General features: G+C 38.0%; 2 protein-coding genes across 5 annotated transcripts in view; both read left to right on the top strand.

Annotated features, from left to right (window-relative positions):
- Positions 1 to 14,981: 14,981 nt before the first annotated feature.
- Positions 14,982 to 51,793, top strand: TMEM236 (transmembrane protein 236). Of its 4 annotated transcripts, XM_008692047.1 has the most exons (7): positions 14,982 to 15,789; positions 15,879 to 15,967; positions 16,447 to 16,555; positions 19,164 to 19,261; positions 32,955 to 33,027; positions 36,490 to 36,631; positions 49,473 to 51,793. In XM_008692047.1, the coding sequence occupies exons 3-7, from the start codon at positions 16,541 to 16,543 to the stop codon at positions 50,054 to 50,056; spliced, it is 912 nt and encodes a 303-aa protein (XP_008690269.1). In that variant the 5' UTR covers positions 14,982 to 15,789; positions 15,879 to 15,967; positions 16,447 to 16,540; the 3' UTR covers positions 50,057 to 51,793. The 4 variants fall into 4 exon arrangements, 3 of the variants coding, with proteins under 3 accessions (XP_008690269.1, XP_008690268.1, XP_008690271.1); XM_008692046.1 differs by lacking the exons at positions 14,982 to 15,789; positions 16,447 to 16,555; positions 19,164 to 19,261 and having other exon boundaries at positions 15,799 to 15,967; XM_008692049.1 differs by lacking the exons at positions 14,982 to 15,789; positions 15,879 to 15,967; positions 16,447 to 16,555; positions 19,164 to 19,261 and adding an exon at positions 20,515 to 20,771.
- Positions 51,794 to 70,368: 18,575 nt separating this feature from the next.
- MRC1 (mannose receptor C-type 1) overlaps positions 70,369 to 72,089 on the top strand; it is a 91,738-nt gene continuing 90,017 nt past the window's right edge. The window contains exon 1 of the mRNA XM_008692051.2: positions 70,369 to 70,487. Within this exon, the coding sequence (XP_008690273.1) occupies positions 70,427 to 70,487 (61 nt within the window). The 5' untranslated portion in view covers positions 70,369 to 70,426. The remainder of the gene's footprint in view (positions 70,488 to 72,089) is intronic.

Raw genomic sequence — 72,089 nt, 5'->3', positions numbered from 1 at the left:
GTAGAAATTCGTTGTTCGATAACAAAACACATAGCCTGGGAAGAGGGGGGTGGGCAGCGTAGAACAATAGAAGCCTAGCAGAGAGGGGATCTACTGGGGAGAGTGAATCTTAGCCAGTGTACTTCGAGCATCCTAGCCCTTTAAATAAGCTGTTCTCCAGGTGGTAATACATAAAGCTTGAGTTCAGGTGAGCTTACCTTCCCTTGTTTTGATTTTATGCTCACAGAAAAACACGTTAATTATTACATGCTCCCCGTGTGTAGGTCCACTTCAGGGAGAGGAAGTCCAGGTCCATCTGACTTGCGTAAGTGAATTCTGAGGGTTCGTGAGATTTGTTTAATCGGTTGAATCCAGGCCACTGGGGCATGGTAGAAATTGACCTCATCCCTCTGCTTGAAGTCCTGTTGGCTGTAGTTGTAGTTGAATGCTGTGTGAGACAGATTAAACAGTTGATCCCAGCCTCTGTCAGATTATTAGTGATCAATGGAATGGTGCATGAATTTCATGAAATTCATGAAAATTTCCCTAAGACTAAGATGGTGTAGAAATGAAGGTTGAGAGATACCTCTCCATAGTTCTTTTGTGTTTCTACACATCTTGCAAGCAGAGGCACTGACTGCTTTTTCTAGACTATCTTCTTAAAGATGTTTGTGTAGTGAACAGCCTTGCTAAAGATAGAGATGATATCTCTTTGGAACAAAAAGCAGGGTTGCTTAAAGCCTTGGAAGATAAACTTAGTGTCTCCCTTTGGAACAAAAATGCTGACATTTTGCCTACTACTAGCGCTGGAAATGATACAGTCCTTTGTCTCAGACCCATGGGTCTTGTGTCTTCTTTTTTCAGCGTTCACGGAATGGTACAGATTAGCTCGTTAGCTTGCAAGTAAGGTAAGATCTCAGAGCCTTCAGAGGTCTTGAAACTTGTGTTGGTTAATAATAGTCAAGATTTTATTTTTTGACAGAACAGAAGTTAATCTACTCATGAATAAACTTTTTCCAGAATGGATTGGGTTACCCATATGTTTTTCTCCTCCCTGGAAAAAAAGATTTTTATTTGCTTTGTTAGATAAAATTGCTCCATGTATGTCTTAAGCATGTTGTATCAATGAGTGAGTCTTCCTAAGAGGGAAGTTATCTGAGACAGTCACATTTTCTACACTAGCTAATTGTATTAACTTTTCCTGGGCTTCAGTTATATCCTACAAATGAGAGACTCATATTCGTAAGGTCCTTTCCAACTGCAGTACTTCTAGGCAATGTAAAAAACAGCATTCCTTTAATTTTGTTTATTTGATGAGTACTTAACATTGTTCTTACTATGGGACAGGTACCATTCTTAAGTGCTTTTCAAATAATCATTTAAACAAAGGTGAGATAGGTAAGGAAAACGAGGTAGGGAGTTTAGTAATTTGCTCAAGGTCATCCAGCTAGAGGGTGACATCGCTGGGGTTCAAACCTAAGTAAAATTTGTACTCTTTTCCACCATGCTGTGCTGCTCCCAGCTTTTCACTGAAAAAATGATTCACTTTCTGCCCTCTGAGAACTCGCCACAGGAGAGAATGAGGCAAGTCCCTGCTCGCCAGAATCTTCACACAAAGTGAGAATTTTGTGCTCTGTGTTTGTGTGTGTGTGTATGTGTGTGTGTGTGTATGTGAATGTGTCCCACAGCAGGACTCCAAGGTAAGCATTCGTATGTAAGAATACCTCTTTAGAATGTAAAAGTGTACATGTTTAGGTTAAGTAATTGGTTCCAGGTTTTTAAATGTCTTATTTAAGATTGTTGAAATAAACCTTTAAATGTCTTATTGAGGGTTGTTGAAATAAATCTTAGGGCTCTAATCTGGTAGTAATAAATTCGGTGAGACTTTTAGGGAACTATGCAGACAATCGGCCAAAAGGCTTACCTGTTTGATACCTAAAAGAAGATTAATAAAATGATGTATGGAAATTAAAATAGTTACACTGAATCATTTTCTTTGAAAGTTTTTAGTCAGCCCACATCTCATTTACGTATGTTAGTGAGAGGCTTGAGGATAATAATGGACTTTGTTTCATCTTTGTGTCTGTATCTGTGTTGCACCTAAGACAGTATTTTTTCGCTGTATTCACTTAAGTGTTGAGTGAATGATCAACTCAATTTTATAGGATACAAGGTGATTCTCCATATCTGTCAGGGCCCTGGCAGGAAGCAGAATTACACTCAGGGGTCCATCTGAACAGACTTGCAGGAAAGAACTACTTACTGAAGACTAAGGGAACAAACAAGGGGTGTTGAGGCACTCTCTGCTGTTGTGACTCCTAGGTCAAAAGGGGCAGCTATTATACAGTAACCGTGTGGAGCTCCGTGGGAGCAGAGGTAAGACTTACGGAGGAGGGACAGTGACAGAGCTGTGACTGGCACAGCAGGCAGGAAAGAGGGACGAGGGATAGATATCCCTTTGTCTCCTGCCACCCTCTGATCTCCTGCCAGTAATCCTCTTGGTAGCTGAACCCCGCTAGAATACTGCATGATAGGGAGTGGATCAGGGAGGGAGGGGGACAAATGGAAAATAGCCAGTGTGCTAGAAACATATCCGGATTTGTCTCTGTGCATTCAATCTGCTATAACAATACCATATACTGCGTGGCTGATAAACAGCAGAAGTGTATTCCTCACAGCTTTGGAGACTGGGAAGTCCACCAACAGGGTTCTGGCAAGATTCAGTGTCTGGTAAGGACTCACTTCCTGATTCATAGAAGGCTGTCTTCTTCCTCCAAGCTCACATGGCAAGAGGAGAGGGTATGCACTTCTCTGGGGTCTCTTTTGTAAGGGTGCCAATCCTGTTCATGAGGACTCTGCTCAAATGACCTAATCACCTCTCAAAGGTCCCGCTGCCTACTACCATCAAGTTATGGCTTAGGATTTCAAGATCAATTTTAGGGGAGCACACATTCATGCTATAGCAGAATCGAAGCATGCATTGTCATTTAATGCAGTTTGATTCCTCACTTGCAAAAATAATTAAATCTTTCCTCTATCGGTTTTCATGCATATTTTATGAAAAGCCAAATGCATTCGAGTTGTTTTCTAGTTGTTTAATATTCACATTGCTAAGAATTTACATGAAGTACTGAATTTAAATCATCAGTAGGTGGTGCTGCTGAGATTGGATCCTGAAAAACATAAATCTAGACATTTAAAACTGAATATTATCTAGGATTCAGATAGGTTATTTGGGAAAGAATCTTGCAACCCAGTCAATTTCTGATTCATTGTTTGAATTTTCAGGGGAAGAGAATTACATACAAGGAACTTCACAGCTGTGTCTCTGGCAGCCTCATCTCATGAGACAAATATGACCAATGATTTGTTGACCCACTGAGATACCATTTTTCTGTCACCCCTCAGGAAACACAGTAGTACAGGCCTTTACTAATAGGAATAGGACCATAAAAACCATGGAGTTGTAAATGTCTAACCTTGCATGGATTTTAAAGATGCTGAAGTCTATCACTCAAATTAGGTACTTGGTAAAATACAGATTTTCAGGCCATTTGCCTGGAGATTCTGATTTAGTTGATCTGAGGTAGGCTGGAAATCTATAATTTAACAAGTGTCCCCAGTGATCCTTATGGTCACACTAGTTTGGAAGACACTGGTATATGTAGCTTCTTTTTGACCTAAATTTCCTTACATACTTGGCCTGAGACTGCACAGACATTTTAGAGTGACAGTCACCGGGGACCCTTACCAGAAAAATGTTCCTACCCAGAGCTTTACATACAATTTCAGATGCTTCAGAGACCCTTAGAGTCCATCTACATCACCTACTTTGCAAACCCTCAGAGAATCGGTTTGAAATTCCCCAGGCTAGATTTCAAGGTTTCCCGTAATCTTGGTCTACGCTACTGATTGAGCCTTCGGCCTCATCATACCCATCGTACTCAGGAGCTGTAAGGACGAGCAAATTTTTCAGTTTATATTCCTGGACACATGGAAAAATTAAAATCAAAGGAACCAGTATGCTTTTCTTAAAGCCTGTATGTGTTTGTCAAAATACAGAATATCATCTGGGGCACCTGGGTGGTGCAGTCAGTTAAGCAACCGACTCGGCTTTGGCTCAGGTCATGATCTCAGAGTTGTGGGTTCAAGCCCTGCGTTGGCTCCATGTTCAGCATGGAGTCTGCTTATCTTTCCCCCATGCTCCTCCACGTGCTTGTGCATGCTTGCTCGCTTTCTCTCTGAAGTAAATAAGATGTTTTTAAAAAATACAGAATGTAATCTATTAAGGGAATGCTCTAGGTAGGTTTTATAGTTTGCAATTGGCTGTTTCTGATAAAGTAGACTGTGTTGACCTGTCAAGGTATATGTATCAATTTATTCTATTCTCAAAGACGGACCCCTTGTTTAGAGCATAATTTGGAGGTGGCAAAAGTCATTCTGGTACTACAGTGGTGAAGCATGCAGGGTCCTGAGACCGAGCCCCACATTGGGCTCCCTGCTCAGTAGGGAGTTGTCTTCTCCCTCTCCCTCTGCCCCTCCCCCCGCTCATGCTTGCTTGCACGCTGTCTCTCTGTCTTTATTAAATAAAATCTTTTAAAAAGAGAAATTATATTTGGGTCATTATCTCTGTGGTGGTGATTTAACCATTACATATTGTTTACTTCTATATTTATTATAATCAGCTAGATGTTTACAGGAAATTGGTTTTCCAAGTTTAGGTAATACCAGAACAAACTCCTATTTTGTGGCAAGACAGTTTTTAAAAACACATGCAGACAGTTTTAAGATATAAACATCGTTCATCATATATATGAAACTTATTTCTTTGATTCCCGTTGTCTCATTTTTATCAATAGCATAAGGTTGTAAATGGAATTCAACAGATATTTGAGCACTAGTGGGACTTAACCTGTGACCAAGTGGACAGAAACAAGCATAGCAGGTCTGACTGCTGTCTTTTAAAGTCCCATTTACAAGATTGGCCCCTGGCTTGCATTTGGGAACTTGGATTTGGGGAGGGTTCCCACCATTCCCAGAATTGACAGGAGTGGCTCACTGTGCCCGAACTATTCAGACAAATGATGTGGTTTATGCTGAACACCTGCCTTCCTTTGGAAGTCTGGACTTCGGGCATATGCCAGGCAGAGGGCATGATCAGCCCCCAATAAAAGCCCCAGGCACTAGGTCTAATGAGTTCTCCTAGTTGGCAACATTTCACACATGTCACAACTTGTTGCTAGGGGAGTTAAACTCATCCTGTGTTACCCTATTGAGAAGAGGCTCTTGGAAGCTTGTACCTGGTTTCCCCTAGACTTCACCACCCCAAGCACCTTTTCCCTTTGCTGATTTGGTTTGGAGTCCTCTTGGGGTAATAAATTATAGCCCTGAGTACAATATGCTGAACCCTGTAAGTCTTCCCTGTGAACCATCAAAACTGGGGGTGGTGGTGGGGTCCTTGAAACAGCAAAATACCGTACCTTCCTTTAAGGAGGTCATAAATGTGTAAGGAAATAAAGCATGTGCTTTTGAAAGTACAGCACAGGGTAGAGTTTAGTAATGTGGAGATGGTGCCAATATTGCAACTGGGAAGTCAGATATGAGCATTAATCATTTTAATGCTTTGGAGCAAAAAAATTTTCCCAGCTTTATTGATGTGATAATGGGCATATAAATAATTACACAAAATAGAGACAATTTTGTGAGTTTAGATATATGTGAACAGCTGTATGTATATTACCATTACCACAATCAAGGTAATGAACATATCCATCACTGCCCTAAGTTTCCTGGTATTGTTTTTTTATAGTAAGAACACTTAACATGAGATCTGTCCTCTTAAGAAATTTGTAAGTGCAAAATACCTTATTGCTGACTATTGGCATAACGTTGTACAGCAGATGTCTGGCACTTACCTTGTAGAACTGTAGCTTCTTCCCCATTGAACATGAACTTCCCATACCTCCCTTCATCCCCTGATAACCACCATCCTATTTTCTACTTCTATAATTTGACTATTTATTTATTACATTTTTCCATTTTTTAATTGAAGTTTAATTAACATGCAGTGTTATATTAGTTTAAGATGTACAACATAATGATTTAACAATTCTGTATATTACTCAGTGCTCACAAGTGTAGTCACCATCTGTCACTTAATGTTGCTACATTATTGGCTGTATTATCTGTGCTGTACTTTTCTGTACACTTATTTAATACTTCAGAACTAGAAGTTTGTACCTCTTAATCCCCTTTATCTATTTCACCATCCCCCACTACACTTCCCCTCTGGCAACTACGAGTTTGATCTTTGCACTTAAGAGTCTCATTTTTTGTTTGATTGTTTTTGTTTTTTTAGATTCCACATAGCAGTGAAATTACATGGTATTTGTCTTTCTCTGACTTATTTCCCTAAGCATAATGCTCTCTGGGTCTACCCACGTTGCTGCAAATGGCAAGATCTCATCTTTTTTTTATGGCTGAGTAATGTTCTATTGGGTATATATACACCACATCTTTATCAATTCATCTATTGATGGATACTTGGGTTGCTTCCATATTTTGGCTATTGTAAATAGTGCTGCAATAAACGTTTGTAAGGTAATGGTCTAGTTTCATTTTTTTACATGTCGCTGTCCAGTTTTCCCAATACCATTTGTTGAAGAGACTGTCCTTTCCCCTGTATATCTGTACCTCCACTGTGGTGGTACCTTAATTGACCACATAAGCCTAGGCTTGTTGCTGGGTTCTCTGTTTTGTTCCATTGATTTATGTGTCTGTTTTTGTGCCAGTACCATCTTGTTTTGATTACTACACCTTTGTAATATATCTCGAAATCTGGGCTTGTGATACCTCCAGCTCTAATCTTCTTTCTCAAAATTGCTTTGACTTCTCAGAGTCTTTTGTGGCTCCATACAAATTTTTGTCTTATTGGTTCTAGGTCTGTGAAGAGATTGCATTGAATCTGTAGATTGCTTTGGGTAGTGTGGACATTTTAACAATATGAATTCTTCCAATCCACAAGCATCGAATATCTTTCCATTTGTTTATATCATCTTCAGTTTCTTTCTTCAGCGTCTGATAGTTTCGAGAGTACAGGTCTTTCATTTCCTTGGTTAAGTTTATTCCTATGTAGTTTATTTTTTAGTATAATTGTAAATTGGATTGTTTTCTTAATTTCTTTTCTGATAGTTATTATTAGGTGAATACAAACACGACAGGTTTCTGTATACTAATTTTGTATCCTGCAACTTTATTGACTTCATTTTATAAGTTTTTTGGTAGAGTCTTTAGGGTTTTCTATGTACAGTATCATGTCATCTGCAAATACCGTTTTACTTCTTCCTTACCAGTTTGGTTGCCTTTTAGTTCATTTTATTATCTGATGGCTGCAGCTAGGACTTCCAGTCCTCTGTTGAATAAAGGTTCCAAGAGCAGTCAGCCTTGTCTTTTTTCCGATCTCAGAGGAAAAACTCTGTTTTTCACTATTGAGTATGATGTTAGCTGTGGGTTTTTCATATACAGCCTTCATTATGTTGCAGGATGTTGCCTCTAAACCTATTTCGTTGAGAGTTTTTATCATGAATGGATGTTGTACTTTGTCAAATGCTTTTTCTGCTTCTGTTGAGATGATCATATGACTTTTATTCTTTGCTTTATTAATGTGGTGTATCAAATTGATTGATTTGTGAATATTGAACCACCCTTGCATCCCAGGAATTAATACTACTTGGTCTTGGTGAACGATTTTTTAAAATGTATTTTTGGATTCAGTTTGCTATTATTTTGTTCAGGATTTTTGCATCTGTGTTCATCAGAAATATTGACCTGCAGTTCTCTCTCTCTCTCTCTCTCTTTTTTTTTTTTTTTAGGAACATCTTTATCTGGTTTTGGTATCACTGTAATGCTAGCCTCATAGAATGACTTTGGAAGTTTTCGTAACTCTTCTGTTTGAGAAGAATAGGTGTTACCTCTTTTTTAAATGTTTGGTAGAATTCACCCATGAAGCCCTCTGGTCCTGGACTTTTGTTTGTTGAGAGTTTTTTGATTATTGATTGAACTTCATTGCTAGTAATCAGTTCAAATTTTCTGTTTCTTCCTGATTCAGTTTTGGAAGATTATATGTTTCTAGGAATTTATTAATTCTTTTTTTTTTAAAGATTTTATTTATTTATTCAACAGAGATAGAGACAGCCAGCGAGAGAGGGAACACAAGCAGGGGGAGTGGGAGAGGAAGAAGCAGGCTCATAGTGGAGGAGCCTGATGTGGGGCTCGATCCCACAACGCTGGGATCACGCCCTGAGCTGAAGGCAGACGCCTAACCGCTCTGCCACCCAGGTGCCCCGGAATTTATTAATTCTTACACATCTGATTTGTGGGCATATAATTCTTCATAATATTTTCTTACAATTCTTTGTATTTCTGTGATATGGTTGTTACTTCTCATTCATTTCTGCTTTTATTTATTTGAGTTCTCTCTCTTTATTCCTAATGAGCCTGGATAAAGGTTTATCAATTTTATCTTTTTGAAGAACTGGCTCCTGGTTTCGTTGATCTGTTTTGTTGCTTTTCTTAGTCTCTATTTCATTTACCTCTGCTCTAATCTTTGTTATTTCCTTCCTTCTACTAGCTTTGGGCTTTGTTCTTCTTTTTTAGCTCCTTTAGGTATAAGGTTAGGTTGGTTATTTGAGATTTTTCTTGTTTCTTGAGGTAGGTAGGCCTGTATTTCTATAAACTTTCCTCTCAGGACTGCTTTTGCTGTATCCCAAAGATTTTGGACCATTGTGTTTTCATTTTCATTAGTCTCTATGTATTTTTTTTATTTCCTTTTTTATTTCTTGATTGATTCATTTCTTAGCGTGTTGTTTTGTTTTGTTTTACCTTCCATGTATTTCTGTTATTTCGATTTTTTTCTTTTACTTAATTTCCAGTTTCATACCACTGTGGTCAGAAAAGATGCTTGATATGATTTCAGTCTTCTAGAATTTATTGAGACTTTTTTTCTGACTTGACATGTGATCTATCTTGGAGATTGTTCCATGTGCACTTGAAAAGAATTTATTCTGTTGTTTTTGGCTGGGCTGTTCCATGTATATCTGTTAGGTCCATCTGGTCTAATGTGTCATTCTAAGCCCCTGTTTCCTTGTTGATTTTCTGTCTGGATAATCTATGCACTGTTGTAAGTTGGGTGTTAAGGTACCCTACTATTATTGTATTACTGCCAATTTCTCCCTTTATGTCTGTTAATAATTGTTTTATGTATTTAGGTTCTCTTCTGTTGGGTGCATAGATATTTACAATTGTTATATCCTCCTATTGGATTGTTCCCTTTATTATTACATAATGCTCCATTTTGTCTCTTTACACAATATTTTTTTTAAAGTCTGTTTTGTCTTATGTAAGTATTGCTTCCCGTTTTTTAGGTTTTTGTTTTTGTTTTGCTCTCATTTACATGGTATCTATTTTTCCATCCCTTTCTTTTTTTTTAAAAAAAAAAAAGGATTTTATTTATTTATTTGAGAGAGACAGAGAAAGCACAACCAGAGGGCTTGGGGCAGAGGGAGAGGGACAAGCAGACCACCCCCACCCCCGCTGAGCAGGGAGACCCTGAGATCATGACCTCAGCCAAAATCAAGAGTCAAACCTCCTTGGATTAATTTTGTTAGGATTTTTTTGTGCTTCCTGGATCTGGATATCTCTATCCTTTCCCAGATTAGGGAAATTTTCAGCTATTATTTCTTCAGAAAAGTTTTTTGCTCTCTTCGTTCTTTCTTCTCCTTCTGGGATCTCTATAATGCATTATACTTGATGATGTCACTGAGTTCCTTTAACCTAGTCTCATTTTTTGTTTTTTTTATTATTCTTTTTGCTGTTGAGCTTGTTTGCTTTCCCTTACTCTGACTTCCAGATTGCCAGCCTGTTCTTCTGCATCCTCCAATCTGCTGTCGATGCCCTCTAGTGTATGTTTTATTTCTCTTACTGAGTTCTTCATCTCTGACTGGTTCCTTTTTGTATTTTCTCTCTCTTTGTTGAAGGTCTCACTGAGATTCTCCGCTCTTTTGTCAAGGCCAGTGAATATCTTGATGATCATCACTTTGAATTAATTATCAGGTATTGATGATCTCCATTTCATTTAGCTCTTTTGCTGTTATTTGACCTGTTCTTTCATTTGGGACATATTCCTCATTTTTTCTTACTCTCTGTTTCTGTGTATTAGGAAGGTTAGCTGCATTTCCTGGTCTTGAAAGTAGTGGCCTTGTGTAGAAGAGGTCCCTGTAGCACAGTGCCCTCTGGCCACCAGAACCAGGCATCCCAGATACGTCTCCTCTGTGGGCAGCACATTTTCTACTGTTAGGGCTGAACCTTGTTTGCTTTAGTCCAGTCGGCTGCAGTGACCCACTTTGCCTACTGAGAGTACACTGGGCAGGATTTGGTCCCTGCATTGTTGAGTGGCCTTTCTGAGGTCACCCTGGGCTTGTGAGTGGGTGATGTCAGCAGTCAGACTGGCTGTCCACACTGTTTGTCTGCCACAGCTCCACATGCACTGAACAGCAGGGCTCTCTCCCTGCACAGCCAGCCAAAAGTCTCACCTGCTGGAACTATGGGCACGCTGGTATGTGGGGTGATCTCCCCCCTCTTTCTAGGGCACTGATCAGTTTGGAGTGGCACTATTGGGGTTGCTTATAGGGTGTGTCAAGGGCAGGAGCTGCTTTGGAGGGATATCTGCTAAGTGGCTGGGTTGGATAAGGCAGGACCACAGGGGAATGTGAGGGCAGGGCATGCAGTGCCAACAAGATAGCTGGAGAATGTTACACTGGTTCCCACAAATGTATGACTATCTAGGCTGGGGGTAGGGAAGAGAAATGGCACCAACCGGCACTTTTATTCTTGGAGAAGTCTCCTGAAGATCTCTTCCCCTATAGGGCATGTTCTGAAATTTGTAAATGAATCTCCTTTATGTAATACCACAGGCGCTTTTCAAACTGCTGTTTCTTTGCTGTCTCAGCAGGGTTATTTATTATGTTGGCTCTTTAAGGGCAGGGACTCAGTTTCCTCTTGCTGTCTGGCTCTCTCTGGGCCAAACCCACTGGTTTTTTTAAATACCTGGACTTAAGCTTCACTGATTCTAAAAGCTCAAGAAGTTAAGCTTCACGGGTTTTCAAATTAAATGTTATGGGGATTTGTCTTCCCAGGGCAGGCCCCCAGTGCCTGGGGTTCCTGGTGTGGGGTCTGAACCTCTCCCTTCTCCTTGCCTGTAGATTCCTTTCCATTTGTGGTTGGTCTCGCCAGGGGTGTGGTTCCCAACTGTGTCTCTCCCCCTCCCACTCTTTTGCATGTGGCCTCTCTAAGATTAACTGTGTAAGTTCTATCCTGCCAGTCTTTAGGGGTTTTTTTCAGTGTCGGTTGTATGGATGTAGCTGTTATCTCTGTGTGTCCGTGAAATGAAGTGAGCTCAGGGTCCTCCGCCTCTGCCATTTTCCTCTGAACTTTCCTCTACATTTGACTGTTTTGATGCTTCATGTAAGAAGAGGATTCATTCAGTGTTTGTCCTTCTGCAATTGACTTATTTCACTTAGCATGTCTTCCAGGCCCACCCATGTGCAGCAAATAGTAGGATTTCCTCCTCCTTTTTTTTTTAACACTGAATAATATTCCATTGTATGCATACACCACAGTAGCTATATCTATTCATCTGTTAATGAACACCTGGGTTATTTTCACAACTTGGCTGTTGTGAGTAATGCTGCAATGAATGTGGGAGTGCAGATATCTCTTCAAGATCCTGTCACCCAGAAGTAGGATTGCCTAATCATATGGTGGTTCTAGTTTTAATATTTTGAAGAACCTCCGTAATATCTTCTGTAGTGGCTACGCCATTATACATCCCCACTAACAGTATACAAAGGTTCCAATTTCTCCCTATCCATCATTACCAACAGTACTGTTTTGGGGCTGTGTGTGGCATAAGAGCCATCCTAACAGGTGTTGTCATGTTCCAGATTTTAGGGGAAAAGATTTTGGCTTTTTAACATTGAGTGTGATGTGAACTTTGGGCTTTTCATATATGGCTTTTATTGAGTTGAGGCAAGTTCTTTCTATACTGTTTCTTTTTTTTTTCTTGAGAGTGTCATGAAAAGGTACTGAATTTAGTCAAATAATTTTTTTTGCATTTATTTAAATGATCATGTGATTGTTTTTTGTCTTTCATTCTGTTAATGTGATGTGTCACATTGTTTGAGCCATGTACGTTCATCCATTCTTGCATCCTAAGGATAAATCTCACTTGGTTATGGTATGTGGTGCTTTTTATGTGCTGTTGAGTTAGGTTTGCTAATAATTTGTTGAGGATTTTTACATCCACGTTTATCAGGTATGTTGGCCGGCAGTTTTCTTGTGGTGTTTTTTTTTTTTTTTTTTGTCTGGTGCTGAGATGAGGATGATTGCTGGCCTATGAAATGAATTCAGAATTGTGCCCTTTATTTTTTGGAAGAGTTTAAGAAGGATTACTATTAATTATTTTTAAAGGTTTGATAGAGTTCACCTGTGAAGCACTCAGGTCCTGGTTTGTTTTTTTGTTTTTTTGTTTTTTTCTGGGAGGTTCTTGATTATTGATCAGTCTCAGTATTTGTTATTGATCTGTTTAGTCTTTCTGTTTCATCCTTTTTTTTTTTTTTTTTTTTTTTTTTTTTGAGAGAGAGAGAGAATGCATGCACACATGTGAGCAGGGGAAGGTGCGGAGGGAAAGGGAGAGAGAATCTTAAGCAGGCTCCATGCCCAGTGCAGAGCCTGATGCAGGCCTCAATCTCATGATCCTGAGATCATAACCTGAGCCAAAATCAAGAGTTGGACAGAACCAGCTGAGCCACCCAATGCCCCTGTCTCATCTTGAAACATTCTTAGGTTTTATGTTTCTAAAAATTTATCCATTTCTTCTAAGTTGTCCTACTTTTCATCATATAATTGTTCATAATAGTTTCTTATGATATTTTTATTTTTGTGGCATCAATGGTAATGTCTTATCCTTCATTTCTGATTTTATTTATTTGAGTCTTCTCTCTTTTTTCATACTTGTTCTGGCTAAGGGCTTTTGTTTGTCTTTTAAAAACCAACTCTTAGTTTTGTTTATTTCTCTATTTTTCCATTCTTTATTTCATCTATTTCTTCTCTGACCTTTATTATTTCCATCCTTCTACTAACTTTGGGTTTAGTTTGTTCTTCTTTTTCTAGTTACTTGAGGTATAAATTTAGGTTGTATGTTTGAGATCTTCCTTATCACTGTAAACACTTAGTACTTTTTTTGTTACATCCCTTAAGCTTTGGTATGTTGTGTTTTTGTCTTCATTTGTCTCAAGATATTTTAAAATCTCCCTTTTGATCTTCATATTTGAGTATTGTATTTCTGTAGCTAGACTAATTTCTTGAGCACACAAAATGGGCCTATTTTCTTTTTTTTTGTCAGGAAGCTTTACCTGAACCTCCATGTTGCTCTCCTCCTTGCTTCTATAATGACTTGGGTACACATGTCTCATTGTGCATCTATTGAAATTACTTGTGGAAATGCCTGTCCATTCAATTAGACTGTTAAGCTTGTAAGGGCAGAGAGTGTGTCTTGGTTATCTTTGTACCCCAGCATAAGCATAATAGCTAGCATAGAGAGTCCACTCAGTTCATTTGTGAATTCATTCTGTCGCTCAGTCAACAAACATTTATTGAGATCTTACTATGTGCCAAGTGCTCGTCTAGGCTTGAGTCTATAACAGAGACCAAAACTGGTAAAAGTTCTTGCCCTAAAGAAACGTATGTTCCAGTTGAGAGAGCAGACAATTAATATAATAAGTAAGTCAAATAAACATTACGTTGTTAAGTAATAAGAGGAAAAATAAAGGAGGGAAAAGATTAGGAAATTGAGGAGGGGCGTGTGTTGAAATTTTGGATAAGCAGTCTCACAGTTTAAGTGTCATTTATGTAAAGACCTAAAGAAAGTGAGGTAGTTGGCTCTTTGGATGTTTTGGGGTGGAGAATAGCAAGGACAAAGGCTTCATAATGGGTGAAGCCTCTATGTCTGGCATTTTTGGAGAACATCGAAGAGAACAGTGAGAGGGAGAGTAATGGGAAATTAAGTTAGACAGAAAGGTGGTTGGGGGAAGATTGTGGAAGGCCTTGAAAATTCTGGTAAAGCCTTGGGCTTTTACTCAAAACAAGATGGGAAGCCACTGGGCAGCTTTGGACAGAGAAAAGTGAACTTACTCATTAAACGTTTTTGGAAATAATTGGGCCAAATATGCATAGTACAAGAAGACATATAATTTGAATGCCTTGATAGCCTAAATTTTTAAAGGAGCAATTTAGGTTAGAAGATTCCAAAACAATAATATCATTAAAATATTGACTTAAAATCTGATTAAAACAAAACAAATTTGCACCACCCAGTGGAGTTCAGGAACACTACATTTAGGCATACCACTTGGAAATTCTAGCTTTTATCTACATTAACCAAAATAACTGGATAGTTGTCATTTCTGTGTACTTTGCAAAGATATGGCCATGTCTACTAATATTGTTTTCAAGTTATTTTATCTTAAGTAAGAAAAATTGAAGAGCCACAAACTTATCAAGTCCTTAGCAGCGAAGATTTGGGAAATATAGATTAAATTGTTTTTGTGAACTTTGGGATGAATATACAGTAATTAATTAGGGCTGCATCTATATTTAAGTAGGATTTATTTATTTGCTTACATTTGTTTCTTTGGAATATTGAAAGGCTAACCCAGATTGTTGTAGTCTCTTAAAAAATAAAATCTGAGAATCGTACAGAATGAAGTGACTTCCTCTTTTCTTTAAAAGTCTGTTTTTAATTATTAGCTCCCATTTATATGCCACTACACGCAATTTGTGTAATGGGAAATCTTAACTCATTTTCCTTTCTTTCTTCCTTTCTTTCTTTAAAATTTTGAGATCTTGATAATTTTAATAGAAAAAATATTTCAGGGGAGCGTGATTATTTTAAAAAGTAAGGACATTCTCTAAATTTTATTTCAAGAATAGAGTCACTAAATGAATACCAGATATTAAAAGGGTTGCAAAAGTGAATATGCTATTGTCCTCGCTCTTGCAAAGTTGTTTATTTAATAGTCAAAGAGAAGCAATTGTACTTTTTTCCTATAATATAAATTGATTGTTGTCTCAACTCTGGTAGCATAACGCTGATAAAAGGGGCGTAATCAGTTGGTGATATAATCTTACTGAATTCACTTCTTGTGATTTGTTTCATGACACCTGCACGTGAGGATCAGTATTGTATTTTGGGAATAGGCTTTGGAAATTATAAGTAATCAGTAATTAGGTCTGACCTCTTCCCCAGGCTCTCCATAGATCCAGCTTGACCTGTAGAGCAGTTTCACTGCCACCAGCTCCTGCCTTTCTGCACATCAACACCATACGACCACAGGAAACAAACCACAGATATGCCAGAACATTCCTGGCTGTCTGTACATTTTGTTTCACAGATCCTACGCTGAAAACAATGAACAAACCTTGAGATTACAAATGATCTTACTAACAATTTAAGAGACTTTGAATTTTTGACTTCCTGCCTGCAGGAAGGAAATGACAGTTGGAAGTGTGGAGAACAGGTGTTACCCCGGACAGCATGATATCTTCTGCTTACTAAAATAAAAAACACTGCATCAACATTCCTACGTGGAAGTGAGTTCTAACCACAAGACTCAGTCTTTCCACCACGGACCCAGCTCCAGAAAACCAGATCTGTTTCCTACCAGGAAGTTGTTACACCCAGGATTAAAGAGCAGAGTAAGGGGCAGAGTTCTTTGTAGCAGTTTTGGATGAATCCAAGTAAAGATTTTGGGGGTGTGAAAATGTCTCCCTCCATGTCCTTCCAGTTACTGGCAGTGCAATTGCATGGCGGACTCGTCAGGGGACTTAGAAGGGGAAAGAATCAGGATTGGCATAAACTGGTCTCAGCTGAAGGGTAGGTGATTTCAAACCCTCTCTCATCTCCGTTTGTCTTTGTCTCCAAGTTAGGGGTCTAGCATTTCCTCCCAGTAGCTTAATGTTGCCATAATGACTTTTTTTTTTTTTTTTTTTTTGCCAAGCTAGCTTGTTGCTCTATCGCTGGTGAAGAGACCTACCTTGCCTCCCAATCTGTTATGGAAATTTTAGACAAATACTTACTTGAGAAGAGCTGAGGATTCTGAAATAATTGAAGGTTGTGCCTTGGTCCAGACACATACCAGCCAGTCCTCTGTAGCCTCCTTTGTTAATGGTTCAAGTCCATTATGGAATATGCATTTTTGAGGGCATATGGATTAGAAAAGGTTGGGAAAGATATTGCAACACTGGGACCTAAGTCTTTGTGAATGCTTGCAAAGAAGCATGGTCTTTTCCTAACATGCATCTTGAGATGGAGGAACTGCAGTCCCCAGGGGCTTTGTTTTCTCTCTTCCCTAGAGACTTTATGGCATCGTGGCTGTGGAGGAAGGAGACCCCAGGGCTGTAATTGGGACCACACAAGGAAATTGAAGCTCGTAGGCTGAATGGACAGATGGTATTGGGACAGGTAATGCATGATTTCTCCTTCTGAAAGATCCATGTGAGAGCCAGGATGCCCTCGGAATAAAAGATGAGTTAGCGTTATCAAAGCTTGGCATGTTCCCCTTACTGCCCACCACTTCTCTTACTCTTCATCTCCATCCATTCCTTCCACAAGATCTTTCCAGGGCCTGTTATGTGATAGGCACTGCGCTGAGGTATGATGATACAAAGATGAAAGCAAGTGTTCTCTGCCTTCAGAGATCTTCCAGCTTTGTAGAGGACCCAGTGTGCAAACAGTGTAGGGAGACAAGTGCTACGGTAAAAGTGTGAATGAATCCAGAAGGATTCAGAAGGTGTTTTGACTCAAAGGAAGAAATGCTTGCTTCTGTGGAGAAGGAGAGTAAGGAAGGATTTCAGAGGGGAGAAAGCTCTTAGAGTGGGGTGTGCAGGAGGAAGGCTATGCTTTTGCCACTCTCATGTGAGATCAGAAGAAGACAATAAAATTCTGCCCACACTGCCCCGCTGGCAAGCAGCTATTCAAGGATCTCCCCATCTTCTGCTTGCCTCGTAGCTATTTCATTGCTCTTTAGTGCTGCCATTTAAGGAATAAGTGGAAGTGGAATTTATGTTGCTTTTGCTGAGAAGTTAGGGAAAACAAACTGGTGGGGGAAAGATTTAAAAAATAGAGCATAAAATTTTTATTAAGCCAGAATTGCTTTGTCTAATTGATTGTTACTAATCTGAAAGTATTTCCTAATTTTTATGCTGGTGAAATATTATAGCTATGCAAATAATAAATCAAAAGTGAAAACCCCTCCACCCCACCTCACCCATTTCCCAGGGCCAGCACTGTTAAGTTTGATGAGTATATTTCTGGATTTTTAATTTATGCTTAAATCCACAACTACGATATTTTAAAACAAAAATGAGCTTGTGCTGTTCACATTGTTATACATAGCATCTGCAACTTACTTCTCTCTCCTTACCCTCTCCTAACTCACTACATCATGAACAGTCTTAGAACTAATTTTCAAAGAAAATGTCATTATATGACACAGAGAAGGTTGCTGTAGTAATATATGGATATTGCTTTGGGTCAATAGAAAAATCAGTTTGGCCAAAACTCACCTCCTTCAAGAAGCCCTCTCTGAGCAACTCTACTTTGATTTTTTAAATTCCTTTCTTCTGAATTATCCAGTAGGCTTACCTATTGTTTTTGTATAATATTTGGCCCCTGCTGATAAACATATTCCTTTCTTACACTAAAGCCCTTTTGGTTGCCAAGACCAAAGAGCCCGTTTTGTAAGAATACACATAAACTGGAACATTCAAGAACTGAGGGACTGGCATTTCTTGGTGTGCTTGCCTCTCCCTGTTGATCTCTTCCAGTCTTCTTGCTCTCTGTGTTGCCCTCTTTGCCAACTCTTCTGTTCCCTCGGCTTCCATTCGTTCACTCAGCAAATAAGCACATAAGCAACATGCCAGGGGATTCCAGCACACACAGTTTAGGTTGCTTTAATCCTGACTCCAAATCATGGCCTCCTTTAATTCCACTTACCAAATTCTCTCTGTGTTTCTTGGTTCTGAGCTGGAGCACATGGCCCAGTTTACGGAGGGACATTCTGTTCCTAACCAGAATGTAAGTCAGGAGGGCTGTGTCTCTAGCATGATCTGCTCATAGAAAGTGTTCATAAACAATGTTAACACAGGTGTTGTGGGTAGCGGGCAAGAATCACAACCTCCCTCCTGTTCAGAGAAAGCACAGCTAGTTATCAGAGCATTCCGTGCCGTAGAAAACTGCAGGTTGCATCACAGAAACATTGTCTTTGAAGGTAAAGGTGAAGAGAGATTAGGAACTGGAGGAAAATTATATGTGAGAAATATAAAGCGAGTACCATTTTTAAATTCCCATACATGGAAAAAAATTTAGTATTTAAAATGGAATTAAAGTCCTAGACAGAGTCCTTTTGCTTGGAGCCAGGCAGTTTTATTCAACAACTGTCTTCAAATGCCCAGGTCACAATTCCTACTAACACACAAAATTTGTAGACGAAATTATAACACAACGTAGCACTGATCCCTCTAGACAGAGGGCTAGAAGGTTAGAGTCTAATTTGTATCTAGTCTCTCTTAAATAGAAAGTTTTGTCAGGGATGATACAGAGAATCAGTGACAATTATATGATATTAGAAATAGTTGGTAACAGAAATGTGGCTCTCGTGGTTTTTCTACCCTGTCCGTTCATGTTCTTGGTACCCGTCTTCTAGGTCTCTTTGTTCATTTGAGAGGACTTCTGCTAAACATCTGCAGATTGGAAATTCAAGTTCAAATAAAATAGATAGCTTGAGGAACTGGCTGACTAATTGTGTTGCAGTGGGAGGGCAGGAGGCGGTAATCCTCAGAGCCACCACCAGAATCCTAGGTGCACCAGGGAACCAGGCAGCGCAGGGCCCCTTCTGCAAAGGGCCAGCCTGGGGAGAGAGGAACCCAGAGAAATACTGGCGTGCCTCAGGCTGCCAGCAGGCACAGGGGAAGCCATCTAAAGAAGCAAGCATGTGGAAGGGATCAGAATCAGTGCTCCCCTCATTGCTTTTTCTTCATCAGTCGCAGCCAAGTTTCTCCCTCCTCCCCAGGTGGCTCTGTGGCTCCCCCCTGACTTCTGCACCTCCAGTTTAACACGGCTCCTGTCCTCCCTCCACACCAGCATTCACTCCTCTTTCCAAATGATCAAGTAAGTGGCTCTTATGTCTGGAAAACTACTTTTTCGCTGCCACACACACACACACACACACACACACACACACACACTGCGTCACCCCACCCCACACCCAAATCCTTCACAGAATATTTACATTCTGACCCCAGCCAATTCTCGTAACATCACCTGTCCCTGCATCCTGCCATGCGACACCAGGTTCTCATAACCGCTCCAGCCTCCTGGCTGCTTTTTTTGTGTCTGGAATGTCACCAACACCCCAAAACCTGCCATCTGTCCTCATCCTTATCTTTCCCTCCCCTTCCCACAGCCCAAAGAGGAAGTTCTCTGTGTTACCATAGCACTTAGGTTGTACTTCTGACCTCAGTGATTTTTGTTGTTCACAGGTTTGTTTTCTCTATGGACTTTGAGGTTTTTAGGGCAGAAATCGTCTGTCTGTCCACTTTCACTCCCCAGCACCTAGCAAAGGCAAAGTGCTCATTGCAGGTGCTCACAAGTAGTTTCTGAAGGAAGGATATTCATGGAGATAGTTGTTGTCTTTTAAATATTTGATATGCTTTTGGTCTAGATATAGACAGCTCTTAATATGTCAATCCTGATAACAGGTTTCCAACATATGTTGGTTTCCTCACCAGCAAAATAAAAATGTTAATCTGGGTTACATAACAATTAACGTGTAAGAACAAATAGTCCAAGTACCAGGAAGAAATTTGGTTAGGAGGTTGGCAGTGTGAATCTAAACTCCCTTCTCAAGCCCTTTGAAGAAAAGCGAGGGGTGGTCTTCCATGATGAAGACCCAGGTTTTGGGTATGTCTTTTTGCCTGGATTTGCTTAGATATAAAAATTTGGGATTAGATTCCAGCTCTTCTTCTCCTTGAATTTTAAAATTATATGATTCCAATGGTTCTACTTGACAAATGTTAAATATTTCATAATGTTTTGTGTGTGCTCAAATTGGCAATCCAAGCTACAGTGAAAGACCTGCTTTTTACCAGTGGTGCAAAACATATTCAGAAATTCATTTGACTTTGAATAATGAACATGCAAACACATTAAGTCATCATTTCCACAACTGTTCTGTTTCTTTAAGAGACCTTGCTTGTTAAGTCAGAAGATCATTGAACCATATGAGGGTCAATAAAAGAATAAAAAGTCACTGGTTAGTGATTTCAGTACAAGGAACTTGATCCTAGTTCAGTATCGGTGTCCATATGCTGCTCACAACCAAAGGGGGAGTGTTTGATCTCAGCAGCTTGCCTTTTCTCAGGATGGCGTCTGGAAGACTCATCAAGCTCCTGGTTTTTGAGCTTCTTGAATTTGCAGCTTTCTCCACCCCCACGCTCGTGATGGTAGAACAGTTTGCCGCTGCCTATCAAAGAGTCGCAGGCAACCCCGAGAAAACGCATTATTGGCTGATTGTTTCCTGTTCCATCGCGTATGTGGCTTTAGCGACTCTACTGATTTGGGTTCCCATAAAGGTTCTCTTATACAAGATGCATAGCCTTAACGAAAAAATTAAAGGATGGTAAGTAAAAGGGTTCTATAGCAGGGAATCTCTGTGATGCTTTCAAAGATACTTTCTCAGGTACCATGGGTGAGGATGTTAGCATAACACAAATGTACACAATGTATGAGCATATGGTTAGTGAGAAGCAATTGGCACCATTTCTATAAATATGTTGATATTATGGTATCTTCCTTTTAAAAAAAAGGGGGGGGCATTTTTCCAGACTGATAGCAACACATGTATTCATAAGCTTGCAGTTAGCATGGGTCTATATCCTGAGTCCTAAATGTTGGACCTAATTCCTCTGTACACAGAACTGCATGACATTACCACAATTAATTTATAGAAATCATAATTGTAAGATTGTAACATAGAATTTTACTTTTGTGTGAAACAAAATAATGTCTGTTTTGAAATGTTTATATTGTGTTGCAGGTCTAAAGCATCATTTAACCCTTAACCAAATGAGATTTTTTTTAAATTTAACTTTTTTTTATTATGATCAGGTAGCCACTGTATCCAGCTGAGATCTTTAAGCAACTGGTTTCTTTACTTAGATTTAAAAAAATAATACTTAACTATGTTAGGAAATTCTTTTTCCCTGGTATGTGTGTGGGCGGGGGACTGCTTCAATAATGATATAGAAATATTTTAAATAAATTAAGATTTAATGTGGATTCAGCAGTAACTTGAGGACTGTATTACCTGTATCAATTGAATACAAATAATCTCTGATGCTAATATATTTACTAATATATTTTTCCTTTTAGATCTTCAGATCTGATTTTTACTCATTTGAGATTTCTTTGTTTCCTTTGCTTTAGTTAAACCTTCTTTCATACTGATCTTTTTTTAAGTTTTTTTTTTTTTTTTTTGTCAGCAAGCGAGAGCACAAGCAGAGGGAGCGGCAGGCAGAGGGAGAGTGAGAAGCAGGCTCCCCCACTGAGCAGGGAGCATGACCCGGGACCCTGGGATCATGACCTGAGCCTAAGGCAGACGCTTAACGAGCTGAGCCACCCAGGCACCCCAATACTGATTTTTATTTTGAAGTCAAACAATATCAACACATTTGAAAAGCAAGCAGCTGGGAATTTTAGCAAGGGCAGAAATGTAAAAACCACAGAGACGGCAGTCTAGTTGTATCGGAAGGGTGCAGAAGAGGAGAACTGAAGTGTGGAGTTCACAAGTGTTCTCTTCCAGATGTGGCTCCATGAACCTTGCCAGCGGAATTTCAGTTCCCTGAGGGCAAAGGTATTGAAGGGTTTCTGGAAATAAACCATTTGGTTGACACTGCATTTATCAGTGGGGTTTAGCGATTTTCCAAACCTTGACCCAAAGTCTCAGGATTATGACCCAAAGTCTCAGGATTACCTATGGAGCAGGTTTGGAGCTGAGCTGGGCCCTTCACTCCTCACATCACCTGGAATTACTCTGACTGTCCAGAACTCCTGGCTGGGCTGGGAGTTTTGGGGGAAGGATGGAGTATCCAAATGACTATAGAAACAATTGGTTTACTCCAGCCCAGAAAGATACTCCTTGATTTTTTTTTTTTCTTTTTACATTGACTCACATCCCTAGGTCTCTAGGCTCTGAATATCATCAGGCAGCAAACCTTCCATATCATTTATCATCATCTTCATTAAGTTATAACTGCTTCTTTTACTGATCACATATGTGCTGAGAGATTTACATGTGAATTTCATTTCCTTCTATACTACCTCGTAAAGTAGGTATTTTCCTGAGTTTATCATTATTATTCCCAAGAGGAAATTTATGATTAGAGAGGTTATGCAACTTCCCTGGTCATTTAACTAGTGAGTGAGAGGACCAGACTTTGGACCTCTGTCCATCTGACTCCATAATTGGTACTTCTAACCACTCTCCTAAACTGTGTCTTTGAATGACAAGGTCCCAATCTGCTGGGGTAAGTTGAGGGTAAGGAAGAGAATAGTCTTTCATTTTTACTCCCCAGTACACATTCTGATTTACAAATCTGGTCCATGTACTCCCCTTGTGCTAATGAGTCTTTGGCTGTCACAGTTACATCTTCCAGTGAATTCTTTGGTGAAATACTCTTCTGGTCTTTCATTTTCTTTGTAGGTGTGGCTGGCCACAGGTGTTCTAAATAGATATACAGTAGGTTATCTATAGTTTTAGTGCCGCTGTGAAACTATTTCCTCATGGCCTCATTTGTGAGCACTGTCATATTTCTTTCTCTTAACTGGCATAGAAGAGAAGAATTACCTAGCACTATTCTAGGAACTTTACACATTCTGTACTATTAAATCTAAGCTTTATGACAGCCCAGTGAGGTATGTGCTAGTGTTCTAATTTTATAGATAAAGAAATAGAAATTCTAACAAGTGATCAACTTTGTCAGGTAATAAAATTTGTAAGCGGTAGAGCTGGGATTCATAAGCCCAGATTGGTCTGAATCTGTGCCATTTCTTTTATCTTGTGTAACTTTTCCTTTATTTTTTTCTGTCTTTGAATGCCAAGTGTATTTCAAGATCAATGCAACTCTTTTGGTGTCTTTAAGATGTATTCCTCCAAAGATATATATTTGGATATTATATATGATTCTCAACATTGTGTAAATGGATATTTTAATATCTGTGGTAAGGTAGAGTGTTTATCTTAATTGCTAGATGAAGATGCTGCAAAAACAATTGGTATGATAGAAGGTAAGGATTGAAATAATGACTTTTGAAGAATGCTTAAATAGTTGTTTATACAAAATCTTATCAATCCTTAGCATTCACAGATAAATTGTTGATGAGCCTATTTGAGGACGTCCCTGTAGGTTCACGATGGCATTATTAGCCCCATGAAGCTGGTATTCAGGAGAGAATGAGTCATCCAGCTAGGAAAGAGTGAGGTACAGACCTGAGTTCAAATCTCAGCTTTGAAATTGTGAGGATTTGTGTGAGTTATTTAAGTTCTTTGAATCTTAATTTTCTCATGAGCATAACAGGGACAACCTAGCTTTATCATTTGAGTGCTGTTTTAAGAAACTGAATAGGATTATGCATATAAAGTTCCAAGCATAATGCCTGGCACATAGTTCAGATTCAATGAATATTATTGTTATTACCTCAGGCTGCATTTAGTATTTCCATTTAAAACATGATCTTGTTTTGGGGCACCTGGGTGGCTTAGTTGGGTAAATGTCCAACTCTTGATTTTGGCTCAGATCCTGATCTCAGGGTTGTGAGACGGAGCCCCATGTTCGACTCCCCTGCTTAACATTCTCTCTCTCTGCCCCTCTGCCCCTTCCCACCCCATACACACACACACTCTCTCTCTAATTAAAAAAAAAATAAACAAAATAAATAAATATGACATGATCTTGTTTAATCCTCAGAATGACTCTGAGAAGTGGGAGAAGGGATAAAAAAAGTGATGAGGAAAAAAATTATATGCTATAAGTGAGATTCTTTGAATTTGGAAAATCTTGCAGGTCTCTTTCATCCTTTGAGAAAAATGAAGGTCAAAATAGTGATATCATGAATATCTTATAAAGTATTTGGCAATTATACAGTGTTTCTGTGTTTTATTTTTTTCACTTGACCTGCACACTAGTGTTGTGAGGTTGACCAAGTGGATATAATTCCTATTTTGTAAAGGAGGAAACAATGCCAGACATCTTAAGACATGCACACTAAATCAACAGTAGAGTCTGAATTTTAATCCAGTGCTCTTTGCTTTACTCTTGTGGAACTCTTCCTCATTCTCTTTAGAATGATTGTTCCTTTTTAGGGATGCCTGTCATAATTCATAATAGACTAGGGAGATGGTTTGAGGAATGAGGAAAAGCTATTTATATACACACCAAATTGTTCATCCCAGTAAATAAGAAATTCTTTCCTGGGGTATCAGTGAATGGATGAAACAACTGAGCTGCAAAACTAGTCTGCAGATGGAGCATATCTCGATAAAGAGGGTATCTGGGGATAGGATAATAATGGAAGACTTGTGGGGATTCCCAGAATGCCATGGGACACAGGGCTGCATTTCAGGAATTCTCACAAGTCTTTCAGAGTACAATTACCTTAGAACATAACATGTCATGAATTCCGGGCAGTGCCATGTTTGAAACATGCCAACATTTTGGACTGCATTGTACCTTGCTTAAGTCTTTAACCTATTAGATATGATTTGCTGTTGATTTGTTTAAGATAGTGGTAGTAATAGTAGTAGTAGTTGTAGTCGTAGTAAAATAAGAGAAGTACTTATTGAAAGCGTTCGATAGTAGCAGTATGTACCAGGCATAGTGGTAAACATATTGCCTGTATTATTTTAGTTAATTCTCTTTTATGTGTAAGAACAATTGGGGCACAGAAGTTACAAGACCACACAGGCAGTGAGCTATGGAGCCACACTGACCACAGGTGGTCTGTCTCCAGAGCCTGGTCTCTCGAGCACCTTACTATTCCATAGTGGCACACCTAAGTCATGTGCGCAGTGATAATAATGCCTAAGCACTGCTGGACAGGCTGGATAAACTGAAGGAAGTAGAGCTTGCTCTTTTCAGACCTGGGAAGGTCATCCGTTAGTTACCATGAACTAAAACACTGGTGCTTAAGTTACTTCTTTCTTCCAGTGGGTCTGTCCATCTTCTATTCATTTGCAATAATTTTGTGATACTTGACTATAGGCTTTTTCTTCCTTGCCATATCCAGTAAATCCGGAATATATTTACTTTTGCTTTTCTCTCCCACCTTGTGCAATAAGTCACCAGATTCCATCAATTCTTCCTCTTTCATCTCTCTTGCATCACGTCTTTGTTCTCCATGACTGTTAACTTCACCCCAGTTAGGCACTAACTTCCAGAGTCATCATACACGGACATGGTTCCCCAAATTTTCCTATGTTCAAATCCAGTATCAGATCATTTGTCCTGGTTGTTTTGTTCAAGGAAGCAGGAAGAACATTTTATGAAATAATGCTGGGGCTCTGATAACCTTCACCAGCTGGTGTAATAATCTTCTTGAAAAATGTTTTCTGCACATCAGTCTTGCCCCTTAAAAATCTAATCTCCCCCTTGCTTGTACAATGGTATTGGCATTATACCACAGAATCCTAAAGCTAGAAGTCAACTTAGAGTTCTCCTACTACACTATTTCTCACAATACAGATAGACAATGGACCTCTGATTTTAAGGGGAATTCACTAGTTTTTGTCTAGTTCTGAAAATAGTCTTCCTTATTGCCATATATGAAAATAAAATCTGCCTCCATGAAAGTTCCTCCCCATCTTCTTCATAGACTTCATGTCCTCTGCCCTCTTTATATGCCAGTGAATTTGGCCATGGCTAGGAGCTGTACCCAATCCCTTCCCCCCCCCCCGATTTCTTAGATCACCCCCCTTTCTTTTTAAGTAGACTCCGTGTCTAGCATGATGCCCAGTGTGGTGCTTGGACTCACGACCCTGAGATCAAGACCTGAGCTGAGGTCAAGAGTTGAATGCTTAACTGACTGAGCCCGCCAGGTGCCCCCCAATTTCCTCTCTTTATTGCTTTACAAGCGTTCTCATTGGCTCATAATACAAACTGCCACTTATATGATGATGATTCCCAAAATTGTGTCTCCAGGGGTGACTTTTCTCTGAGTGACCTCAATGACCTCAGAGGAAAGTGTGTATTAAAGTTTTTCAAATATTGAAAGGAGCTGCATCACTCGGCCATCTCAAGCACACCCCATGTTAGTCTGCTAAGTCTTCTATGGTATTCTTGTTCTATGATTTCTGTACCTTTTACCCTTTGGATATTTCCTTCATATGATGGCTGACTAGCTAATGTTCAGATGATCTCACTGATACCCTGATGTCCTGTGGATACAGCTGTCAACTTCAGCTGTTGGTATGATGTATTGACACCAACTACAGCTGTGTCACTTTCATCGCTGAGGGTGACTTCTCAAAAAACTTGCTCTAATTGCACAGTTACTTCATCTTACATGTCTTTCCATCCTGGGAACAGAGTGTGGTTCACACATTTAACAACAGTGTAGACGAATGGGCAAATGGATGAATGCAGAACTTGGCTTGTAGTGTGAGCTCACTGGGGTTAGTGTCAAATAGGAAGGTTATTATTTTTCGTTGGGAAGTTAATGGCAGATTGTGGGGAGTCTTGGAAGACAAGGAAGGGAACTTGGACCTGAAGAGCTAAGTGATAGAGAATGTGTATGAGTTTCTGAGCATAGGGTGGTTTCCCACATTATTATCTGACCTGTTCCACTCACCGTGCTTTCTCTGAGAAATCTCAGGTCCAGAATTCTTGTTGCACAAATAGGAATTGTTAACTCACCATGGCTGAGCTCAGTCAGGCCTTTCTTCGTAGGCCTATGCCTGGGGAAATCCGTCTTTCTAATTTACTCCAGATGCCCACAGAGCCCTACTGGTAGTCCCTAACTCCTCCTTCCATCTGGAACCTCTACCATGTCCACACGTCCTTCTCCCCAGCTGTTCTGTACTCTGGTTACAGCCTTGCGCTGGTCTTAGCACGAGTACACCTTCAAAGATGTGTCTGTGGGATTTCCAACATTAATTTCGTTGTATGAATTTCCTAGGATTGCTGTTACAAAGTACCACAAACTTGGGAGCTTAAACAATAGAAATGTACTGTCCCATAATTCTGGAGGCTAGAAATCTGAGGTCAAGTTGTTCGTTGGTTCCTTGTGAGGGCTGTGCGGAAGAATCTGTGCCAGGACTGTCTCCCAGCATCTGGTGGTTTGCTGGTACTCTAGCGTTTCTTAGCGTATTGACGCATCGCCCTGATCTCTGCCTTCATCATCACACGGTGTTCTTGCTGTGTCTCCTCACGTAGTCTTCCCTCTGTGCATGTGTCTCCAAATTTTCTCTTTTTATAAGGACACCAGTCATGTTGGATTAGGGCCCACCCTGATGACCTCATTTTAACTTATTACCTCTGGAAAGACATTATTTCCAATAGAGTCACATTCTGAGGTACTGGGGGTTGGGACTTCAACATGTCTCTTTTGGGGGAACATAATTCAACCCATGACAGTCTGCCCTCTGGCCCTCCCCAAAATTCATGTTCCTCTGACATGCAAACTAGATTCACTGAAACCTAGCAGGGCAAATTTCACTTAATTTTAAGGCTTGAGAATAATCCTCTGTGGCTGGACACTGTGTCCTCTGGCCCCATCAGGCTGGGGGCTCCATCCTTTTCCTGGCTTCTGGGTTTGAGGTGGAAACCTCCGGGCCCGTGGTGGCAGTGGCAGCCTCCTGGGCCTCTAAAGCACTGTCAGAGTCATTCTTCCCTTTTCTTGAAGGATGAGACATGTTCACAGTCAAAGAGCTCCAGTAGTCCACTTCCTGCCTCTTGAATTCCAAAAGGCTAACAGCTTTCCTTCCTTTTGTCCCATCTCTGTCCCCCTTTAGTCCAAACTGGCAGTGGAGGTATTTCTGATTCACAGGTCACACCCTTAGTATCCTCTCTAGAACATGCTCTATCTTTTTTTTTAAAGATCGTATTTATTTATTTGAGAAAGAGAGCACAAGTGTGAGGGGGTGAGGGACAGAGGGAGAAGAAGAAGCAGACTCCTTGCTGAGCAGGGAGCCCGACCTGGGGCTCAATCTCAGGACCCTGGGATCATGACCTGAGCCGAAGGCAGACGCTTAACTGACTGAGCCACCCAGGTACCCCTTTAATTTTTTCCAATATGGATAGACAGAAATTTCCAAATCTTCAAGTTCCAGTTCCTTTTTGCTTAACACTCCCTTCTTTGAATTCTCTCTCTCCTCTTAAATTTTGCTCTAAGCAGCAAGGAGAAACCAGGCAGTGCCTTCAGTGCTTTGCTTAGAAATCTCAGCTAAGAATCCAAGTTCATCAACTGTGAAGTTCTACTCTCTATCCAGCAGAACACAGTTCTACCAAGTTTTCTGCCACTCTATAGAAAGGATTGCCTTTCCTCCAGTTTCCAATAACACGGTCCTGAGTGCTGCCTGAGACTTCACCAGAAACACCTATAACATTCGTATTTGTAGCATTTATGTTCTTGACAATGTGCATACTGTCTAAGGTTGATAGAGGCTCTCTCTGCAGCTCTCCTCTTTTCTTTCTGAGCTTCCACCAGAATCTCCCGTAAGACCCATATTTTCCTAACAGTCTGTTCTAGGCAGTCTAGCCTTTTCCTATCACGAATCTTCAGACTCTTCCAGATAACCCATTATCCCATTCCAAAGCCATTTCCACATTTTTAGGTATTTATTACAGCAGTACCCCACTTCCTTATAGCAAAATCTGCATTAGTTTTGTAGGGTGACCATAACAGAGAACTTCTAACTGGGTGGCATAAACAACAGACGTGTATTGTCTGCCAGTTCTGGAGGCTAGAAGTCTTGAGATCAAGGTGTTGGTTGGTTCCTTCTGATCACGGGGGGGTTCTCTGGGACTCCGGCATACCTCGTCTTGGAGATGCATCACCCTGCTTGATCTCTGCCTTCATCATCATGTGATGTCTTCCTGTGTTTCTTCACGTAGTCTTCTGTCTGTACATTCTCCAAATTTTCCCTCTTTATAAGGACACCAGTCACGTTGGATCAGGGCCCACCTTAACGATCTCGTTTTAACTTATTACGTATGGAAAGACCCTATTGCCAAATAAGGTTACATTGTAAGATGCCAAGAGTTTGAACTTCAACATATCTTTTAGGGGGAACAGAATTTAACCCACAACAGTTATTAATAAATTATAAACATATGTTAGCAGTAAGTCAAGATTTTCAAATACTAATTATTATTTCAGGTTACATAAAACACAGAACTTGGATTAGGAACAGGTTACATCTTTATTTTCACTAGCCTCTAATTGAAAGCTATCATTTCTTTCCATTTTTATTTTATTTATTTATTTTTTAAAGATTTTATTTATTTGACAGAGAGAGCCAGTGAGAGAGGGAACAGAAGCAGGGGGAGTGGGAGAGGGAGAAGCAGGCTCCCAGTGGAGGAGCCTGATGTGGGGCTCTATCCCAGCACCCCGGGATCATGCCCTGAGCCGAGGGCAGACACTTAACGACTGAGCCACTCAGGTGCCCCTTTTTTTCCATTTATAATGTTGGTAACAAACCACAGTAGTATTACCAGAACCTGTAATTTCATTGCACAGGCCTTTTCCTGTCACATTACAGTTGTTGCAGATACTTCATAGAATGATTTATGAATGATTTCAGTTTCTGGGAGATCTTGAGTACTCAAAGGGAAATAAGACAGTGTGTTCATGGATAGGCACATATATTACTCTATCAAAATTTTAAAAGAATTTGAATAACTGTATTTCAACAGAATGGCTTTGTTTTGTTTTTAGAATTTTTATTTTGAGAAAGGTCCATAGAATTTACCAGATTCTCAGAAGTTTCACTGCACAAAAATGGTTCAAAAACATTGTTCTAGCCAGTGGAGATAACGTAGTGAAACCACTCAGATAAGCTTCCTGCTTCCATGGAACTTAGTTTGGGGATTGGCAAAGAGGAATGTGTAAAACAGTAAACAAGAAATAATCAGCAGAATTTCAGATGGTCGTAGGGCCATAAATATATATAATTCCACGTCAGACATGGAAGATCTGGGAGTAGAGAGCTGCTGGCAAAGGGAGTAGCAAGTGTACGACTTGAAGGTGGGGTGAGCTTGCTGTGATCATGAAGTAACTAGAAGGCCAGTACGGCTGGAGTTAAGTGGTTTTTTGGGAGAGAAGAAGGTCATTCTAAATGAGAAACAGTAGGAGAACGAAGAGAAACCACATCATATAGAGCATGTAGGCTAGACTAATAGGTTTCAGTTTTATTCTAATTACATGACTTGTGCATCGGAGATTTTTAAAAAATATATAAAACGCACAAATGTGTGTATTTTATGAAAAATACTCATAAAATTTACCATCTTAACCATTTTTAAGTGCACAGATCAGTGGCATTAATTCCATTCACACTGTTGTGCCGTCACCAACCATCCATCCACAGAACTCTTTTCATCTTGCAAAACTGAAACTTTGTCTCCACCAAACACTAACTCTCCATTCACCCCATCCCCCATCATTGGAGATTTTTGAGCAGGGCAGTGATAAGATATGTTTTACATTTTAAAAATATAACTGTTTGCTCTATGGAGAAAAGGTTGCTAGGCAAGAATAGAAGCACTAACAGGAAATCGGTTAGGAAGTCAGATGAGAGATGATAGCAGACAAGCTACAGTGTTAGCAAAGGATGAATTGGAAATGTGTTTTTAGTAAATCTACTTGCAGTAAACCAGACAGCATTTGAAGATAATCAGAACAGGTATGGAGAAGGATGTGGAGTCTTTTCCAGGCATTAAATCTGGATTACCTATTAGACATCCAAGTGGAGGTACCAAATAGAATTGGGCATACAAGCCCAGAGCTCAGGAATATATATATAATCTATATATAGATATATATCTATATATAGATTATGTATATAAAATATTGATTTATTAATTTTGATTTTTCAAAAAAGACATTTAGAGATCATGTACCAAGAATGACTTCATTTTTTTTTAAAGATTTTATTTATTTGACAGAGATGGAGACAGCCAGCGAGAGAGGGAACACAAGCAGGGGGAGTGGGAGAGGAAGAAGCAGGCTCATAGCCGAGGAGTCTGATGTGGGGCTCAATCCCATAATGCCGGGATCACGCCCTGAGCCGAAGGCAGACGCTTAACCGCCGTGCCACCCAGGCGCCCCCCAAGAATGACTTCAAGTGAAAACATTTGGGTATTTCTTACTTGAACCAAAGAAATCATATATATAAATAAAATATTTGGAAGTCATGGGTAAGTGGTTGGTGTTTAAAACCAAGGGATTGGCTTAGATAATTGAGAGAGAAAATATAGATAAAGAAGAGGAGCAGGAGTAATCTCTGGGGCACTCCTATCTATTTTTGAGCACAAGCTAAGAAGAAGAGGGCTCCCTGAAGGCTCTAGCCAGTCTTAGAGAACCAGGTGCTGCAGGAACCTAGACCTGGGCTTGGAAAAGGAGGCAAAGCTTCCCCTTAAAAGCTCCATTGTACCTCTGGTTTTAGCACATCATACCGGGTCTGGTTGGGAGAGGGGTCTATCCCGCCCCCTAATTTATGTCTATACCTAGAACATCTAGGACCAGAATGGGATAGACGGAAGCATGGTAGGGCCAAGGAGAGATACTTAGTTATTTGAAAGAGTTCAACACTTTTTGTACTTAAAAACACATTATCATATAAATGTAATTAGTAAAATGTGTAATTAGTGAAATGTGTATTTCAGGAAAGAGGAGGTAAGCATTTCATTATACAAAAGATTTGAGTATATTTTAAAATATAAGTGTATATTTTAATTCTTTCTGTCATACGGTATTTTATGTATTATGCATGTATTATATCACAATAGCCATTTGATTAATTGATCATGTAAAGTTTAAGAAATGGTCCAAAACAAGTGTGAAAAATTATATGATTTTATATATCATATACATACATGATTTTATATATATGTGGTATACATAAAATTTTATATTTTTGTATATATAATATATGTGATATATGTGATTTTATATACATATATATGATATATAAAATCACACCATATTTCATTATATATTATATATATAGTTTGTATATCATTTTATATATCCTCTCTAGCTCTATATATCTATATATCTCTATCCATATAGATATATAGATAAATATAGGTATAGATGTATAGATATATAGATATATGATATATATAGATCTATCTATCCAAATATTTTCACTTGAAGTCATCCTTGGTATACGATCTCTAAATGTCTTTTTTGAAAAATCAATTTTAGACATAGGGTATAGTATAACTTAAGCAAGTCATGTTCTTTTTTTCAGTTGGTCACCAGAGCCAGAACTCTTGGGCAGGGTTCCAAATAATAATGAAAATGTTGAATGTCACTTGTCTTGTCTTGCACGGAGATGCTCTTAGAAGTCCATAGTTTGCTAGTTATTTGGAAATCTCTCATCCCTTTGTTCTAGAAAATATTCCGATTTTTGCATGTGTTGCCCTTTGCCATACTCAAACATTTGGGAAATGGAAATAGGGAAGCAGTAGTTTCTTAGAAAACTATAGATGAATGGAACAGGAACTGCAAAATTAGCAAAATGTAACAGGAACTGTTGATCTTGTACATTATTGCTTTTGCTTATTTTTTTCTCCTTTGCTAGGAGACCTGTTATGATGATGTGTGTTATACTCACCACACTTCCCAGCTTCAGCTTTTCTATCGCAGTGACTGAGGTATGGAATTTTAATTTCTCCTGCTGCAAGATTTTGAGATTTTTAATTTTCCTCTGTTACTGGAATTTGATAGAACAGTGTGCCTGATAAGTTTCTTAAAGTGTATTTTATCCAATCTTCTTCCAAGTTACAATGCATATATTTAAAGTACTGAGATGATTGTTACATCTGCAATTGTGAAGGAAGGTCTAGCAGCCAATTAAAAAAAGTACCTTCTGTGTTTGTGTGTGAGAGGTAGGAATGTTAATTTCAAAATAATAAAAAAGCAAGGGATTTGAAAGTAGATCCACATTTGTTTCTTTTAGCTAGATGTCTTTTGAGTGTCCTCAGTACTAAACTCTCCGAAAGGATAACCACTCACATTCTAAGACCTTTGATAATACATCCATTGGCAAAGCATTTGCACACGATATTTATTTGAAAATAAACTTGACTTTATGTTTTGACTTAATGCAGGTTCAAAAGGACTCTGATAGATGGGCATCTATAGGAGAGGACTATTATAGGCAGAACTTTAAGGTTGTGAGAATTTTATTGTCTAAAAGTGGTTCAAAGAAGAATGCCCTATTAACCTTATTAATTTGCGTGATGCTGTGAAAAATATAATTTTCAGTCCCCCAAAGTGAGCAACTTAAATTACTTTATATTTCATAGATGAAATACGTTGCATAGATACTTATTAAATAGTGCATATTACATGCCAGGCACTGTGTTAGGTACTAGGATAAAATCCTTAGGAAATCTGATGGAGTCTCTGGCCTTCAGTCATCATTTATCGACAGTAGAGAGAAAAATAAACAGGCAATCAGAATAGTTATGATAGGCTTTGTGAGAGAAGTGAGTACTGGATAGTGTATGATATCATTAGAAATACACGATTGTCGGAATATGTCCTAGATGCTGGATTAGGACAGCATATGAATGTGTTAACCTCAGAAGTCTCCACAGGTGTACTTGCCATCAAACAACAATATGTGAATATTTTTATCTAAATTTATCTTTTTCCCTTCCCTCTTCCCCAAGGACTTTGTAAAGCACATGGGAGGTCCCCAAGACCTTTAAAAATTCGGTTTACAACCTTTTAAGGATTCCTATTATCATAAAGTGATGGTATATTTGTAGTTGGATTGCCCTTTTAGGGGCAAAAAGAATCTTTTTGGTTCTTTTCTATTATGTTCTTATCCACTGGTGCACATTTTTTTCCTTCTTTCTTTTAATTTTTCACTTAAGTATAACACACAAACAGAAATGTGTACAAAACATAAGATATACAGTATTAATGAAATACCACAGAGCAAACTGCTGTGTCAGTACTACTCAGGTCAAAAAATAAAACTTTGCCCGCTCCCTAAAAGCCACCCCCACGTTTTTTGCAATGACCACCTTTCCCTCCTCCTCAGAGGTAACTTCTAACTTAACTTCTAATACCATAGATTGGTTTGTCTGGTTTTGAATCTTTCATAAAGAGAAATTCAATGATCTATCTATCTATCTATCTATCTATCTATCTATCTATCTATCTTCTATTTATCTACCTAATATATGTGTGGCTTCTTTTATTCAGAAGTATGATTCATTCAGGTTTTTGTGTACAACTGTATTCCATTCATTTTCATTCTGTAGAGTATTTCATATTATGAATATATTACAGGTTACATTTCTGCTTTTGATGCCCACCTTCAGTTGTGTCTGGTTTTGATTATTACAAATAATGCTGCTGTGAACATCTTTGAATATGTCTATTGATGCACATATCAAGAATTTCAGTTGGTTAAATATGGAGGAGTGTAATTGATGGATCATAAGATATTCAGATGTTCAGCTGTAGCAGAAAATGCCAGTTTTCCAAAGAAATTAGACTTGACACTGGCAGAGAACGAGTCTACCTGTTGCTCCACATTCTTGCTAGCCTTACCTTGTAAGTCTTTTAGGCATTCCAGTGTGTATATTCTTGAATTTCATTGTAGTTTTATATTCCATTTCACCAATAATTTATGAAATTGAACATTTTCTCATCTTGTCAATTTTTTCCTATTGTGTTACTTATCCTTTTGGAATTGATTCAGAAATTATTTATATATTCAGATTTCAAGCCCTTTGTTGATTATATGTGTTGTAAATATATTCACAATTTGTGGCTTACTACTTTTCATGCCGTTTTTGGACAAAGAGCTTAAATTAAAAACAGTGCAGTTTATCAGTTTCTTTTTTTCGCGGGTAGTAGTTTTGGTAATTTGAAAAGATTTTGTCATATTGTGAATCTGAACCTCAAGCACCTGAGGATATCCTCCTAGATTATATTTTGGGGCCTGTATTGTTTTACATTCTCTTTATATTCACAATCCATTTGAAACTAATTTTTGTATATGTTGTGCAGTAGGGAGTCCATTTCGCCCCAATTAATGTCTAATGAACTGAGCACTGTTTATTAAAAAGTTTGTCTTTCCACATTTCTCTGCAGTGCTACTTTTGTTATAAATCAGGTGAGTATATATACACATCTATTTCAAGTCTTCTGTTTTGTTCACTGCCTACTTTTATATACCTATGCCAATACCACATTGACTTAATTCTTCTAGCTTTATAATAGCTCTTTATATCCATAAGGGTTAATCTTTATATCCTTTTCATCTAAATGTCTTGTATTTCTATATGGATTTTAGAGTCCACTTATCATTTTCCACAAAACTTTTTATTTTGATTGAGGTTGCATTGAATGGTATCATTTTTTAAAATCTCATTTTCCCTTTACTGGTACTTAGAAATAATTTATCCATTTTGGGGAGGTTTTCCCCATGTACAATTATGTAGTCTATGAATAATGATCAATCATATATTTCTTTTCTTTCCAATACTTACAGTGTTTATTTCTTTCTCTTGCGTCATTACACTGGCTAAGACCACTAATACAATGTTGAATAGAATTGGTCATGGTGGCACCTTTGTCTTCTTCCTGATCTCAGAGGGAAAGCTCTCAACATATCACCACTAATAGGATGTTTGCCATAGGTTTTTTTGTAGATACCTTAATTAGATGAAGGAAGTATCCCAAAACATGGCTGGGTTTACCTGGGCTCTCTCTTCTCGAAAGACCCTGAGCTCCGTCCAACATCTGTCCCCCTCATTCTTTGATCTAAGGACTCCCAAAGGCTCTGCTTAGCAGTAGATTTTGAAGAAATTGTCCATCCCACCATTACCAGGAGCCTGCCATTGTATGTTTGCATGTATTTACCAAGCTCTATCTTGAACTGAAAGCTCATCCACTGATAGGGATCTTTGCTACATCTTTACAAATTTTTCAGAAGGTTATGGGGTTGAACACCTGAAAAGCTGGAAATCAAGCTTCTAGTCTTTGAGCAAATGTCTTTATAATTAATTTAGTGCTACTTTCAGACTATTAAAAGAATTTTAAACAAAGAAAGCACAAAAGTGTAATCCTTTTAAATGGTTTTCTGAAAACAGGTTCAAAAAAGTATTAGCGGTTCTGCGGATATCTTACCTGATAGATTACCAGACCTGCCAGTTTCTCTGGTTCTGACTTCCTTGATTGTGGTTGATATTATTGAAAAGCTCAGGATATATCCTCTTAGAGGGCGGCTAAAGAGTAAGTATTCTTCTTTTAAACATAAAAATTTTTAAAAGTTTGACAGATTTTCCTGTCACCTTGTTATCTGTTGACATGTTTAATGATACCCTTTCTTACATCTAACATTATAGTTAGAAGATAAGAAATGAATATATCTAAATATAATTATTTTAAAACCTACCTTGATAGCTACACACTTATTCTTATTTGTATTTTGGTAGTACTGATAAATGAATAAGCTTACCAAATATTTAATACCAAAACCTTTAATGTTTACTCTAGCACAATAATTATCTGAGTAAATTATTATAGATTTATATTTTTTAGGAACTCTTAAAACCTGAAGTTTAGATAAATAAATAGTTTAGTTTTGGATACCTTTGATACAGAAATTAATGTGACTACTGCAGTTATGTCTTAGAGAATTGTGTGTTTTTAATTGTGGATTGTCAAAAAGCTAACAATCACAACAAAACCAAGATGTGCCACAAATATTCCTCCAAAGGGATCAATCAAAACTAAATTCAAGTTGGCCTTAAAAAAAGAAGAAAAAAGGAAAAGGTAATTTGCTAATTGAATATTATGTTTGGTCTTAAATTTTCTCAACTTTCACTTCATTTCGTGTGATAGTATCTGTGTTTAATTTATAATAAGTGTATGCTATAGTTCTTGTATGGCTAAGATTTTTATATTTGAAGTGGATAGATTTTGTCTAATCACTTCCTGGTGGGGTGGAGGGGTTGAATTGAGTGAGTCACTGGGGAATACATTAGCGCAATAGGGATGACTACCGCAACCAGGAAGGAAAAGACCAGAGAGTCACTTATGGATCATGAGCTACCAGCCTTCCAGTCACTCTTACTCCTCAAATTGAAGAATAAAACTGAGTTGGGAGGCCACCAGGAAATCTGAGACTCTGAGCTTCATGTTTGTACTCTGTCCTCAAGTAGGAGATGACAGTTGTTATGCTTAACATAACACAGGGGACGAGGTAGGTAAGATGGTAGGTAATGGCCACCTTTCGAGGAAAGGGTATCCTCAACTTACATCTGCCCTCCAGAGTCAACTGTATTTGTCTCAGACTGGAGACCTTTGGGGATTGTCATGTCCTTTGTTACTTCTCTAGACTCTTTCTCGATGCAAACCTATTTTGAAATTGGATTGTTTTAAATAATGCTGTACCTTCCAGCTTAATGTGGACATTCTGTTTAAGTTCTTAGTGAGAGTTCTTGGAGTTCTTAGAGAGTTCTCCTTCTAAAAAAGGTACATGTATATTTTTGGGACTAAGTTATTGGCATCTTATATTTTAAGTGATGAGTTGGATTGTCAAAGGGGAATTTTCCCTGTATCCAGCAATGATGATGACACTAAGAATTGAAAAGAGAAAACCCCAAAGAAGTTAGTCTTGGAGACAAGACTTGAAAACCTCTTGCAGAACTGCTTTTTCTTATTTGAAAAGCCTTCTTCTTGAGCTCTTCTCTGCCCAAACTTGGGAGGGTTAATGTCTGGTTTAATAGCTCCACCATTTAATGAAATCATGCTTTTAAAAAAGTAGCATTCACTCAAAATACCTTTGCAGGGGCGCCTGGGTGGCTCAGTCGTTAAGCGTCTGCCTTCGGCTCAGGGCATGATCCCGGCGTTCTGGGATCGAGCCCCACATCAGGCTCCTCTGCTAGAGCCTACTTCTTCCTCTCCCACTCCCCCTGCTTGTCTCTCTCTCACTGGCTGTCTCTCTCACTGGCTGTCTCTGTGTCAAATAAATAAATAAATAAAATCTTTTAAAAAACTACCTTTGCAAATATTAATATATGTTAATTTAACTTTTATGCAAGCTTTTGAACATGCATACTAATAAAATAGATTATGTGAATTTTCAATTTATGGGGTATTCTCATTCTCTGGAATTTAATATGTAAATTTGTAAACATGTAAGTTGTAATACATAAATCTGAACATAAGCCAGTATGCTAAAAATATGCTGTCACTGCATGTAGTACTTCAGAATCCAAGAGGTAGGGTAGGAGTAGGTGGTGAAGAAGCTTTAGAAACATTTGGCTCCGTTTAGAAAATGTTGAGAAATGGAATATATTCTGTTCTGTGCCCTATCCAGAGAGTTTGAAATGCCTACCCATCTATCAGCTTACAGCGGTTATGACCTTATACTTGATGAAACTAAGGTAATCTACAGTGCTTGGATTTCTGGACACTCTCATGCCATCTCAACCATCTCAATTCCAAACTAGAAAAGCTTGGTCTTTGTGTAGCTTTTCCTTTTCTAGAATTTTAAATAAAAATTATTCTATATAAAAATTTGCTTATGCTTAAGCCAGTCTTCACTGGATCAAGAGTCCTTTCTGCTAACTTTCCGTTACCAGTCGAAACATCTCCGTATCAAGTGATTACCATGTCATAACATCAAAGTAAGTGCATCATTTCACATAGCCTGAGCCTCACATGGGAATGTTTTCTGATGACAGATCTCTGAGGCATAGCCATCTCACAGATGTATGTCGTAACTAATAATGTCACGTCCCACTCATGGGAACAAATTATAAGGAGACAATATATAGCCTGAATGTCCCCAGCTCTTACTAGTATGTGGGTACAGATGAACACACTTTGATATTTCTATTTGAATTTTGCTAGCTCAGTCCCAACCAATAAATGACTGGACCTCCATACCTCTTCCTCTTCCATATTGTTCCCTCTCCCGTTTTTTAAGCCAGGCCCAAGATGAGTCTCCTCTGGTCTCATTTGTTGCTCCAGACTGCTAAATATTCCATTGCTCCTGCTTTTTTTTTTTTCAGTTGTCATTCTCATGCACAAACAACCTGGCAATGCTGTTTTTACACCACTCTTGACTGACTCTGCACTAAATGCTTTTAGTATGGCTCTTACTTGCCTCTGGGATATTGTTTGATGTTCTGCGGTGCTTTAGACTGATTGCCTTTCTTCTGACAGTGGGAATCCTGACTTCCCTCACTGAGATGTACTTGTTTAGAGAGTTCCCAAACAAAGCAATAGATTTTCATTTGGGAACACAAGCCTTTTATGCCCAGAATGTATATGAACCAACAGATTGGCTGGGATTCAACAAGTTCAAGTAATGGCCATTCCACTCCACTGGAAACCACCATTTCCCATCCTATCACTAGATCCTGTGGCTGATTCTGGTAGAGCCAGGCTCCTTCTTCTCTTGAGGTAGTTCTTTTCCATGGGATCTCATAGTTTCTCCTTACTTCAGTCTTACCTATATTGTCTAAACCCCAAATCATGGTCACCATTAGATTCTCCCTGCCCCCAGGTAGATTCTTTAACCACCATAAAAACCAGTAATGCAAACAGACCCACAAAGAAGTCCGTGGTTAGGATGCAAATTTTCAGTTCTACCTACAAGGACTCACTTGAATAGCATAAGCCTAGCTCGGGCACCCCATTACAAGTGGTATAATAGAGAATAATAAAGTACTATGGGCAACACATGAAGGACTACTTAATTTAATCTAGGGTGTTGGAGGTCAGAAAAATCTAAAGGGAGTATCTGGGGTTTGTAGGAGTTTAGGTAGGCCTGGTGAAGAAAGCTTTCTACATGGAAGGAAGATTGGGCCTCAAGAAATCCAGGCATACATGTAATAAATGGGTAAAAATAACCAGTTGGATTTCATACTCTGAATGGAAAAACCGATTGCTGGAATGGAAGTTGCCTCCTTAAAACACCTATTGTTTGCTTCTCAACTAGTGAATTTGGAAACCTAAAAGTTGCTTTGTAGGGAGGTGTGGGCAGAAAGGGGAGGCTTAACTGGAGTCATTGGTTGCCCCAATTCCTACTTGAACCAAATCAACACAACATTTGTCTGTTTAGGAGTTGATATTTTATATAAGATTTCATTTGAAAGAAAAAATGGTTCTTCTGCTAAATGTTTGGAAACCATGAACCAGGACCTCATTTAGATGCACAGGCTGTGGCTTTCTCTAAGGCAGTACCATAACTCAGGTGGCCAGTGCTCTACCTTTCCAGCCTATGGCTCCCTGGGAATCATGACACTGCACCACCAAAGGACAAAGTGTACCCTCATCCGAGGTGTTGTGATATGATACAATACAATACTGTACAACACACTAAAACACACTACAATACAGCATTGCAGGTAGAACAGGCTCGTCCTGGTAGACCACACGCAGGTTTTGAGGCTCGACACATAGAAAAGCCAGGTAAATTTTTTAACATTCTGTTTCAAACTGTTTTATTTCTAATGTTTTGTTTTCCCAAAATAATACATATTCATTTAAAAAGATTGTCAAATAAACATAAGCAAAAAAGAAGAAAATGGAAATCAACCATGATCCTGTAGACTAGAGATTTAGAACTGATAACATCTTTGTGGACAAATCTTCACTTAAGGAAACCTATTTTGTATCTTTTTTCTTAACAGTATGTGGTGGGAATCATTCTTTTTATTGTATCTTCTTCAGCTACATGGTTTTTATTGGTTGAATAATATTCTGTTATATTAACAAACCCTGACTTATTTAACCATGATTTATTAACTAACCCCTGTTGTTGGACAACTAGATTCTTTTCCAGTTTTTAACTACTAAAAACACTATTGTTAGGGCTCTTGTTCAGAAGTCAAAAGGGTTGCAGAAAAAAGGAGAAGGATGTGGTGAGAATGAGCAGGGTGATGTGGTTTGAGTTGAGCAGGGGAGGCATGTGTGGAGCGCACATGCGTGGGTAGTAGAGGTGGTCAGCTTCTGGGGGACCTTATGCTGTGTATGAGAGTCAGAAGCCACTTGTAGGTCACTGGCCAAGCAGTGCCTGGGGACAGAGAGAGTTAACTGCCACTGGGTGGCAGCTGAATGATATTAGGAGGATGACCACAGAGTGTCCTCAGAAGACCCTGAGCATCTGCACATGCCCAGACTCCTTGGCAATGACATTTGCCAGAAGAAATGGGACTATTATGGACTGGCCGCACATGCAGACAAATACAGAGGGGCTCTTTCATAGGGGATTGTACAATGGGGTGGCAAGGTGGTTTGGCTGCATTAAGGATATCTGCACAGTCAGAGATGACTTGCTAGAAGTGAGATCAACAGGCTATTTGAGTGGAAAACATCAGAGCTCTGCAGAGGAGGTGGTTTCCACTGTCACATCAGTAAGAGGTGCCAGGTATGATGTTGGCAGTGTAAGGTTTTCAAATAAATCTGCTCTCAGTGGCCCTTGTCCAGTTCCTACTGTGTAGTCTCTTTAATACCCAGAGACTGGGGCCAAGTGCTGTGGGACCTCAGCAGCATAGATGATTACTTCTTCAGGTTAAATGCCTAGACATACAATTTCTGGCTCAAAGTATATGCAGGCTTTTAAGGTTTTGACAGGTGTCAATCAAATGACCCCCTCTAAAGAATGCCCTAATTTATCATCGAAACAGTAGTGTAAGAAAACACCTGTTTCTCTTCAACCTTGTAACTTCGGATAATGTATTCCTTTTCATTTTTGCCAGTTTCATAGGCAAAAATAGTATCTTATTGTTTTAATAATTTGCTTAAGGTAGTGGTTGTGTTGAGTATTTTCTCATAGATTTCTTGGCTATTTGTATTTTTTAAAAATCATATATTTCTGTCCTTGATCTGTTTTTCTATTGATATGTCCATTCTTTTGTTGTTATTGTTGTTGTTTTTACTACTGATTCATGAGTTCTGTAAATAGTAAGGACATAAAACTTTGCCTGTCAGAAATATATATTTCAGAGTTATTTGCCTTTTAATTTTACTACAGTGTTTTTGATACAGGAAATTTCTAATTTTGACATAATCTATTCTATAAATATTTCCTCTCTGGACTCTGTCTATGATGTTAGGCTTTAAAAATCTTTTCTTCACTCCAAGCTGATTTAAATATTTACCAATTATCTTCCCCAAAATTTTGTACATATAAGTGTTTCATGAAGAGAAGAAGTTGGAAGCTTTGTAGCATATAAACTCATTAATTTGTAGGTAACCAGTAAATCAGGAATGATAATCAGTATATTTATTTACTTGATCTGGCAAAACTTTTAGACCCTGCCTTTATTGTATTTCTTTCCATTTCTCCTCATATTTCCAACATAAAAAAAGGACTTAATAGAGTGCTTTAAAAATGTCAATTCCAGTCATAGCAACCCCAGATAAACTAAATCAGGATCTCTGAGGATGGAACTTGGGCATATTTAAATTTTTAAAAACAAAACCTCATTGGATTCTGATTTGTATCCCCAATTATGAGCAGTGTTTTTCACTTTTTGACTGCACATTCAGATTGCCTAAGGGACTTGAAATTGTTTTGACTCCCAGACTGAGCACTAAGTAATTAAATCATAATTTTGGTGGAGGATAGGGCCAGGCACAAGTAATTTCTAAACCTCCAGGTGATTTACATTTGTGAATGTGATTCAAGTGGGTGGGCAGAAAGCAAGCAGGGACAGTTTATACCTGTTAACACCCCAATGTCTTTGTGAAATAGGAAGCAAAGTTACCTGCAGAGAGCCCTGGGGATGGATGGAAGGGAGAGAATCTGTAACAGGATGGGTAAGGTTTGGAATAATTGCTGAAGGTCAAGGGCAGGGAGGTGGATAGATGAGAGATGCATAGGGCTCAGCGAAGGATGGAAACCAGGAATTTGTTCTGCGACCAATCAAGATGATGAGAGCTTTCCTCAATGATACTGAGAAATCTGGGCATTGATTGTAGAAAAGATAGAACTGTAGGGCTGATCCAGGTTTAGGGGTTCACAGAGCAGGAATGGAAGAAGGAAAAGGACTGTTACTTTATTAGTTATTCTTTCTTATTGAATTATACGATTTCTTAAATGCATGACAATGATGATTTTTACTGAACTTCTAAGCTATTTCCAGTGAATCTTGGACCACCTGTGAACATATATGCAGGGGCTCACCCATTGGGTACTCACCAGAGGCGTCTTTTCACAACACATATGTGTGAACACTATCTACTGATCAGTACACCAGGGGACAGTTGCTGGGGTCTCAGCATATACAGTTAACTTCTTCAGGTTAAATACCTAGACCAGCAATTTCTGGCTTGAAGTATACGCAAGGGTTTAAGGCCTGGCATCTGCAATTTTTAAAAGTTCCACAAACAGTTCTGATACCCACCCTGAATAAAAGCCCCTAGTAATGGGAAGTATTGGGAATTGTGACATATGCCAGGTTAAAAGCTGAGAGCCCAAATCCAAATTCCTGAAGCTATTTGCTTTCCAGATTTCCTTGAAATGGAATGCAACACACTTTAACCAGATAGAATTAAAATATGACAGACAACAAAGGGGAGGGGGAGAAAGGGGCACTGCTTTTCTCTGAATAAAATAAATGGCACTTTGAGTTCCCCTTTGTTTCTTTTTAAGAAAAAGCTTATTATACAATATGAGCCCAGCGTGTGAGCTGGGTTTCCATAGTGTGTTTTGCAATGGGTTTAGAGAGTACATATGAGGAACACTGTGTTCGGGGCCATGCCAAAAAGGGGGAGTATTTCCTTCACACCCTCCTTTTGCTGTTTAGAAGAAGGAAGTTTCAGAAAAGTACGGACGTTAGTTCTAGGATTTTTCCCCCTTCTCAAGAAATGAGTAGCTACTTACCAGACTGGGATGAGAGAAGGGTAGAATTTCTGATTTATACCTTCTAATGAAGAACGAGCTGTCAGGATTAGGTCAGTGGGTTTTGGGTCATACACTATATTGTAGCAATCCTCATGCCAAAAGACATAGGACATCGGGTGCTATCAAATTGTGATCCTTTGATTAGGACAACTTTACATGATTGTAACAATTCGGCATTTAATTATTACTTTCTTCCTACATAGGGAAAATTATGAACAATTTTAGCATAAGTGAGATTCTTGAGATTTGCAGGATATTTTCAAAGTAAATATTTTAGGAAGACTGATAAAAATAGGGAACATGAAGAACTGGGCATGCATTACTTTGTTATAATTCCAAGCCTTGTTCTTCCTATCGTTATAATCAACAAAGAGTATGGGCCCAAATTGAAAGTAAAGGCATGGGTCATTGCTTTTCAATATCTAGATTTTCTTGGGGCACCTGGGTGGCTCATTCGGTTAAGAATCTGGTGTCCTGGGATCGAGCCCCATGTCAGCTCTCTGCTCAGCAGGGATTCTGCTTCTCCTTCTCCCATATCTTCTCCCCTTGCTTGTGCATGCTCTCTTTCGCTTGTCAAATAAATAAATAAATAAAATCTTTTTTAAAAAATTATCGAGATTTTCCTGTCTTGGAGCGAAGAGAGTAAAATAGGTTGTTGGGCTGATGGTCTGCGTAATGTATGGACGGTCTTGGTCCTTTTGTGTTAAACCATCGATGCTGGTTTCATCACTTATTACTTGGCAATGAAGTTACTTGTCTTCCAGACCTCAGATGTGCTGCTGAAAGGAAACGAACTATACACAGTACAGTTAAGTTTAGTCAGTAGATACCATCAAAATAACAATGTATATAAGTGCGTTTTAATTTATTACATTTTGTGTTTTAATTTATTGTGTGTTTTAATTTATTACATTTTGTCTTAGTCTCTAAGACTATGACCAAAAGTGCCTTGTGTGCTTAATGTACTTTAAGATATTTGTGATGACTAATAATTTTCTTCTTGTCAAGATTTTTTTTTTCTCAGAGTGTTATTTCTAGTTCATTAGCATTTCACATTCTCTAGAACATTTTTCTCTCAAGAAAAGTAGATTTTGGGGACTGTCAATCAAAACCAGTCTTCCTTTTTCTGAATAATTCTTTGATCTCCTGGCTGCTGTGAATTGAGTAACAGTCTCATTTCATAACAGCTGCCTCAGTGGCCTTGAGAGCCTCTCTGCTGATGTCTCCATGTCCTTTCTGGTTCCTGCCTTCCACTCTCCCTCTTCAGCAGCTTTCCATTGAGCTTAGAAGAAAGTCCAAAGCCTTTATCATGTGCCATAAGGTGCCACACAGTCTGACTCTGCCACTGATAGCGTGATCTAAGGGCAAAGTGTTTCAGGTTCAAGTTCTGGTCTCTCTTTGCTAACTGTGTGACCTTAGAAACAATTGTCAATCTCTCTGTGCCTCAGTTTATTCATCTTTCAGGTGGGAAAATAACAGCATCTACAGTATAGAGTTTTTCTAAGGATTAAGTGATAATGCATAGAAAGAGCTTAAAACAGTGCCTGGTATATAGAGAGCACTTACTAGGTTTGGACTCCTCTCCTCTTCTTCCTCCTCTGCCTCCCCAACGCCTTACAAAACTTTCCCTCTTTCGATCACTCTGGCTGAAAGATCTTTACACATGCTCTTTCTACTACCTAGAAAGTTCTTCTCCATTCTTCACCTAATTCTTTCCTACTTAATTCTTCAAGTCGCTGCTTAATTGTCACTTCTCGGATGAGCCTTCCTGACCTCCAGTGTCACTCAGACCCATATGAGTCTCTCATCACAGAACTAACCTTCCTTTTAAAGTCCTACCACATTTTATTCTTCTGTATTTATTGATGTGATCGCAGGTGACACCATGGTGAGGGTAGGACTGTGTTCACAGTACTTGCTACCGTTCGTTATGCCCAGTTGAGGCTTGGTATGGCACTCTAAAATCTGTCTGCTCCTGTCAGACAATCAGGAGCCTAACTAGTGCATTTTTAGTATCAGCTCCATTCCTGTCTTGGTTTTAGGTGCCTTTCCTTATGATTCTTTTTCTCTTATATTTAAATAGCTCTTATTTCTTTCCTATTCTCTTTTCAAGAGGAATACTCACTCACCTTAGAAAATTCTCCACTACTGATTTGTTATGTTGTTCTTAGGTTTTCCCTGTAAGCTATCTAAAACTCTGGGTAACAAGTTAGAGATAGAAATACATCAATATAAAGAAATAATCAAGGGGCGCCTAGGTGGCTCAGTTGGTTGAGCAACTGATTCTTATTTCAGCTCAGGTCATGATCTTGGGGTGGTGGGATTGAGTCCCCTGTTGGGCTCCATGCTGGGTGCAGAGCCTGCTTGTCCCTCTCTCTCTGCCCCTTCCCCCACTGATACTCTCTCTCTCTCAAAAAATACATAACAACAACAACAACAAAAAAAAAACAAGTAAAATAGATGTGAGTTACCTACTTAAACATTTACCTGGGATTAAAATTACATTTTCTTAAGTATTTAGCTTGCACAGTGAAGACAAAAAGTTGTTTTGGCAACTGGCATAAGATGTAGGGAGCTACAGAATGGCTCTTACTTTTACTTTTTGCAGCAAAATGTCAGCCTCTAGGGAAGTGAGTAGATCTCTTTCTTCATGCTTAGATCTTTTATGGATTTTGCACAAATAAATATCCTTTTGCACAAATAGAACACTAACAACAACAACAAAAGAACAAAGTGGAAATTTATAAAAATAATAATTTGGAGGGTAACTAGTTATTGAGTCAAACAGAATAGTATTAAGTACATGAAACTTTACATTGCTTGGGGATAAATTTGTGGGTCTACTCTAACGACCAAACAGTATCTTGGCTTCTTCAACACTATCTTGCCCCCTGGCAGGCCTGCAGAGCTTTCCAGCTGATAGTTCTAGTACTTCTCCCTTGGAAAGAGGACAACAGAGTCCCTGTACCCCCAAATCCAAACTAGTCTGTATTGAGCTGTAGAGAGATATGAAGCTCCCAGCCCCAATTTCACCAAATACCCATGGGTTGGGACTTTACTATTTTATTAAAAACGAACTCTAGCTAAGAATTCGTTGTTCATCCCACGGCTTTTATCCACAGATATTAAGATTCTTACTGACTGTTTAAAATGTTAATGTGTCACATCTTAGCTTGCCGCTTCCTGGCATTGAAACAGCTGAATTTGCAATCATCCTCCAAAGCCCACATTATACACTGCATTATTTATGTTGACAAAGGAATTTGGATTTCCATTCAGTTTTATCTACTAAGACAGGTGAAGGAGAGTTCTCCAGGACATGACATACTCTAAGAAACATAATTTCCGTGTTGTTTTTTTTTTCTTTTGTAAAATGAGAGAGATAACTGATGCCAGTGAGCATCTGAGTTTAAAAAGAGATGATCTTATGAATATTAAAATAATAGTAATTAGTATATAATTTTCTTTCTTACTTGACTATTATTTATTAAAATGATACTCATTCATGCTACTGTGTCATCTAAGGTTGGTAAAGAAGTTTCTAAGGGTCCTACTGTTTATTTATAAATGATTCATATCGAACTAAGTACTATTTCATCAAGAATTTAGATTATCTTTTTAGTTTATCGATTTACTCAATTCACACTTAAAATTTTAAAAAAGAAAACTGAGGCTTGTTTGTTCTTTAAACAGCTCCTATTTATAGTAATCAAACCCTTTATTAGTCATTAATCATAATAGTTTATTTATTTTAAAATGTTTTCACATCAGTTCAATATAGTTCAAATTTTTATTGATTTTGTGCCTTTAACCTTTAGAACTATTCAGTATAATGACTTCTTTAAATTTTGTCTTATCAAGTAATATGACAGCTCACCATGTTTACTGAGTAAACGAATTGTTAAGACCTAACAAATTCTTAGCCAAAAACAACAAAAAAAATGGTGCTTAACTGGATGAATGTTTGAGAAATAATGTGCTGTACCATTCATGTATAAGAACCACACCATCAGCACTGGTAGTAAGTTTTGAGATTTGAGGTTCCCTTCATAATTCCCCAACCTCAACACCCATGTGTGCACAGAGAGACACACGCATGAATGCACACACACGCTTACGCACAATGTGATGTTCATGAGAAAATATCCTCCTTATTCAGATGACTCTTGTGTTGATCCGGCATAGCCTTGTGGCCACAAACAAATTGCTTTAGTCTGATCAATTGTACTGACTGGTTCAAAAACTCTGAGGATAGTACAGCTTAAAAAATCTTGGATCGAGTGGCACTCTTCACTAAGACTTTCTCATGGTCAAACAGACTCCCTCTTAGAACCAAACTCCAAACCTGAAGATCTGGGTTGTAGTGATCCCTGTGGACTTCTAATAAAAAATGACAGGATTGGGGCGCCTGGGTGGCACAGCGGTTAAGCGTCTGCCTTCGGCTCAGGGCGTGATCCCGGCGTTGTGGGATCGAGCCCCACATCGGGCTCTTCCACTGTGAGCCTGCTTCTTCCTCTCCCACTCCCCCTGCTTGTGTTCCCTCTCTCGCTGGCTGTCTCTCTGTCGAATAAATAAATAAAATCTTTAAAAAAAAAATGACAGGATTGGACCATTGGACTTTTAGAGTCATTTGATTTTACGATATTTGTATGCTTTATAATTAGCACATGATGTAGTGCCCCTAGACGGTAACAGCAGCCATAAAGTTAAGAGATTGTCAATTGGGGCCAAACAAATCTGGGTGTAAATTCCAACCCTGCCCATTACTAACTGTGTATTTGAATTGGTGTGTCATTTCACCTCTTGGCCTGCAGTTTCTCTTTTTATAAAATGGGATAGTAATTCCCATCTGTCAACTTTTTCCCTGAGGATTAAATGAGATAATGTGTGAAAGTGCTTAGCTCACTAACCAGTCATGGCTAGTACTGTGAAATGGTAGAAATGACTTGGGATCCATATCTAGAAAAATTAAAAAATATGAAGAACCTTCTCTGCCTCTGGTTTTTGGCGTTTTTTGTTTGTTTTTTGGTTATTATGCTTCCCCTTGTTGTCTGAAGTTCCATGTGTAAAACAGATGTCAAAACAGTCAAGAGAACACTTACAATTTTACCTTTAAATTTTAAAATTTAAATTTACATAAAATTGAAAAGAAATTTTAATTTACAGAACATTTAAACAATTTTTAAACTTCAAATCAATTCATTGCAGGTAACGACGATAGGCACATTCGTAAAGCTACTTTGCAGCAAATGAAAACCGTGACGGACCAAGTGAAGCAAAATGAAGAAAATGCTTCACCTCCCCATCCGGCCAGGTGGACCGAGTTGTCACTGCCGTCAGCAGCAAGGACACCGAACCCCGATCCAGTGATGGCGAGACCCCAAGAGCCCTCCTTTCACTCGGGAGTCCTGGCAACAATGTCCCAGCAGGACGATCGTGCCCAGATCTTCCTGTGGAGCTTTCTGCTGTGGTCCGACACCGTAGAGATGGTGCGTGTAGCTGGCCAGTCTGCCGTGTATAAGTCAGGCTGGCTGTACCCAGTCTACATATTCAGTTTTATTTCTCTCCTTCGAATTATATTAACTCCTCAGAACCCTCTTCTGAATTCCCTGGGCATCCTTCTCCAGGATTTACCCTTTATTTTTGTTAGAATAAGTTTAATCATTGCCCTGGGAACTATCACACCCGTATTGGGCCTTTGTAAAAACATACTGGTGACTCTGTCTTATGTGTACTTCAATCTCTTAACCAAATTCAGGGCTTTCTCTATCTTTGAAACGTCTTCATTTTAAAGAGAAAATGTAATATAGTCAAACCTCTTCATTATGCAGGTGTGCACATTTGTAATTTTTTTTTTCTGGGCTTAAGTTTTTGTACTATATAAAGAAATGAGGAATACATTGTAGAGACTACACTATTTTTAATAACTGTAGTGGATCACTTTTTTAAAAATGTACTGAAATGATGGTAAATTTAAGCAAAGTTTTATTCTTACGTTAACTCCCCTGGATCTCTAGAAAATGTTAGTCATTTTAGTTAGTTATGTATACCATACTTTTCCTCAGAACACTCACTGTTAAAGCTTTAAAAAAATTAAAACATGTTTTCCCACTAAATCAGCCCAAGAATGAGATTCTTATCATTTATATAAATTAAAGAACATTGTAAGAATTAATTAGATAGAACTATTTTTTAGAAAATATACCTGAAATTCTTGAATAATTTTTAGATTATAGTTTTTAACAATTTGAATTGTAGTTTTAGGGTCTTCTTCAAACATGGTATTATGTTCTTTAATCCACTATGGCAAGTGACTTTTATGTAATTGGCTGATTATAGCATAAACAGCAATTTAGTTTAACAGATGTTTGGTTCAGTTTAAGGCACAACTCTTTTGCTAGTACTGAAGTACTAATACAAATACCGTTTAACATAATGAAGTCTGGGTACATCAGTAATACCTAGGAAAAGTTTTATAATAGGAAGAAACCATACATTGAAGATGTGAATTTCAAAGAATATTTTGTTTGTGGAATTTCAGGCCATCCTAAAAGCAGTCCCAAGTCCCGTTTAGAATTAGAAGTTCAGCTTATGAATATAACAGCAAATGCATTGGTGTTTTATCTGATAATATATAATGAATATCTTGATGTTAAGTGATTAGTTACATAATTACCGAATTTGCTTTCACCATATTGGGATGCTCTTGGATATTCAGCTGCTAGAGAAATTTGAGAGGCGTATGCCTACAGAGTAATGTGTTAAACTAGCGAGTCTTTTCAATGATCTGTGGCAACAAATAGCTTAAGGATGGATAACTGCACTTGCATGCCACCCCTACTTTCCACCAAATTCCCCAGTCTCACTGGCCCCCTATGCTTTATGGTTTTTCCTCACAATGTAAGAAAAGATCTATTCACAGTTATTAAAAGCTTAGCTTCTGGCTTTATGGCTTGGAGCAAGTTCTTTGACCACGATAAGCCCTAGTTTCCACATCTCAAACAGGAGACTAATAACAGTGACTTAATAGGTTAGAATTGTACTTTAAGAGAGTTGAGAGGATTACACGAGATAGGAAATGCTCTCATGACTTTGTCTGTCAAACAATAATAACCAGATAAATTATAAATACTTCAAATGTACCAAATCTCAGAGAAACAAGTAGCTAAATGCATTGTTCTAATTTTCCTGTCTTATTCTTTGCTGCATCCCTGCTTACTGTCTGGGAATAAAAATTTTACCCGTGCATCTGTGAAAAATAATATGTAAAATCTTAAGATTATCTCAGATTATAATTTTTCATCAAGTAGTATTAGGTTCAAAATAAGCAAATATACAGATTAAAGTTGTGACTATTGATTCATCAGGCATTTGACCATCCCTCCTGAGTTTTCATAGACCCTAATTATAGCACTCTGTGAAGACTTTCATTATTAATTTACTTTTTTGAGTTCCCCATTAATGTTTAAATCCTTAATCTTGTTTAACAATGCATCTCTCACCTCATCTGTTAATCCAACAGGAACTTATAGTACTTGTAAACTCTTAAAAAATGAGAATTCAAATCATTTCTTCCAAATTATGCTATGATAATCTCTTTTAATTAAGGAAAACCTATGGTGAAGTAGTTGATTTGTAATATTCTTAAGTATGAAAATATTTTTACATATATTTATATTTATCTTTATATTGGAATTTATAGAGTGAGCAGTGCTCAAACTCTAAAGTATTACTTATTTGTGTTTAGAATGCATTTTGTGTCTAATATTTGAATAATAATATATTGGGAAGTCACACTTTATACAAATAGTATAGTCATGTACACGTAGGAGGAAAATTATTGGGTAACTAATTTAACATTTTATTTCAAGAGTATACACATGTTTATAAAGTTCAAGTCTATGGGGTTTTTTTTTCACTTCAGTGCTTTTCAGTATTTTGTTTAATTAAAAATTTTTTAAACTGAAGAACAGCTGACATACAATATTAATTTTAGGTGTATAACATAGTAATTTGATATTTACATACATTACAGAATGATCACTGTAATGAGTCTAGTTACCATCTCTCACCATACATAGTACTTACAATATTATTGACTACATTCCCTATGCTGTACTTTATATCCCCATGACTTATTTATTTTATAACTGGAAATTTGTACCTCTTAATCCTCTTCACCTATTTCACCCATCCACCCACACCCTTCCCCTCTGGCAATTACCAGTTTGTTCTTTGTACCTAAGAGTCTGTTTCTGTTTCGTTTTGTTTGTTCATTTGTTTTGTTTTTTAGATTCCACATATAAATGAAATCATATGGTATTTGTCCTTCTCTGTCTGACTTGTTTCACTTAGCATAATACCATCAAGAACTATCCATGTTGTTGCAGATGGCAAGATTTCATTCTTTTTACAGCTGAGTAATATCCCATTGTGTATATATCACATTTTTTAATTTACTCATATGTTGATGGACACTTAGGCTGCCTCTGTTTATCTTGGTTATTGTGAACAGTGCTGCAGTGAACATTGGGGTGCACATATCTTTTTGAATCAGTGTTTTCATTTTCTTCTGACAAATACCAGAGGTAGAATTGCTGGATTGTATGGTAGTCCTATTTTTAATTTTTTGAGGAACCTCCATACTGTTTTCCATAATGGCTGCACAATGTTACATACATTCCCACCAAGAGATGTAGGTTCCCATTTCTCCACGTTCTTACCAACACGTTATTTCTTGTCCTTTGGATATTAGCCATTCTGATTGGTGTGAGGTGATACTGTAGTTTTGATTTACATTTCCCTGGTTATTAGTGATGTTGAGCATCTTTCCGTGTGTCTGTTGGCCATCTGTATGTCTTCTTTGGAACATGCCTCTTCACCTCCCTCCTCTGCCCATTTTTTAATTAAATTGTTTATTTTTATGGTGTTGAGTTGTGTTAGTTCTTTATATATTTTGGATATTAACCCCTTATCGGATATATCATTGGCAAATATATTCTCCTATTCGATAAGTTGCCTTTTCATTTTGCTGATGGCTTTGCGCAAAAGCTTTTTCATTTGGTGTGGTCCCATTTGTTTATTTTTGCTTCTATTGCCCTTGTCTGGGAATATAGGTCCAAAAAAAAATTGCTAAGACTTATGTCCAAGAGGACATAAGGAATTTTATGGTTTCTGGTCTTAAATTTATGTCTTTAATTCATTTTGACTTTATTTTTGTATATGGGTTGAAAAAGTGGTCCAGTTTCATTCTTTTCCATGTAGCTGTCCAGTTTTCCCAACATCATTTATTGAAGAAAATTTTTCCTCATCATATATTCTGGCCTCCTTTGTCATAGATTAATTGACCATATAATTGTGGGGATTTTTCCTGGGCTCTCTATTTCATTCTATTGATTTGTGTGTCTGGTGTGTGTGTGTGTGTGTGTGTGTGTGTGTGTGTGTACCATGCTGTTTTGATTATTAGAGCTTTGTAATATACTTTAAAGTCAAGTAGCATAATGGCCTCCAGCTTTGTTTTTTTTTCGTGGTTGCTTTGGTTATTCAGGCCCTTTTTGTTTCCACACAAATTTTGGGACTGTTTTTTCTATTTCTGTGAAAAATCCCATTGATATTTTGATAGGATTACATTGATCCTATGGTAGTATGAATATCTTAAAAGTATTACTTGTTCCAATTCATAAGCATGACATATCTTTCATTTATTTGTGTCAAGTTCAATTACTTTCATCAACATCTTATAGTTCTCAGAGTAAAAGTCTTTCACTTCCTTGGTTAAATAGGTATTTAAAAATATGTATTCCTTATTTTATTCTTTTCAGCGCAGTTGTAAATGGGAATGTTTTCTTAATTTCTCTTTCTGATAATTTGTTAGTGGTGTACAGAAATGCAACAAATCTGTGTATATTAATTTTGTATCCTGCAACTTTACTGAATTCATTTATTAGTTCTAGCAATTTTTTGGTAGAGTCTTTAGCATTTTCTATGTATATATAATTATGTCATCTGCAAATAGTGACAGTTATACTTCTTACTAGTTTTGATCCCCTTTATTTCTTTCTCTTGTCTTATTGCTGTGGCTAGTGCTATGTTGAATACAAGTTCTAAAAGTGAGCCTCCTTGTCTTATTCCTGATCTTAGAGGATAAGCTTGCAATGTTTCACTATAGAGTATGATGTTAGCTGTGGGTTTGTCATATATGGCCTTTATTATGTTGGGATATGTTCTCCCTATACCCATTTTGTTGAGAGTTTTTACTCATAAATGGATGTTGAATTTTGTCAAATGCTTTTTCTGCATTTATTGAGATGACGATAGGATTTTTATTTTCATTTTGTTAATATGATGTATCATGTTGATTAACTTGCAAATATTGAGCCATCCTTGTATCTTGGGGAAAATCCCACCTGATCATGGTATAAGATCCTTTTAATTTATTGTTGAATTCAGGGTGCTAATATTTTGTTGAGGATATTTGCATCCACATTCATTAGGAATATTTGGCCTGTAACTTTTTTTGTAGTATCTTTGTCTAGTTTTGATATCAGGGTAATGCTGGACTCCTGAATTTGGAATATTCCTTCTCTTCAATATTTTGGAGCAGTTTCAGGAAGATAAATGTTAATTCCTCTTTTAATGTTCAATAGAATTCACTTATGAAGCCATCTGGTCCTGGATTTTGGTTTTTTGGAAGTTTTTAAAATTATTAATTCAATTTCCTTATTAGTACTCAGTCTGCTTCGAATTTTCTATTTCCTTTTGATTCAGTCTTGGAAGATTATATAATTCTAGGAACTTATCCATTTTCTTTGTGTTTTCCAATTTGTTGTAACTCATTGCTCATGTTTTTCTCTTATAATCTTTTATATTTCTGTGGTGTCTCTTGTAACTTCTCTTTCTGATTTGAGTCCTCTTTTTTTTTCTTTATGAACCTGGCTGAATGTTTATCAATTTTATTTATCTTTTCAAAGAACCAGCTCTTAGTTTCATTGATCTTTTCTATTGTTATTTAGTCTCTGTTCCATTTATTGTTGCTCTTTATTATTTCCTCCTTTCTGCTAGCTTTGGCTTTGTTTGTTCTTCTTTTTCCATTTCCTTTAGAAGTGTAAGGTTAGATTGTTTGAGATTTTTCAGGTAGCCCATATTACTATAAACTTCCCTCTTAGAACTGTTTTTGCTGTATCCCGTAGACTTTGGTGCATTTTATTTTCATTTTCATTTGTTTCAAGGTATTTTTTTAATTTCCTTCTTGACTTCTTAATTGACCCATTGGTTGTTTAGTAGCATGTCGTTTAGCCTCCAGGTGTTTGTGTTTTGCTAGTTTTTTTTTCTTGTAATTGATTACTAGTTCCATACCATTGTGGTCACAAAAGATGCTGATCTGATTATAAGCTTTTTAAATGTGTTGAGACTTGTGTTTTGGCCTAATATGTGATCTGTCCTGGAGAATGTTCCATGTGTACCTAAAGAGAATGTGTATTCTGATGTTTTTCAATGGAATGTTCTGTATATATCTGGTAAGTACATCTGGCCTAATATGTCATTTAAGGTCACTGTTTTCTTAATGTTTTTTTTTTTTTGTCTGGTTGAACTATTCATTGATGTAAGTGGGGTGTTAAATTTTTTTACTATTGTATTACTGTCTCCCTTTGATCTATTACCATTTGCTTTTATATATTTTGGTGCTCCTACTAGAGAGTATGCATATTTACAAGTGTTATATATCCTTGTTGGGCTGATCCCTTTATCATTATGTAAATGCCTATCTTTGTCTCTTGATACGCTCTTTGTTTTAAAGTCTATTTTGTCTGATGTAAGTATTGCTACCCCAGCTTCCTTTTGGTTTCATTTCATTTCATTTCCATGCATTGCATGGAATATCTTTTTCTATCCCTTCATTTTCAGTCTGTATGTGTCTGTCAGTCTGAAATGAGTCTCTTGTAGACAGTATATTGATGGGTCTTGTTTGTTTGTTTGTTTTTAAGTGGTCTTCATGCCCAGCATGGAGTCCAATGTGGGGCTTGAACTTACAGCCCTGAGATCAAGACCTGAGCTGAGATCAAGAGTCAGACAGCTTAACTGACTGAGCCACTCAGGAGCCCTGGTCTTTTTTGTTTGTTTGTTTGTTTTCCAGTCACCCTGTGTCTTTTGATTGGAATACTTAGTCCATTTACCTTTAAAGTAATTATTGATATGTATGTACTTATTGCCATTTTCAAAATTGTTTCTGGTTGTTTTTGTAGTCATTCTCTGTTCCTTCTTAATCTTTTCTCTTTGTTTCGATGATTTTCTATAGTGTTATGTTTGACATTCTTTCTTTTTATTTTTTGGGTATTTGTTGTAGGGTTTTGGTTTGTTGTTACTATGAGATTTATATTTAGCACCCTTTGTATATACCAGTCTCTTTAAGTTGATGGACACTTAAGTTTGAACGTGTTCTAAAAGAACAGCATTTTTACGCCTTCCCCAATGTTTTATTTGTTGCCGTATTTTACATCTTTTTATTTTGTGTATCCCTTAACTAATTATTATAAACATAGTTGATTTTGCTACTTTTGGTTTTTTAACATTCGTACCAACTTTGTAAGTGGTTTATCCACTACCTTAACTGTGTGTTTGCTTTTACCAGTAAGATTTTTCCTTTCATAATTTTCTTCTAGTTATGGCCTTTTCTTTTCCACCTAAAGAATTTCTTTTAACATTTCTTGAGAGGCCAGTTTAGTGGTGATAAAATTTAACTTTTTTCTTTGGAAAGCTCTTTATCTGTCTTTCAGTTCTGAATGATAACCTTACTGGGTAGAGTATTTTTGGTTGTAGGTTTTTTTTTTCCCTTTCAGCACTTTGACTATATCATGCCAGTCCCTTTTGGACTGTAAAGTTTCTGCTGAAATATCAGCTGATAGTCTTAGAGGGGTTCCATTGTACATGACAAGATGTTTTTCTCTTGCTGCTTTTAAGAGTCCTCCATCCTTAACTTTTGATATTTTAATTATTATGTGACTTGGTGTGAACTTCTTTGGGTTCATCTTGTCTGGGACTCTGTGCTTTATGGACTTGGATGTCTGTTTCCTTTCCCAGATTTGGGAAGTTTTCAGCTATTATTTCTTCAAATGAGTTTTCTGCTCTTTTTCTCTCTCTTCTATTTCTGGAATCCCTATAATAAAAAAAAAATATTAGTATGGTTGATGTTGTTCCAGAGGTTACTTAAACAATCCTCATTTTCTAATTTTCTTTTTGCTGTTCACTTTGGATGATTTCAACTACCCTGTCTTCCGGATTACTGTTCTGTTCTTCTGCATCCTATGATCTGATGTTGATTCCCCTTAGTGTATTTTTCATTTCAGTTATTTCATTCTTCAGCTTTGATTGGTTCCTTTTTATATTTTTTTTTATCTCTTTATTGAAGTTTTCACTGTGTTCATTCATTCTCTCCCTAGTTTAATGACCATGTTTATGACCATTACCTCCAACTCTTTATCAGGTAGATTGCTTATCTTCATTTCATTCAGTACTTTTTCTGTGGTTTTGTCTTTTTTTTTTTTTTAACAAATTCCTCTATTTCCTCATTTTGCCTGACTCTTTCTGTTGGTTTCTATGTATTAGATAGATCAGCTTCATCTCCTGGCCTTGAAGAAGTGGCCTTATGCAGATGTCCTGTGAGACTCAGAAGTACAATCCTCCCAGTCACCAGAACTAAGTGCTCCAGAGGTACCCACTGTGTGGTCTGCATGTGCCCTCTTGTTATGGCTGTGCTGTGACTGGTGGGCAAGCCTGGCCCCAGTGTGGTTGATTAAGAGACCAACTGTGGCTCAAATGGGCATGCTTGTATATGAAGCTAGCCCCTGGTGCAGCTGGTTGCAAGGTCCAGCTACAACTATTGGAGGCACACTAGTGGGGAGCCGCCCTGCCGTACCTACATTGGGAAGGTGTTTCATTGTCTCACAAAGAGGCATTAATTCATGAACTCTAAATCATGCTGCTCCATGTGTTTTTCAGGACTGGCATGTATGATTGTGGTAGCCAATGGGAAGGGAACCCTTTAGGTTTAGCAGTGAACAACCTGCACATCCTTATGCAGTGCCCTTGACAAAAAGAAACCTACTCCAAAGTGGGTTTCCCTCTTGGTGAGTGTTGAGCCAAAAGATACAACCAAGCCAAAGAATAGGAAAACGAAGGGTTTTACCTGCAACAAGTAAGAAGAACATCAGGGATTTTTCCAAGATTGGAGAGACAGACAGGGAGTCACAGCTTCCTGAAGGAGATACTCACCAGCACGCAGGTAAGAAAATCTCAACTGTAACTGACGAATTGTTGGAGGCTCTGTGTATATAACTGAGTTAAAAACTCCAGAGGGACCCAGTCATAGGGGCTCCCCATTGTGAGATTAACCTCCAGGAGCTTGACCAAATTTTCATAGCAAATATTGGAGAAAAATTCCCTCATGCTTCCACCAGAGGGAGGGTAAAAGGAACCTTTTTGAAATAAGCCAGAACACTCTGTTCTTCTTAATAAAGCCTGCCCTCAGGGAAAACTAGCTCTCCAGAGCCTAATATGCTGGGATAATCATCAGAGCCTATCTGACCTGAGGGAAGGGAAAGACCCAATTCCAGCCCACTCTAGCTATCTTGTTGACCTAAGGATAAGGGGAAAACAAAACAAAACAAAACAAAACAAAATAGGGAAACTCTTGTGAATTTCACAGTCTGGAGGCATAGACTCCCGAAAGATTGAGACCTGGTCATAAATTATAAAATGCTTCCCCCTCCCCCCCACACACATATTTCACCACTACATTACTAAACACTTATTTACAGAAGTTCCTTTTACCTGGTATACTATGTCCAGCTATCAAGAAAAAATTACAAGGCATACCAAAAGGTAAAATACACACACACACACACACACACACACACACATATTATATATATATATATTTTTTTTTTCATAAATATATATGACTTGAAGAGCTAGAACAAGCATCAAAACCAGACATGTCAGGGATGTTGGAATCATCAGACCGTGAATTTAAGACAACTAGGGTTAATATAATAGGGGCTCAAATGGATAGAGTAGACAGCATGCAAGTACAGATGGGCAGTATAACCAGAGAAATGGAAATCCCAAGAAAAACCAAAAAAGAAATTCTAGACATAAAAAACAGTGTAACAGAAATGAAAACTGCATTGGGTGGACTTATTAGTAGACTGGATATAGCTAAGGAAGGAATCTCTGCATTAAAGGATATAGCAATAGAATCTTTGAAAACAAAACAAAGCCTGAAAAAAATGGAACAGAGCACACAAGAACTGCGGGACAGCTGCAGAAGGTATAAGTTATGAGTAATAGAGTATTAAAACAGAAGAAAGAGAGAAAGGAACTAAGGAAATATTTGAAAAAATAATGACTAAGAATTTCCCCAAATTAATGTGAGACACCAAACCCACAGATCCAGAAAACTCAAAAAACACCAAACAGGATAAATGGCAAAGAATTACACCTCAGCATATCATTTTCAAATCACAAAAAGTCAAAGACAAAATATTGTGAAAGAAGCCAGAGGAAAAAAACACCTTACCTCTAACATCTACCTTCTCAGAAACCATGCAAGCAAGAAGAGAGAGCAGTGAAATATTTAAAGGGTTAAGAGAAAAAACTACCAACTTAGAATTCTGTACCCTGTGAAATTATTCTTCAAAGGTGAGGAGAAATATAGACTTTCCTAGACTTACAAAAGTTGAGGAAATCTGTTGCCAGTCGACCTGTCTTGCAAGAAATGTTTAAAGAAGTTCTTAGAAGGTAAAAAAAAAAAATAAATGGGTCAGAAACTGAGATACAGAGGTGCTTGGGTGGCTCAGTTGTTAAGTGTCTGCCTTCAGCTCAGGGCGTGATCCCAAAGTCCTGGGATCGAGCCCCACATCCAGCTCCTCTGCTGGGAGTCTGCTTCTTCCTCTCCCACTCCCCCTGCTTGTGTTCCCTCTCTCGCTGGCTGTCTCTCTCTCTGTCAAATAAATAAAATCTTAAAAAAAAAAAAAGACTCTTTTTCTCTTTAAAAAAAAACTGAGATACATAAAGAAAGGAAGAGCATCAGAAAATGAATTGATGAAGGTAAATAAAAATTATTTAAAAATTTCTAAATGACCTAAGAAGTAACAGTTTGTTAAAGTAATAATAGCAACAATGTATTCATTTATGTATGCTTATGTATATAGCATATACATATGTGCTTTATACAATTATATGTAAGTAAAATAAATGACAGCAATGTTACAAGCGATGGGAGGAAGGAATTAGTAATTTTTTTAAATTTTAAGATACTTTCGTGTTAAGTGGTATAGCATTATTTGAAACTGTACTTGGATTAGCTGTAAGAGTATGTTGCAAACTCTAGGGAAGTCACTAAAAGAAGTTTAAAAAAGGAAGTATAATAGAGACGCTGAGAAAGGAGACAAAATGGAGTCCTATAAAATGTTCAATTAATACCATAAAAGGCAGAAAAAGAGTGAAAGACAAAAATAGCAACAAACAAAACAGTAATACATACAATAGATATGAATCCAACTTTATCAATAATCACTCTGAATGTCATTGGTCTAAATATACCCTTTAAGAGACAGAGATTGTCAGGGAAGCTGGGGTAGCTCAGTTGGTTACGCTCTGCCTATGGCTCAGGTCATGATCTCAGGGTCATGGGATCAAACCCTGCCTGAGGCTCCCTGCTCAGCAGGAGGTCTGCTTCTCCTTCTGCCCCTCCCCCTGCTCGCGCGCGCGCGCGCGTGTGTGTGTGCACGCGTGCGCGCTCTTTCTCTCAAATAAATAAACAAAATCTCCAAAAAAAAAAAAAAAAAGATGGAGATTGTTAGAGTGGATCAAAAAATCTGACCAAGTTCTCTGATCTATAAGAAACCCATTTTAAATATAGGGACACATATAGATTGAAAGTAAATGGATGGAGAAAAATATACTATGTTTATGCTAACAACAACAACAAAAGGCAGCAGTAGCTATATTAATTTCAGAAAGAGAAGACTGCAAAGTAAGGAAAGTTATCAGGATTAAGGAAGGTATTCCATAATGATAAAGGGGTGGGTTTCTTAAGGAGACATAACAATTTTTAACATGTATGCAACCTAAAAACAGAGCATCACACTACATGAGTCAAAAACTGATAGAACTGCAAAGAGAAATAGATGAATCTCCTTTTATAGTGAGACTTCAACACCACTGTTCAGAGATGGACAGTTCCAGCAGGCAGAGTAAGGACATGGTTGAACTCAACAACACTAACAACCAAACTACAAAGTTACGATAAAAAATATCAAAGGAGAACTAAATAAATGGAGAGATATTTCATGTTCATAGCTAGGAAGTCTCAATACTGTCAAGATGTCAGTTCTTCACAACTTGATCGAGAGATTCAGTGCAATCCCAATGAAAGTTTTCGAAAGTTATTTTGTGGATATTGACAAACTGATTCTAAAGTTCATATGGAGAGAGAAAATGTTCAGAATAGACAATACCATACTGAAGGAGAAGAGCAGTGTTGGAGAATTGATACTGCCTGACTTCCAGAGTCACTATAAAGCTATAATATGGTATTGACAAAATAATAGACAAACAGATCAACAGAACAGAAGAGAGACCAGAAATAAACCCACATAAATAGTCAACAAATTGACAAGGCAGGAAACAACAAATGTTGGAGAGGATGTGGAGAAAGGGGATCCCTCTTACACTGTTGGTGGGAATGCAAGTTGGTACAGCCACTTTGGAAAACATTGTGGAGGTCCCTTAAAAAGTTAACAATAGGGCTACCCTATGACCCAGCCATTGCACTACTGGGTGTTTATCCCAAAGATACAGACGTAGTGAAGAGAAGGGCCATATGCACCCCAATGTTCATAGCAGCATTGTCCGCAATAGCTAAATTGTGGAAGGAGCCGAGGTGCCCTTCAACAGATGACTGGATTAAGAAGATGTGGTCCATATACACAATGGAATATTACTCAGCCATCAGAAAGAATAATTACACAACATTTGCAGCAACATGGACGGCACTGGAGGAGATAATGCTAAGTGAAATAAGTCAAGCAGAGAAAGACAATTATATGGTTTCACTCATTTATGGAACATAAGAAATAGGAAAATTGGTAGGAGAAAGAAGGGAAGAATGAGGGGGGTAAACAGAAGGGGAAATGAACCATGAGAGATTGTGGACTCTGGGAAACAAACTGAGGGCTTCAGAGGGGAGGGGGGTGGGGGATTGGGATAGGCCGGTGATGGGTATTAAGGAGGGCACGTATTGCATGGTGCACTGGGTGTTATATGCAAATAATGAATCATGGAACATTACATCAAAAAAAAAAAAACCCAGATCTTTAAAAAAGAACTAAATTAATAAAATGGAGAAAAGACAGTCTTTTCAACAAATGGTGTTGGAACTACTAGATATCTACATGCAAGAAACATTAATCTTATATAGACCTTACACCATTCACAACAATTAAGTCAAGATGGATCATAGATCTAAATGGTAAATATGAAACTGTAAAACTCCTAGAGTATAACATAGTAGAAAACCTAGGTGACCTTGGGTATAGTGATGCCTTTTTAGGTATAACACCAAAGACATGATCCATACAGAAATAATTGATGAACTTGACTTCATTAAATTAAAAAGCCTCTGCTTTGTGAAAGACAATATCAAAATTAGAAGACAAACCACAGACTGGAAAAAAATGATTGCAAAAGTCATATCTGATAAAGACTGTTATCCAAAATATACAAAGAACTCTTTAAACTCAACACTAAGAAAACAAGCGACCCTGGAAACAAACCATGAGGGACTCTACTCCAGGAAACAAACAGGGTCGCGGAAAGGGAGGTAGGTGGGGGGATGGGGTAACTGGGTGACGGGCAGTAAGGAGGGCATGTGATGTGATGAGCGCTAGGTGTTATATGCAACTAATGAATCACTGAACATTGTATCAAAAACTAATGATGTACTATATGTTGGCTAATTGAATTTAAATTAAAAAAATAAAAAAAGAAAACAAGCAGCCCAATTTAAAACCGGAAAAGGACCTCACCAAATGAATAGACACCTCACAGATGGCAAGTTAACATACAAAGAGATATTCCAGATCATATGTGATCAGGGAAATGCAAATTAAAACAACAATGAGATACTACTACACCTCAATTAGAATGGCCAAAATCAAAACACTGGCAACACCAAATGTTGGGGAGGATGTGAACAGAAGAAATTGTCATTCATTGCTGGTGGGAATACAAAATGGTATAGACATTTTGGAAGACAGAAAGATGGTTTCTTACAAAATAAACATACTTCTACCATACCATCCAGCAATCATGCTTCTTGACATTAACCCAAAGGAGTTGGAAACTTACGTCAGCACAAAAGCTTGAACGTGGATATTTTTAGCAGCTTTATTCATGATTGTCAAAGCTTGGAAGCAAGAAGGATGTCCTTCTGTAGGTAAATTGGTAGGTAAAATTAATAAACTGGTAATTCTGATAATGAAATATTATTCAGCACTAAAAAGAAATGATCTAGCAAGCCATGAAAAGCCATGAAGGAAACTATCTGAATATTACTAAATATAAGAAGCCAGTTTGAGAAGGCTGCATGCTGCATGATTCAAACTACATGACATTCTAGAAGAGGGAAAACTACAGAGACAATATAAAAAGATGAACAGGCGGAGTACAGAGGACAATTACAATGAAGGAGGCTATGCACATGTGGGGGCAGGGGTAAATGGGAAAATTTCTGTACCTTCCTCTAAATTTTATCGTAAACTAAGTGTCCTAAAAAAATAATCTTAAAAAAAAGTACTGTAGTCTTAAATATAGCAAAAAAATGATTTTATATGTGTTCCGGATAATATCTACTATAGTAATATTTGCTATGAAAGTTTGCATTTATATATATACAAATCTTAATTTTTCAGGATGTGCCTATTTAAAAAAACTCATAATTTCTCATGCATTGAAATTAAAATATTAATGGATTTTTCAGAAATGCCTTCTTTCTCTACAATGTATTTCTTTTTTTTTTTTTTTTTTAGATTTAGGTATCTTAGAGAATAGAGTTTCCAGAATATTTCAGTGAATAGATGTAACATTTATATTCTTTATTGCTAAATATTATAGGTAACATTACATATTTGTGTATTTCTGGAGAAGAAATCTAATGTGTTTGTGTCTTGGCTTCCAACTATAAAGTCTTGGTCATTTTCAGGTCATAACGTACATTTTTAATCTTATTCTTAAAACTTTTTTTTCAAATATTAAATGGGTCAAATAACATTCTAATTAAATTATTTTGCAAAGTTAAATAAGCTTATTATAAAGATGTGTGTGGTGTCAAACAAAACAAAACATAACACAAATTAAAGAACCGTAGAACTCACAGGCCCTCAAATAGTCTGCCTATATATCCTGTAAATTACAATCAATCTAAATATTCTATCTGAAGACAATTACAATTGAAGTCAAATTTTAGGTAAATAATCCAATACAAAGATTTTTTTTATTGTGGCAAGGCAATTGTTTTCTATTAAACTGCAAATGCATTATTCGTGTTTTGGCATATTTTGGTAAGGATTGGAAAATGTGAGGAATAAGAACATAAGGAAACAGTATTCCATCCTTTAAATTTTTAAGTTTTTATACTTAGCTGCATAATTATATCTTCTTTTTTTTCTGGGTCATAGTTATTGTGATACCACTTGAGCAAATTTGCCCATCAAAAGACAGGCTTGCTTAAACAAAATGAACTTCTGAATTAGTCACCAGTTTTAACCACGAGAAATGATAGAACAGGTCACAGAAATGTGTTGAGCTAATTTTCTTGGAACTGTTTCAGAGCAAAGAGTCACCAAGTTAATCTTTTATGGACTTGAGTGGGTATGAAGTACGTGATGCTTCAGAAAGAGAATGTCTAGGAGGAAATGAAATAGTTCGGCAATTATCTTGCCAATGAAAAAAGTAAGGATTTTCTTAATTTTATAGAAATACTTCATTAGCTTGAAAGAAGTGCTAGTTAAAAGCTACCACCATCATCAACAGCTAAGCAAAAACCAGAACCAAAACTTAGCAGAAGAATATGGTAATAGATTTTATTTTGATGTAGTAAAATATACGTAACATAAAATTTCCCACTTTAACCGTTTTTATGTGTACAATTCAGTAGCTTTAAGTATGTTCACAATGTTGTATAACTATCACCACTACCTATTTTTAGAACATTTCGTCATCTCAAACAGAAACTCTGTACCCACAAAACAATAACATTCACTCTCCCGTCCCCACCAGTCCCTGGTAGCCTCTATTCTTTCTGTCTCTATAAATTTGTCTATTCTACATACATCATATAAGTGGAATCATACAATATGTGCCCTTTTGTGCCTGGATTATTTCACTTAGTATAATGTTTTCAAGGTTGTACATGTTGTGGCAGGTATCAGATTCCTTTTTATGACTGAATGATATTCCATTGTGTGTGTGTGACAAACACCACATTATGTTTATCCATTCATCTGCTGATAGACATTTGGGTTACTTCTATCTTTTAGCTAGTATGAATAATGCTGCTATGAACATTGGTGTACAAATATCTGTTTTAGTCTTTGTTTTCAGTTCTTTGGGTATATACTTACAAGTGGAATTGCTGGAGTATATGACAATGATATGTTTAACTTTTTGAGGAATGGCCAGACTATTTTCCACAGTGGCTATATCATTTTACACTCCCTCCAGCAGTGCACAAGGGGTCCCATTTCTCCATATCCTCACCAATGCTTTTTATTTTCTGTTTTTGTTTTCTGATAGTAGCCATCCCAGTGGGTGTGAAGTGATATGCCGTGGTGGTGTTGTTTGTACTTCCCTAATGACTAGTGATGTTGAACATCTTTTCATGTGCTTATTGGCTATTTGTGTGTGTTCTTTGGAGAAATGTCTGCTCAAGCTCGTCATTTTTCAAATTGATTGTGTTGTTGTTGCTATTGAATTGTACTTCTTAATATATTATAGGTATTAATCCTTTACCAGATATATGATTTGCAAATATTTTCTCCCATTCTCTAGATTGTCTTTCCACTCTTTTGATTGTATCCTTTGATGTACAGATTTTTAAAATTTTGGCGAAGCCCAATTTATCTATTTTTTCTTTCATTGTCTGTGCTTGGTGTCATATCCACCCCCCCCCAACTCGTTGTTGAATCCAATGGCATGAAGATTTTTCCTGATGTTTTCTTCTAAAAGTTTTATAGTTTTAGCTCTTAAATTAGGGTTTTCATCCATTTTGAGTTAATTTTTGTACACGATATAAGCAAAAGCCCCATTTCATTCTTGCGTATGTGGATATCCAGTTTTCCCAGCACCATTTGTTGAAAATACTGTTCTTTCTTCATTGAATGGTCTTAGCACCCTTGTGAAAAATCAATTGACCACATATGTGAGAATTTATTCCTGGGCTTTCTATTCTATTCTATTGGTCTTTTGTTTCCCCTATGCCAGCATCACACTATTTTGATTACTGTAGATTTGTGGTAAATTTTGAAATCAGGAAGTATGAATTGAGTTCTCCAACTGTATTCTTTTCCAAGATTATTTTGCCTATGTGGTATCTCTTGAGATTTCATGTGATTTTTATGATGGTTTTTTTTTAATTTCTGCAAAAAATTGGGATTTTTATAGAAATTGCATTGAATCTATAGAACTCTATGGATAGTACTATCAGCTTAATGATAAGTCTTCCATTCTGTGAACATGGGATATCTTCCCATTTATTTAGGTCTTAATTTCTTTCAGCAATGTTTTGTAGCTTTCGTTGTATAAGTCTTTTGCCTCCTTGGTTAAACTTATTCTTAAGTATTTTTATTCTTTTGATGCTATTGCAAATGGAAATGTTTTCTTAATTTCCTTTTCAGATTTTTCATTACTAGTATGTAGAAATGCAACTGATTTTGTGTTTTGATTTTGTATCTTTCAACTGTGTTTCATTTGTTTATTAGCTCTAACAATTTTTTTTTTTTGGTGGAAGTTTTAGGGTTTTTCACATATAAAATCATGCCATCTGTGAAAAGAGATAACTTTACTTCTTCTTGAGAGATACTTTTACTTCTTTTCCACTTTGATACTTTTAACTGTTTTTTTTTTTCTTGACTAATTGCTCAAGCTAGAACTTCTGGTACCATGTTGAATAAAAGTGTTGAAAGCAATTAAAAGCAGTTGTCAGGATTCAGAACCCACAACTCCTATATTTTGAAGGACAGGGTCCTTACCGTCCACACTGGGTCTAGCAAGCTGCGCCAGAAACAGTCTGGTGCCCTTTCACTGACAGCCACAAAGACTGGGGAAGGAGGATGGTAGCCCTTACCATAAGGAAAATGTTGAAATTCATTGAAATTTACCAACTCTCCACTGGGTGTTTCAAGGTTTCTACTAGAGTTCAGAGTTCCAAAATAGTTAATTCAGACAGCTCCTGCCAGTTCAATAGTTGTTTAGATGAAATGATGGATACCTACATCTTCCTATTCCATCATCTTCTGTGATGTCACTCTCCCAAAAGTTGGATTTCTTTTTTGCCTGTCCACCCTTTCTAGCCTGATATATTTTTGTTTCAATAAGGTCAAGGCCTTGGGGTAAATTCTTTGTGGGACGGGGCGCCTGGGTAGCGCAGTCGTTGAGCGTCTGCCTTCGGCTCAGGGCGTGATCCCAGAGTCCTGGGATCGAGCCCCGCATCGGGCTCCCGGCTCCGCTAGGAGCCTGCTTCTTCCTCTCCCACTCCCCCTGCTTGTGTTCCCTCTCTCGCTGGCTGTCTCTCTGTCAAAATAAATAAATAAAATCTTTAAAAAAAATTCTTTGTGGGACAGTTGGCTTCCTTTTGTTTCAAAGTCACAGATTTACCACTGATCTTGGTTGGCCATGTGACACATTTGTATAATTCAAAAAACCCTGAGGGTGAGTGTAGAGAGAATACAATTACATTTTCTTTGCTTCTGAAATTGATATAAATCCATATTAGGCAAAATGTTTTGAATTTATGTAAATTATTTACATTTAAAGGCCATGAATGACTCATTTAAAATATCTTTTTTGTGTGTGTGATAAATCAGTGAAACAGTGTTTCAGAAACAAACATTTTGTTTCATCTGTTTCTTTTCTTTTTTAAGATTTTATTTATTTATTTGACAGAGAGACAGCAAGAGAGAACACAAGAAGGGGAAGCAGGAGAGGGAGAAGCAGGCTCCCTGCTGAGCAGGGAGCCCAACGCGGGGCTGGATCCCAGGACCCTGGGATCATGACCTGAGCTAAAGACAGACACTTAACGGCTGAGCCACCCAGGCACACTTCATCTGTTTCATAACCAACTTTTTTTGTCAGTCAAGTCTTAACTTAATGAAAAAAACAAATACAAAAACAAAAAAAAATCAAACTTTTGTCCTGTGTCCTACATTTCTACCACCTTTTGCAACCTGTCTGAATAATCTTAAATTTAGAATGTTTAAAAAAATCAGTAAGTGGAGTATATCACATTTCTTCCTAGGAAGCAGTTTATAACTTTTATAATTTTCACAAAAATGGTCAGTCATAGGGCTTTCCACTTGATGATAATTTACTTATTTATTTAAAATTTCAAAAAGAGGGGCACCTGGATGGCTCAGTCTGTTAAGTGTCTGCCTTTGACTCAGGTCATGATCCCAGGGTCCTGAGATCATGCCGGCTTTGGGCTCCCTGCTCAGCAGAGATCCTGCTTCTCCTTCTCCCTCTGCCCCTCCCCCTCCTCTGTTCATGCCCTATCTCTGGCTCACTCTCTCTCAAATAAATAAATAAAATCTTTAAAATTTTTTTCCAAAAAACGCAATGTTTCTAGCAGTTTCATTTTGAATTGGTAATCTTTATAACATTCTAGGTGTGGTTGGCTCTCTAATTACTGATATCTGCATCAAGATATTCTTAATCCATGTTTTACTTCTGAAAAATAGCAAAGTAGATGTTTAGGGGTTAATGTTGTGTTTAATGAACATTTTTGTTTTTATTTTTATTTATTTTTAAAATTATCATTATTTTTTAAGTAGGCTCCATGCACAGCATGGAGCCCAGTGTGGGGCTTGAACTCACAACCCTGAGATCAACACCTGAGCTGAGATCTAGAATCAGGTGCTTAACCAGTTGAGCCATCCAGGTGCTCCCATCTTTGTTTTTAAGGAAACAATTCTACCCATCATGTAATGAATATACATCCTTGTGACCAAATGAGCAGATTTTCTCTTCTAAGAGGACCTTTCCGAAGTCGAAGAGGACCAGAATGGTTGAGGCTGGGCTTCAAGGATCTTTTGTCACAGTTTTCTCTGTTTTTCTGGAGAACTTTCTAGAGAAAGCCTTCTAGAACTTTCTGCCTCCCAGCCTTGAGGAGATTCCCTCTTAGGTTTAGCCGCTCACTTTCCTTCTGGTTAAAGGAACAATGGTCTGTGAGAACTGTGTCTTTTGAATCAAAGGAAAAAAGACACTCCAGGCACGGAATATAGAGAATGAGGGGAATCCGTTTCAGCCCTTAAGAAAATGTTTCCAGCATGAAACTGTTCTTTTAGTGCCTGCCATTTCTGTCACTCTAGGTTGGGGTTGTCTGCTGAGGGACCGTTGGCTCAGTTGCTTCCCAGAGGGAACCCTAGCTTTTCAGCCCAGGTAATGGCCTCTTGCTTGCTCTTCACACAGCCCCTTCTGAGCCAGCCCTGAGGCACACAGCTGTTTCACTTCTCCCCTTCTCTGCAGGCCAGCCTGGTTCTGCGTTTCTCACTATCACCCTTTTGCCACCCCCCCTTCCTCACCCCTCTCCCACATGTGTCCCTTTCTTCCCTTCCTCTGTGTCTGCTCTTCTCAGAAGTTAGCTTACAAAGCAAAGTTGTAACTTTGAATTCCTGTTTTTCCAACTACCCTCATGTGACAGGATATCTCCTTATTGGAGGTTTTCCCTAATTTCAGAAGCTCTTTAAAAGTGAGAGCTTCCTCCACACCTCTTTTCAGCAGGGCAGCTCTGAGAACAGAGTAAGGGAAGGGGTGATTGGGTGCCTGCATTGTTTTGGTTCCTTCTTACCCCCTCCTCTCCATCAGTGCAAGCGAAGGATAAACTCTGGGACATGAGGCCGTCCCTGCTCCTGGTTTTCCTCTCTCTCATTCCGGTTGCTGTACAGCTGTTGGGTAAGTTGACTGAAACAGAAGCTTTCTGATTTGGGGCCTGGGGGCGAGCGCACACCTTCCCTTTTGGGTCAAGGTTAATGGATTCCTTTCAATACCTGTGGTGAGGAGGAAAGCAAAAGTCCCCTGCACCACCAGCTCTGCAGGAAACCCGTTGCCTCCTCCTGGAAGCCAGGGACTGGGAGTAGGGAGGCTGCCTCTCAGGCCAGAGGTGCTGCCTGGCCCCCAGCCCCACAGAACCCCTGTCTCCTCCTGACTTCTCTCATGTCCCATCGTTCCTTCCCCCCTCTGTTCTTAGAGGCATTTCCTCTGTAGTTTGTGTGTTCTGGTTTTCAATTCACCAATACTCCTGTCTAACCACCAAGAAATATCTTCTGAATGTTTTTGGCCAAAAGGAGGGAGGCATTGCTGTCTTTCTTCACTGTGGTTCTAAGGAAAGGATCATAAATCATCCTCCAAAGATGGATTCCATGAGATTTTCACAATGCGTCTTTTTCTGTGAACAAATCTTTTAATCATCCATAGTTTTTTACAACTACAAAGTTCATCCTTATCGGTATTCTAAGTTGTTCAAACTGATTTACAATTGTTTTCTTCCTCTTCCCCCCCCACCCCCTGCCCCGAAACTGGTGATCACTCAGGAGGAACAGATTCACAGCTTTTCGATTCTCAAAGACATTGTCGAGTCTCTCTTTTCTAGTTCTCTAGACTCAACCTGCTTAAACTTCAGAAGGAGAGTACCTGTTAGAATTTTCATTCCCTTTTGAAATGAGATTGAAGGGATCTCAACTTTGAACTTTTGGTTCCTGATCCCCCTTCTTTTCTCCCAAATCAGCACAGGTCATCTGTGTGCAGTCTGTGCCAACGTCACTCCATGCTCTCTATGTAATGGCGGGGGCAGGACTGGGAGCACGCTAATAACACAGAAACACCGACCACCAGGAGACTTCCAGAGAGGTTTTCTGACCACTGAAAACATTAAATCATAATGAGCATTAAGTAGCAGTGATTATATGGGGCACCTGGGTGGCTCAGTCAGTTAAGCATCCGGCTCTTGATCTCAGCTCAGGTCTTGATCTTGGGGTGTTGAGTTCATACCCCACTTTGGGCTCCATGCTGGGTGTGGAGCCTACTTAAAAAAAAGAAAAAGAAAAAAGAAGTAGCAGTGATTATAAAAGCACAAGTGAAAGCCCCCTGCCCCTCCTGGAAGCTACTTCATTATTCTGTGTTTTTAGTTTCCCTGTTTATAAAATGGCGAGCATAATGTTACCTGCACCATGGTTTTGCAAGGATTCAATGAGTTACAAAATGGAAAATGTTTAGAACATAGTGTGGCTCATAGGAATTGCTTCCTAACCACTAGCTATTAAAAGCAGTGACTTCTTGTTCCCACGGTAGTAACTAATTATCTAATAAAAGCAGTATATTAAGCATTTAAAGGAGAGATTTCCCAAGAAACCATGCTGAAGAAAGATTCTTGGAGCCTCAAAAGATATTTTGCCTTATTCCTGGCTACAAAGCATATCTCTCAATAAGTAAGGGGTGCTGGAGGAGGAGATGCTTAACCCAAGTGGGAGAAGACCACAGGGTAGTGGTAGACATTAC

The sequence above is a fragment of the Ursus maritimus genome, unplaced genomic scaffold (assembly GCF_017311325.1).
Source record: "Ursus maritimus isolate PB19 unplaced genomic scaffold, ASM1731132v1 scaffold_31, whole genome shotgun sequence".
In the NCBI taxonomy this organism is placed as follows: domain Eukaryota; kingdom Metazoa; phylum Chordata; class Mammalia; order Carnivora; family Ursidae; genus Ursus; species Ursus maritimus.
This window is presented reverse-complemented; position numbering and strand designations above follow the sequence as displayed.

Coding starts and splice junctions, on each gene's coding strand:
- TMEM236 (XM_008692049.1), top strand. CDS start 20,515: ATGGCGTCTGGAAGACTCATCAAGCTCCTGGTTTTTGAGCTTCTTGAA. Junction 20,772..32,954: donor AACGAAAAAATTAAAGGATG/GTAAGTAAAAGG, acceptor CTCCTTTGCTAG/GAGACCTGTTATGATGATGT. Junction 33,028..36,489: donor TTTCTATCGCAGTGACTGAG/GTATGGAATTTT, acceptor TTCTGAAAACAG/GTTCAAAAAAGTATTAGCGG.